Here is a 72089-nt window from a genome sequence, read left to right on the forward strand (position 1 = left end):
ATTTTTAATAAATCATCCCAAATTTTGGCATATGCAGATGATGTTGATCTAGTTGCCCGCACAACACGCAAGCTAGAAGAAATGTATACCATCTTGTCAAACGCGTCAAAAAATATGGGCCTGCAAGTAAATGAAAATAAAACTAAGATAATGGCATCAACACCCAACAATAGAGCCAGAAACATCGGCCACCAATTCACGGTTGATAATTCTACCTTTGAAGTGGTGGACAAATTCACATACTTAGATCACCAAGGAGAACGTCATGACGGAAGAAATCAAGCGAAGAATAATCCTAGCAAACAAATGCTATTTTGGACTGAGTAGACATATGAGAAGCAGAAACTTAAGCCAAAAAAACAAAAATAACCATATACAAAACCCTTATACAACCAGTGTTGACATATGAGTCGGAGACATGGACCATTTCCAAGGCAGATGAAAATCTCCTGCTTATATTTGAACGAAGGATCCTGAGAAGAATATTTGGTGGCATCTGTGAAAATGATGTTTGGAGAAGGAGGTACAACTACGAGATATATCACAGATATAAACATATATTTGGTTGCAAAGACGTAGTATCTCTTATAAAAATAGAAAGACTATGATGGGCAGGACATCTAGCAAGATCACAGTAGAACAACCCTCCTAGAAGAATCCTTATGTCACAACCTGTGGGAAGTAGAAATAGGGGTAGACCAAAACTCAGATGGAGGGATGGTGTAGATGAGGATGGTAGACAAATAGGCGCAGCAAACTGGCAACAGTTGGCAATGGATAGAACTGACTGACATAATAGACTTGGGAAGGTCGAGGCTCTTTTATAGGGCTGTAGCACCAATGATGATGATGATCTTTCGGTAAAACTCACTCGCATGAAAGAAAACACGTATATATTTCGGCCCGAAATATTAATTCCCCGATAGTTTCGGGAAATCCCGAAAATATCAGGGAATTCTCTAACGTTACATATAATAGCATCTGTCAGCGCCAGCTACGCACAATTTTGGTACTATTGTTTTTATTATACTAATACATCCTGTGACGTATATTATACATCACAGGAAAAGGCTGCGCTATTTTCTTAATAGGAACTATTTGGCCAGTTTTTTTTTGCACTTTCCTTGCTTGGCTTTTTTTTATTTTTTTGATATTTATATATTTTTGAGTAAATTTTGCCGCCCGTGTGCCACGCACCCCGTCACGGCTCGACCCTGGTCGGACAAACACTGAAATAAAATTAGCAGAACAATATGGTAACGTGGCGAATAGAACGACCACTTCGAATAACCATTTGCTTGTTTTTGCGCGCTCGTCTGGTTCAGAAGAAAATGTTCTAGTCAGGACGCACCTTTAGAGTCAAAAATTGTTTTTTCCACTTTTTATAATTGTTTAAAAAAACAAAGCAAAATTAGCTGCACTCCTTCACGGATTTGTCATCAGCTAGTTCTCATATACCTTTCAGAACCTTCAAATACTTCTATAAGATTGTTTAGCCTTTTTTGTTCGCAAATCAAACAAAACAAAAGAACAACACAAACATAATTACATTATTTATTAAAAAAAGTTATAAACATACATTTTTTATACAATATTTTATTTATATAATACACAATTTACCTATTTTTGTCTTCATCTACAGTTTTTATATGGTATAACTTCTTATCGTCGTCTGAAATGTAACTAGGAGCTCCACTCATGGGATCTCTTCCCTCATAATTTTTAGGAAATGCTATAACGTCCCGTATACTAGTTGTGCCCAGCAACATGCTGACTAATCGGTCTAATCCGAAAGCTATACCTCCATGAGGAGGACATCCCGACTCTAACATGTCCAACATATGTTGCATCGTATCTGGACTTATTTTTAACAGTTCCAGGATGGTTTTTTGTAGGTTTGGATCGTGAATACGTATGGAACCACCCGCCACTTCATTTCCGTTGAGAACTAAGTCGTACGCTATGGCTCTTACCTAAAAAATGATAGATACTACTACAAGTAACGATTTGTATATGAAAGTTTATTAATTACTCATAACAATTACTGTCCTATATCGATCAAGGGCTGGGAAAACGGTATGTCTCAGATTGGAACTTTAGATACTTTTATTAAAGAATATTTTAACAACAAGAAATCAGTTCACGTTTGGGCGGAAGAAGAGGGGCTTTGTTTATCGTCTTTTGGCGGGAGTTTGACCTTTTTTTAGTTGTCTTAAAATACTTTTCTTTCCACAGGTTGGCATTTTCCTGTAGGATCTCGTTCTTATCAGTTAACTCAGTTACTAACCTTTTAAGAAATTCGAAACTTTCACTTTTGACCTCTGCTTCCCGAAACAATTCGGGTTTTATCAATGAAATGTATGTTCTTACTCCAGTCCCTTTTAGAACAAGAGTTATTCGAGAGAGCACCGCACTTTACATATTCAATACCACTTGAAAACTTTTTTCTACATTTAAAACTCGATTTTTCAGGAGTGTCGTCGATCGCCTGTTTACTATACGATGCCATCTTCTCAATTTAATTCTCAATGTCTCTATTTTAGGATAGAATGACAGAACTTGTCCGTCAAATATTGAAACAGGCCAGGCGAACGAATCGAATTCACTTCACTATGGATGTTCTAGTGAATATATGGTTCAAACCCTGACCAGAAAACAAAATGGCTAACGTACTAGTATAAAATCTAAATGGATCTGCTACTTCGACTAGAATACGCTAGTGTATCAAATCGACTTATGTACGGCAAGAGATGGGACACCTTTATTCTTATACACTCCTGGACAAAATTAAATAGGTAGATTTACACTTGGTAGCCTGGTAAAAACTGACTTTTGATCTGAGAATTTTTCTTGTTGCTATGGTAGCACCTCACATTTCAGTTTATCTACTATTTTTATAAATATTTTGGCAGTTATTTGCGTTTTTATATATTATTGTTCGTTATAACTGAACAACTGCACCGATATACTCAAGGAAAACAGCAGTTTAGCCACTAACAAAAATTTCGGAGCATATTTCATTTGCTTTACAGAACAATTTGCCGTGTTGAACAACAAGGTGAAACAACTTACTTAAACTGTAGCCAATAAATTTAACCAAGTAAAACTTCTACAGAATGTGATAAAGAATAAACAAGAAAGGATAAATAAAGTTGAAAGTGTGTTATCTAATAGTATGGCACTAGAGCTTTTGGAGAAAGGGAGAAGTATTATTTATGAAGATTTATTTTTATCTCTCTGGACACTTACTTTGAGTGGATCACTTTTCAACAAATTTAGATCATCTGGATGTGGAGCTGTAAAGGGATGATGCGCTGATTTAAGTGTGCCTTCTTCAGATATTTCAAAGAGGGGAAAATCAACTACCCACAAAAAGTGCAGTCCTTTACGTCGTACAGTCACACCAATACTTTCCAAGTGGTCAACGTATTCAGTGCGGATTTTCCCCAGTAGATTTAACTGAAAATAAAATCAAATTATATAATATGTAAAGTATTGGGCTTATAAAATAATCAAGATAATCAAAGAACACTTCATACGATAAAGGTGTTTATTTAGGCCTCATTATTTGCATTCAGCACTAATGTGTGTGAATTCACAATAGAAACAGAACAGAATCAATCCATAAATTTTCTAGATTTAAAAATTATCAAATGCAAGGAACAACACGCTATTTACTATCGACAATATGCAGATTGAAAATGTGGAAAACTTTACGTATCTTGGAAGTGCCATAACAGAAAACGGAGGTACAGAAGACGATATTCGTATGAGGATACGAAAAGCTCAACAAGCTTTCAGCACGCTCAACCCTGTTTGGAGATCTGGCGGGTATACTACAAGGACAAAGATCCGAATATTCCGATCAAATGTCATGTCTGTTCTACTCTACGGATGTGAAACCTGGAAAGTGACAAACACCCTCACAGACAAACTGCAGGTCTTTGTTAACAAATGTCTACGAAGAATTGTTCGTATATTCTGGCCTAACACCATCAGAAACGACGATCTGCTACACCTGACCGAACAAAAGAGGGTACAAAATGAAATTAAGTCCAGAAAGTGGGGTTGGATCGGTCACACACTCCGAAAAAATAGTTGCAGTATCGCAAAGACTGCCCTAGAGTGGAATCGCCAAGGGAAAAGAAAAAGAGGTCGCCCAGTACAAACTTGGAGAAGATCCATCATGGACGAGATAAGAGGCCAAGGAAAGTCTTGGAATGAGGTGAAGGCCTTAGCGCAAAATAGAACCCGATGGCGCGTTTTCACTGAAGCTCTATGCTCCACTTAGGAGTTCAAGAACCTTATATATATATATATATATATATATATATATATATATATATATATATATATATATATATATATATATATATATATATATAAATTATCAAACTTAAAAACAAACATGAGTTCTCCGTATTGTATAAGCCTACCCATTCTGACACAACTATACACAATTTATCATCCCATCCTATATAACATAAATTGGCTGCCTACCACAGCATGTTTAATAGATTAATGGAAATTCCCATGTCAAAAAATAATTTCGAGATAGAACTGAATATCATTAAGCAAAAAGCAGTAAACAATGGATACAACGAACACACAATAAATAAAATTTTAAATCATAAACCACATAAGAAAGTCCTGAAATTAGTATTACCAATGACAAGAATAAAAATCCAGTACCTTCTGCACGATTACATATACAGGCAAGACATCAACAAAAATAGCCAAACACATAAAAAAGAAAGGCATAACAGCAGCTTTTAGAATAAACAACAATTTAGGCAAATATATTAAGAACAACATGAACCAAAATAAAAGGCACACAGTGGTCCATATGGGTCCACCTGTACCCAGAAGTGTTTCCAAATGTATTGTTTATTTTTCTGAGAAGGGTGATTAGATTTTATGGGTTCTATTTTCGGAAGCGTTTGTCGAGTATCTTTAGTGTTGTACCAGACTTGACCGCTTGAAGTTTAGAGTTGAGAGTGTGGTGTACAATCATTTGTGAAAAACAGAATAATAAGCGCTTGCTGAAAAATGAGCTCCAGGAAAGGACTCACGGAAGAGGAATTACGGAAAATCCTTGAAGAAGACTCAGAAAATGAAGATGAATCTACCAATTTAGAAACCGTCACTAGTGATGAAGAATTAGTAGATGAAGAATTTTCTGAAGAAGATCATGTATCTACGGTTGATGATGACAAAGATAAAAGTGAAAATTCGGAAAATGAAATAGAAGTTCCTGAACAAGAAGATTTACAATATACTGCTCGCGATGGGACAGTTTGTAACAAATATCCAACACCTCAGTCACGTGTAAGGTAAATGGTGGCTCAAGTGCTACACATATTTTCTTACTAAATTTGTGGGTTTACTAATTGCGTTGTATATTGTTTAGATCCATCAATATACTAAATCTTGTGCCAGGTCACTCCAGATATGCCACTCAACGAATTACCGATGAACCTATATCTTCAATGAGATTGTTTTTCACTGATGAAATGCTCAATTTATTCTTAGTGGAAACTAACGGAGAACGTGGTCGCATATGTAATGAAAAAATGTTAACTGTAAAAGAAATATCACTGGAAGAGTTAGAAGCTTTTATAGGTAAATACTTTCATTACAGTTATAAAATAAATTAACTTGAAATTTTGCATTTTTATTCAAGGTTTACTTCTTCTGGCTGGTGTTCATAAAGGTGCCGGAGAATCTCTAAAGGAACTTTGGAGCAATTCTGATGGTAGGCCCATTTTTAGAGCTACTATGTCTCTGAAACGATTTTGCGATTTGATAATAAAGAGGATAGACCTATTTGACGGAGGCACGACAAGTTAGCTCCAATTAGAAGTTTTTTTGATTTATTTGTAGCACAACATCCCAAAATGTTTGTTCCATATGAAAGCCTCATTGTCGACGAACAACTTTTACCATTTAGAATTGGCATATAATTTAACAGAAAAATACCGAACTACCCGAATGACAACAAACGTTCCACAAAAAATCCAAATAAATTTACATACAGTATCTGGAACAAGTGGAAATGCAAATGAAAGTCCAAAACGTGGAAGGTGTAAAGACTGCGGATGGGAAAAAGACAGAAAATCTCGTACAAGATGTCAAGCATGTAAGAGGTTTATTTGTCCTGATCATTCAAATATCTTTTGTAACAGTTGCATTGAATAAATATATAATTTTAATTGAATATAAAGTTTTATTATATTTTTTATTACAAAAACAATATTTTTAGTTTTGATACACCGATAACATGAAACTACAAAAGCTTCTACGAATTAGTAAAAAAAATTGGAATTTAATTCACAACAGGTATGAGTTTTATCTACTGGGTCCACCCGTACCCATAGACAAAGAATGTAACATTTACTTCGGGAGATTAGGAAGGTTAAGCATATCCTGAAAGACCAAATCAATTTGGCGAAAGCAAGATATTAGCACATAGTTCATCTTATCCTGCCCTTTAAACTAATGTCTGCAAGCTCAAAATAAAACTTTTGTTTTGGTCTATTAATATTTGTAAAGTATTCTTATCAAAAAAACCAATGTTTTAGTAATATTAAAATAATATACTCACTGCTTCGTTTTTGTCTCCATAAGCCAAAAATAATACAGATTTTTCGGAAATTCCCCCTTTCTCCAAGAGCTCTTGTGCCATACTATTAGATAATACCCTTCCTACTTTATTTATCCAGTCTTGCTTATTCTTTATCACATTCTGTATAAGTTTTACTTGGTTAAATTTACTGGCTACAGTTTGAGTAAGTTGTTTCACCTTGTTGTTCAACACAGCAAATTGTTCTGGGAAGCATATGAAATATGCTCCGAAATTTTTGTTAGCGGCTAAATTGCTGTTTTGCTTGAGGATATTGGTGCAGTTGTTTAGCTACAACAAAAAATAATATATAAAAACGTAAATAACTGCCAAAACATTATTAAAAATAGTAGATAAACTGAAGTGTGAGGTGATACCATAGCAACAAGAAAAATTCTCAGTTCAAAAGTCAGTTTTTACCAGGCTACCAAGTGCCAATCTCCCTATTTAATTTTGTCCAGCAGTTTATAAAAATAAGTGTGTCCCATATATTGCCGTACAATAAGTCGAGTTGATACACCAGCGTATTCTAGTCTAAGTAGCATATTCATTTAGATTTTATACTAGTACGTTAGCCCTTTTGTTTTCTGATCAGCGTTTGAACTATATATTCACTAGACCATCCATAGTAAATTGAATGCGATTCGTTCGCCTGGCCTATTTCACTATTTGACGGACAAGTTCTGTCATTCTATTCTAAAATAGAGAAATTGAGAATTAAATTGAGAAGAGAAGATGGCGCCGTCTAGTAAACAGGCGACTGATGACACTCCTGAAAAATGGACTTTTGAATGTTGTAGAAAAAAGTTTTCAGGTGTTATTAAATGTGTAAAGTCCTCTCCCATAACGCTTGTTTTAAAATAGACTGGAGTGAGAAGATACATTTCATTGATAAAATTTAATTGTTTGTTGTGGTGATGATACAATCAAGATTGAGATTAGCAGAGCAGCTTTAAGCTGGATTTATAGTTTGACGGACTGTAGACGTAGACGCACTGCAGACGTAACAAACGGACTGTAAATATTATTTCAATTTATAAATCGACGGAGTGGAATTTTTTCGCATGAGTAGAAACAGTGGCTAGAGTTGGTAAACATGATACTATAATATCCTTTTATTATTTATTATTATTATTTTATAAATTCTTAACGTTCATTGTAACAAATAATCAACAAAATCAAAATTCGATTATATTGATAAACAACTTTACAAAATGGTGGGCGTGCCAGACAGTTCACTTTGGTTTACAGCACAAAATTCTTCCTTTTGATTGGCCAGACGCAAGTAACGCACTGTAAAAGATGAAAGTTGGCGAACTCTTCCGTTGCAGTGCGTTTCACTTACGTTCCGTCATGCGTTTACGTTCATTTATAAATAAGAATAGGTACACAAAATTCTATGTTGCTCTTTCTCAATTGCGTCTACGTTTACAGTCCGTCAAACTATAAATCCAGCTTAAATCTACGTCAGCCCCACAACATCACTCCAGATGAGTTTAATAATCATTTTTCTCAAATTGACCACAACTTAATAAAACATATACCTGAATTAAATATGATTTTTTTAAGAACATCAATATAAATCCCTCAAAGTGCTTTTCCTTTTCTAAAGTATAATTCAATCTGAAGTATCATTCAATCAGACCCGGAAAATCATAGACAGCTTATAAAACAAAAAAAGTTGTGATATATATGGCTTAAATGTTACACACTTATGTGCTTACACACTTAATAAATCAATGCTTTTAAGAGAATACATTTTCCTCAGCTCTAAAAAGGGCTATGATAACACCCATATTTAAAAAAGGGAAAATTGACGTCCCTGATGGGCTGTCGCATTGCTCACAGTCGTCTCTAAAATAGTAGAAAAATCGTAAAATAATCTATGGCTATCAGGATATATTTATTTCCATCATACGTCTATGGAAATTGACCTGCAATGTCGATTGCTACTCTTTCCATAGGACTACCAACATTGTACTGTTTTATGGGTGCTATCTTTTTACCAACTGAACCATTACTGGTTGCACACAGTTCATCTTCTTACATCATCTTTACAGTTCACCCAATAGGACCGTTCTCGTACCTTTTGCAGAGTCTTCGTAATAGCAAAGTGTCCACCTGATGCACCGTCATGAAACTGACGCAATACTTCTGAAACTTTACTTTTAGGTACAATCAACTGAACCTTAGATACTGTACCATCGTCGTTTTCAAAGGTTCTATACAGAAGATCATCTTTCAGTACTAGGCATTTTCATTGGCTCCAGTAAGACTTACTTTCGGACTACATGCACTTATGTCTTGCATCCAATCCAATACTCTTTTTATACATGGATCATCTACTTGGGCGCCTTGTAGCTGTTGAGGCTGCCATTGATCATTAATGACGGTGGTTCGTCTCACGGGGCAAAGTCGTTCTTCCAGTTTAAGACAGTGATAAAATTTGCACTGCATGGTCGTCTTGACTGAGCATCAGCATTTGAATGAATTTTTCCAGCCCAGTTTTCGATCTGTTCTGGCTTTCTGACTGTTGTATTATTTTCTTGCAATTTACGGCGAATGTGACCTACGTTGCCACCATTCGAACATCTGGGTTCGCGTCTCTTCGGCATCGTGTTACGAACTACTTTCCGTACGATTTATTCCAGACGTTTATCATTTTCTTTGTCGCTCTCTTCAGAGGTTCGTACGCGATAGCTCTGTGATGCTTGACTGGCTGTTTCGTGTTCCAAGGCAATGGCGAGAGCTTCATCCAAAACTTTCGGTCTTGCTAGTCGTAAAGCTTTTTGTAGTTCACTGTCTTCCAACCCTTTGATGAAGCTATCTACAACAATTTCTTCCAATATGTTGTCTGGTGCCTCCGGATAAGCCAACAGCGCTATGCGAGCAACATCTGCTTCAAATTCTTGCCAACTTTCACTCGCTCGTTGAATTCTACTTCTTATTTGTACTTTGTTGTAGACTTGTTGTAGATGGGCATCTCGGTAACGTTTGTCTAGTCGAGTGAACAAGGTCTGGTAATATTTTTCTTGATCCTTAGGAATCGTTCTTAGAATATCCGCAGCATCACCTCTTAAAGCAGCAGTCAAGAAAACAGCCTTTTCTTGTTCTGTCCAATGATTGGCTGTCGCAATAGCTTCAAATTGTCTAAGGCATATGGACCAAGAGGACTTTCCATCAAATGGTGGCAATTTGAATCTCATAGGATGTGTCGTTTCGTCTCTAGGTGATTCTTCTTTCACTACAGGATCTAAAAATACAGCCTTAATTAATAGTAGAACTTTTGTAATGGTTATCATGGTCTCTAATTGTTTCACGTCTAATTTTTCATTGTTCTGACTACATTTTTCTATAATTATTTGAGAAGTCTCGTTGAATCTTGTAGAAACATTTTCGAATATCTCGTCGTTTTGTCTAACTGCTTCCTTAATAATTTGAGACGTTTCATCGAATCTTTTGGAAATATTCTCATCATTCTTTCTAGAAGTTTCTTCAATCATTTGAGAAACATTTTCTAATTTTTGATTTTTTTCTAGAAATTTCTTCGATCTTCGTTAGAACTGCTTCTTCTGCTGATAGAAATGGAATGTATCTGGGGCATCTCCATTCTTGTTGAGAAGATCCTTTAGTCGTTCTTGAAGGATCTTCTTGGACCCGCTACAGTCTTCATCCCGTTCTTCTAATTGTTCACGTAACTGTTTTACTAAAAGTTCTGCAAGCCGCATCTTTGGTCAGGCACACACGTACTTTCAAAAGTTCAAGTCTTTTTCAAAAGTCACTGCTGAATTTATTTTTAAATTACGTCAATTATCTCACACCGTGACACCAATAATTGTAGCGTTTTTCAATAAAACAAGCGGTTCTAATTTATGTAATATATTTATTTATAGCAGGTTTCGTTCCCGGACGTGGTACTAGAGAACAAATTTTAAACGTACGGTAGATTGTAGAAAAATCCAGAGAATTCAACATCACAACATATTTGTGCTTCATAGATTATAGTAAAGCTTTCGATTTGGTCAACTGGAGTAAAATGTGGCAGGTTTTGTCTGAAATGGGAGTCCCCAATCATCTGATACTGTTAATTAAAAGCCTGTACAATAACAATTATGCCAGAGTTAGAATAAATGGGGAACTAACCGATAGTTTCAGGGTCACAAAGAGCGTGAGACAAGGCTGCATACTAAGCCCAATTCTATTTAACATCTATGGTGAATGGATAATGCGGAAAGCTACTGAGGACTGGAACGGTGGCATCACCATTGGCGGGAAGAAGATTTGCAACTTGAGATATGCAGATGATACTACTATCCTCGCTAGTTCTGAAGCTGAATTGATTCACCTGCTACAACGGATAGAAGACGTAAGCTTAACGATGGGCCTTAAAATAAACAGAGATAAAACGAGAATCATGATAATTGACAGAGCTAACAACAATCAAAATCATCTGGTCATGATAAACAATATCGCTGTTGTAGATAAATTTGTGTACCTGGGCTCATTAATAACCAACAAAGGAGGCTGTACTGAAGAAATAAAACGGCGGTCAGCAATCGCAAAAAGCGCTATGGCAAAATTAACAAAAATTTGGAAAAGCCATGAAATAACTACCGATACAAAAATGAGACTAGTAAGAAGTCTAGTTTTTCCAGTTTTTACTTATGCATCGGAATGCTGGACCCTTACCGAGAAAGACAAAAAGAACATAGATGTATTTGAGATGTACTGCTGGAGACGAATGCTGAGAATACCATGGGTGGCCCGAAGAACAAATGAGTTGATACTGGACCAGCTAAACATAAAGAAAATACTAAAAACACAAATATCAGAACAAATAATAAGCTATTTTGGACATGTGCTTCGAAGAAATGGTCTTGAAAAACTTACCATCCAGGGAAAAGTAGAAGGCAAAAGAAATAGAGGTAGATCTCCCACACGATACACGGACCACATTGTTCCTACCATTGGCGCTCCATTGTCAGAATGTGCTAGAATGGCAGAAGATAGAAAAACGTCGAGGAACATTGGGAAATTTAGCTAATAGCTTCATGATATCACGATACCTGCATCAGGTTAAGTACTAAGAAGAAGAAGATTTATTTATAAGTTTAGAGTACGATAGTATCTTAAGCGCATCGAAGACAGGCGCTATTGAGAACGCCAACGATTGAATATTTTATATTCATCCTTCTAAGAATTGCGACACGTACCACTCATCGGAGGTGGGCTATTTCGTTACAATATTAAAACAAGAACCTACTACACTTGAGAGAGCTAGTCTCAACAAAAGAACCCAGCGTTCAATTGTTACACAATTGGAGCTCAACGTTCTCTTGCTACAAAATCACTACTTTTACAATTATCAAAAGCTTACTACTTGAAATAAACGTGTAGATTATTGTTTACTTACTTCAAATTCAAAAGAAACATCTGGTTTGTCCGACCCATACTTCTCCATCGCCTCATTATAAGAAATCCGTTTAAATCCTTCATCCCCAATATCTAATTCCTTACTTAAACAATATTGAAGCAGTTCCTCTATTAGCCTAATAACTCCTTCATCGCTTGTAAAGGACATTTCTATGTCTAATTGCGTGAACTCTGGTTGTCTATCTGATCTGGCACCTTCGTCTCTGTAGCACCTAGCTATTTGGAAGTATCTATCTATAGCTCCGGCCATTAGCATTTGTTTGAACTGTTGTGGACTTTGGACCAATGAGTAGAACTGGCCTGGAAATCTAGTTGGTACGATAAATTCCTGAGCTCCCTGTTAATATAAAATATGTTAAATAAATAAAATTAAAAAGTAAATTTAATGAGTTTTAGTTTTAGAAACCGGATTTCTCTTAATAAAATATATAATTAAAGGTTTTACATTTCTCTCTCATCTTAGCGTTCTTTTGATTCGTTTTTTTTTTGCAGCGAATCATTTTCTTCTTTTCTTTTAATATACTGTCGAATGACTTGCTTTTGTTGACAATGTTTCTCCAGTCTTCTCTATTTTTACATTGTTCTCTTCAGCTTCGCACTTTCATTATTGTGATGTGATCACTTTCTTTAGATTTTTCGTTTAGTTTTTTAACAATTTAATACATTAAAAATAAAGTTTTTTTGTAAAAGAAAAACAAAAAAAGACAGTTTGCAAATCAATGCCATCGAAATTTTATTAAGCGTGGATGTATAAGTTAAATAGCTCCGTTCGTACTCCTTCCCCACTTCCCCCTAACTATATCCGTTTATGATATGGTTTTAAGCCAATGGCCACAGTTTGAGTTTATGCACTCGCCCTCTTCAGGAGTGTTTTGAAGTACATATAATAACCGTGACCAAATCGCTCACTTGAAATGTCCTTCTATATGCGTCTATATTCGTATAACGTATTCGTAATAACAAACTCATTATAGCATTAGTTTACAGACCATCAGGTAGCGATCTGGCAGTTTTTTTAAACAAATTTGATATTATACTGGGAAGAATTATGATAGAAAACACAATTATAATTATAGGGGGAGATTTCAATATCGATCTTAAGAATAACACATTAGATAAAGTAAAATTTTGTATGTTAATTAACTCATATAATATTTGTCATGTAATTGAAGACTACACTAGAGTAACTGCCACATCTAAAACTTGTATAGATAACATACTAACAAATATGCAATCATATGTGTCAGTAGAAGTCTTGCACGCTGGAATCTCTGATCATTCTGCCCAAAAATTAACTTTTCAGGTAGAGGAAGCAGAAACGAATACTCTTGAAATGAAAAGACATTTTAGTACAAATAATATTGAAACCTTTATAAGTAAATTACATAATCATGACTGGCTTAATTTAAGTTACAAATGTGTAAATGATCAATGGAATACTTTCTTAAATCAGTTTCTGTATATATTCAACCAGTGCTTTCCTTTTAAAAAGTTAGATTCTAGGCAACGTAAAAAAGGCCTTAATAAAAGAGATGATCCAGAGATAATAGAATGTAAGACTCGTTTAGACATCTTGTTTACAATGAGCAGAGTTAACCATAAATTCTATGATTCCTATAGACAGGTAAAAAAAGAATATAATAAGAAACTAATAACAAAACGATCAAAGCTATATGAAAACAGGATGTCTGAAGCTGCCAACAAAAATAAATGCATGTGGCAAATTGTTAGTGAAATTAATGGTCAATTAAAAAGTGTAAATTCAATAAAAGTAGAGGGTAGTCCTCACGAGATTGCTGATAAATACATGATCCACTTAAATACTACTTTAAATAACACTTTATCTCAATTACAATACACTGAATATAAAGACAACATTGCAAGTAACATAAATTCAGTGTTTGTCGCACCTGTGACAGAAACTGAAATTATGGATATAACTAAAAATTTAAAAAACAAAATGAGTTGTGGAATTGATGAAATACCCACTAAAATGGAGAACTTAATAACTTAAACTTTGTATAAAGGAGATAGTGAATCCTCTCACTACAATCATAAATAATTCACTAAAATCTGGTGTATTTCCTGAATGCCTGAAAACTGCCATAGTAACACCTGTTTACAAAAAGGGTGATCCTAAGTTAATTAATAACTATAGACCAATTAGCCTTCTATGTTCCTTTTCAAAAATCTTAGAAATGACTATGTATAGGCGGATAACAGAATTTTTAACAAAATGTCATATTATTAGTGCAAATCAGCATGGTTATCAACAGGGAAAATCAACTCGGACTGCGATTTTTCAATTTGTCTGGGATATTTTGAAATGTACTGAGATTGGTCATATGGCTTTGGGTCTCTTTTTGGACCTATCAAAGGCATATGACTGTTTAGTGCATGACCTATTATTTGATAAATTGGAGAAATATGGTATACGTGGACCAGCATTGAACTGGTTTAAGTCCTACTTGGCAAATAGGAGACATTTAGTAAAAATACATAAAAACACTGAAATAGGCATCTCATCTGAAAGCACTATCAATATTGGAGTACCACAAGGAAGTGTGATTGGTCCTTTACTGTTTGTGATCTATATCAATGATCTTCATGGTCTAGTGGCTAATACTACTTCCAGCATAACAAATTATGCAGATGATACAAACATTTTAGTCAGTGGTAAAGACATGTCTGTTCTAAGCGTTAATGCTAGTTTAGAGTTCCAGAAAGCTAAAGACTGGTTTTCTATGAATAGGTTGGTTTTAAATCAAAATAAAACAGATCTTCTTTTGTTTAAGACAAATTATGCACATTCAGATATGCCAAACAGTATTATTGTAAATAATGACACTTTAAATATTAGCAGCAGTACCAAATTTTTAGGATTATATATTGACAGTTTTTTATGTTGGGATAAACATGTTGACCAGTTATGTATGTCTTTGAGTAAAGTGATTTACAGCTTTAGAGTTCTAAAAAAATACATGAATAGTAACTCATTAAAAACAGTGTATCATGCTAATTTTGAAGCAAAATTTAGATATGGTCTAATAAAGTAGGGAATCATGTAGAGCGCATTTTAGGAGTAATAATATTTTAACAGTTTACGCTGTATTTATTCAAGAATCCTTACTGTTTCTATATAAGAATAAAATACTCTTTAGGAACTTTGAGCCCAATAGTATAGTAAATACCAGGTTATATAATTATAAAATTCCAATACACAGGTTAAGTATAACAGAAAAAAACGCTCTTTATTGCTGCATCAAATTGTTTAATAAACTGCCTGAACCTATTAAAAGGGAGGAAAGATTAAGTTTGTATAAACATCAAATATTTAAATTACTGGTAGCTCTTGAGCCATATTCTGTGGAGGACTATTTGTATATGTAACGGTTAGGAATAAGTAAATAATATTTTCGTTTGTGAGACTGTTTTTTTTAAATAATTTTATGTTCACGGAATGTATATTATTTTCTAAAAATAAAGATATTGTTATATTGTTATATTATTCTTTGATGCTATTGAGATACAAAATTTTCCCAGGCCCAAGTGCCCAACCTCTACTGTGTTTTGCAAAATTTAGCAAAATAAAAAGAAAATAAATAAATTGTAATGTGGCGGCGTTGACACGTTATAATAATGAGACAAATTGGCTTAAATATTTTGTAAGCTAGTTCTTTAATATGGCCACCAAGCGCTTTGTGACTCATCGACATAATATTTGTAGTATCTGTTGTTGTGGCCATTTTATACTGCAGACTCCTAATACAGAAATATCGAGTCTGTCTATTTCCTATAATAGATTTCTTAGCTTTCCTGCTTCGCACAACTTTTTAAATTCCATGTTTTTAGAATTGTATATTTAACAATATGCTTACGGATCTTTAATATAGTGGTTTTTCGTTGCCTGTTATCGGGTGCCAATGGTACCTCACTACCATTGGCACCCGAAGCCGTTCATTGACAAGAGATGGACTGTTTATAATGGCAGTTGGTCGGTCAGTTAGTTAGGCTATGCTTATTTATTTGCGATAGATACTACTACTAGATATTTCCACAAAAAAACGGGATGTGGCACTCAGGGAGTGACCAAGAAGCGGGAACATAGCTTTTTTATCGTTTAAGCAAGAAGCGATGGTTTTAATTTATTCTATTCAATTCAAATTTATTATATTGTATTTTGTTTCTATTAGATTCGATAATCAATTCAATAATCGATTCGATAATTGATTCGATAATCGGTTCTATTCGATAATCGATGTGACTCCATTCGATTTGATTGGATAATTGCTTCGATTAGATTCAATATTTGATGGGATGGTCGATTCGATTCGATAATCGATGCTATTCCATTCGATTTGATTCGATAATCGATTCCATTCGGTTTATATTACATTTCGATTCGATTTCCATTACAAGACTGTAAAATTACTTCATGTGATTGGTTGATATATAAGTAATTCTTTTGCATTCTTTTTCTCTTACTAAATAGAGGAGTAATCTTTTACTTACTTACCCCTGGTGTTGCTTTAAATAACGTTGGCGTTTCTACATCTACAAAATTGTTATTGCACAAAAACTCTCTCATTTTCATAAATAAATTCGACCTAAACCTTAGATTTCGCTGCATTTGTGAAAACCGAAGATCAAGATATCTATACTGCATCCTCAAAGGCTCTTTTGCTTTTTGGAATTCTCTAATATTGAAAGGCAAAGTTTCTTTAGCCTTGTTAAGTACCTACAAAATTTCAACAAATTTATATAAAAATAGTAAGTAATACTAAAAATAGTGTAAAAAAAATAATACATCACAAAAAATTTATATAATATATTTAAAATGTAATAGAACTTAGTAGAGATATTCAGAGACTTTTATGGGGGGTGGTAATAGAGCATTCAACAATTTATGGAACATCATAATGTCTGATCAATCTCTCTTTCTTCTTCAAGTTGCACTCCTATCGGAGATTGGAAATCATTCTGACAATTATAATTTTGTTGGTTACGCGACAGATATGTCAATTAAACTGCATCGAAACCATTCACGGTGATTGCATAGCCACGAGATTTTACATCTTCCTATGCTTCTTCTGCATTTGATTTTCCCCTGCGTTTTATTCCTTACTAGTTTGTATTTTTCTCTTCTCATGATGTGCCCCAAGTATACCAACTTCCTGATTTTCGTTGTTTAAAACTTCAACTTGTTTTCCTAGATGTTCGAAAACTCTTATAAAACATTTGTTTTGCAATTCATCCATGATATTTTGAATCAGGAATACTTCCAGGTTTGTAGTGTTGGATTGTTTCAGTGGCCAGGCCTAAACCCATACAAAACCCCCCAGATTCTCTCTCTCTCTCTCTCTCTCTATATATATATATATATATATATATATATATATATATATATATATATATACATATAAATAAAGTAATTTTGATGCTAATTAGTATAGTATCAATCACAAATAACTTAAATAATTACCTCAAATCTATTTATTAATACTTCTATTTCACCTGTTGACTGATTTTTGTTGACCATATTTATTGGTCGAGCCATAACGGTGCCCTCAATTTTTAATACTGATTCCAATGGTATATTTTCAAGCAATTTTTGCGTCTCTATATCCTAAAAATATAAGCAAGCTATTCAGAAGTATATTATTATGTATTCATTGTAGGGTAACACTTTAAATTGAGCTCAGTACCCTGCACTCTCTTTTGTTTTCTTCAATAGGTAGTAACTTAAAAATTTAAGGAAACTTTTACTTTCTAAATTGAAAAAAGACAATTTTTAAATATTAAACAAATAAAAATTCATGGTCATAAATTTATGAAAAGTTCGAAAAAACGCTTGTTTTGGGGGTGAATTCAACACTGTATTAAAAAGGTGGGGTTGTTTTTTTTTACTTTTTAGAGGTTTATTTAATAGTCGTATATATAAAGTATCAAAATAAAAATTGGTTTACTGAGATTGGTGTAGTAAATTTAGAGAAAAACGTTTTAAAGTTTTAAAAAATGTGAGTTCATGAAAAATGCAGTTAAAGTGTTGTAAAAACAACCTATTTATAATATTGTATTCATAATATAGTTATTTTATGAACTTGTGCGCTCAGATCGTCAGCTCTCGTGTTAATGTGTTTGCGATCTCTCTCCACCCCGCATTATATAACTTGGGACAGTGCGAATTTGCCTCTCGGCAAATAAAAACGGGGGTGTTGTCGATCCCGAAAAGTGCGAGTTGTGTGAGTGAAAGATACGCTTGTAAAACCGGTGTTTTGTGTTAAACTGTAAACAGTTTTGTTTCTCTCAATACTCTGTATCTTTGTTACTGCCTCCTAGCACTGTAAAGCTAATGATATTTGTATAACTCTTTTTAGTATTATCAGAATCGCGATAATTATCAATGTAGAATCAGCCCTTAAGTTCACCATAAATAAATCGAAGGAAAAATATGTCTTAAGTGTTTTATTCCTTCAGTGGTCCTTAATAAATATTTAAATGTAGAAAGTTTGGTAATAAATTTATCCTCTCCACCAAGTGTTTTTACTGCAATTTGATATAATAAAATAGCCATATTTATTTTTTATCTGTAATCAGCGATTTCTGTCCAGTAAAAGCTGTAAATGGTCAGTCAAAGCTGTTTTTTCATAAGTCTACCCTCTTTGGATGTCTCGCCGCTCCTTCTATTGGCTTAAGCAATATGGCTTTGTCAATATTTTTCTACCAACTCATCGCTATTTTTCCAACTTTTAGTATTATCTCCAATTTTGCCGAAAAACTGAGTAATTCAGAATCATTTTTTGTAGTATACTGATTAACTTTGAGAATTTTCTTTTCATATTATGCTTATATTGACTGCTTTTTAAATGACCACCAGATCCAGACCTTTTTTCTCATTTTCAAAATAATTTTCGATAAATTTCAATAATATAAAACACATACTCAATTTTATAGGTTTTAGAAAGCAATTGTTGAGTATGTTAGTGCACAGGTAAAGCAGGGCACATGATACTGTATATGTATGAGTTTGAGCTCAGGTGTAAACGTTATAAATAACTTCTTTTCTGTTTCAAATTCCTTAAATAAAATTTTAGGACAGTATTTATATGATACTAAGGGATGTTTTTATATAAAAAAAATAAAAATCGATTTTTTGAATATTTAGAGTTCAAATCTGTGAGTGAGCATATTGTTTAAATGCCAAATCTAATTATTATTATTGCACATAATCTCATTTATACCTGCATATTTGTTGTTCTTTTTCATTTGTAAAATGGTTTTAACATTGATATAAATAAATAAAAAAATATATGATCCATGTAAATTAAAAAATAAAAACTACCTCTTCTTTTATTAAAAGTTGGATTTGTCCATAGCTATCTCTAAGAATAACAAACTTATTCAATCTTTGATATTCTAACCATCCACATAGAACTATCTTTTCACCTATGTTAGCACTTCTTAATTCCCCACAAGTGTATGTTCTGTGTGTATACTTATTACTGCAATTTAAAGACTCTCTAGTATCATGCTCGACATATGATGTGGTTGATTTGGTTTTTATTGAATAATGTCTGAAGTATCTTCTACTGTAGTTATGTAGCTAAAATCAAAATAAATTTAAAAATAAGAAAAGTTAAAAGTTTTAAAAAATGTGAAAGAGTTTTACTATAAACTTCAGATGCTTTTAAAATATTTTCTCTGGAGGATAGGTAACCATAGACTGTTGAAGCCTAATACTAACCATACTGTCCATTTACATGTTATGAATTATTTCTGGGTAACACTTATTATAGCATGTAGCAAATTCTAAGAGAAGGAAACATACAGATTTGCCAGTAGATGCTGAACAAATAGATCTAAATGTTTATTATAATAAGTAAGTAATTATTAATCATTGATCTTATTATAACATGAAAAGTTTTAGATTACAAAAAATTTTTATAAACACATCTTATTGATTTAAAGATCCCTTAAGCAACAACCCAATGTTGAGGCTATTAGAATTGACATTTTTCACAAATGTTCTGCTTTCAATGTCTATAAAATTGTAAAGAAATGACCAAAAGATAAAAAGTCACAAAAAGATAGTGGGTCTTTTTTGACTATACTGGATCATTTGGTGGAACACATAAGATATTTAGTTTGTAGCATGTAATCCAAAAACATTTTCTATTCTTAAATAAACTGCTATGTGAACTTAAACCTAACTTATTATTGAAAATGATAGAAAATGACATGTTAATTTCTATGGATATACATACTTAATATTGTTCTGAAGCTATTTTCTTGTGGCATGTTAAAGTAATTACTATTTAAATGGGAATAAGCCACAATTAAAAGTTAAAGTAAGTTTATTGACATTTCAATTTCCACTTCAGAAATCTTCGATTTCAATCAGCCAAGTCAATAAACTTACTTTAACCTTTAATTGTGCCTTATTCCCATTTAAATAGTAATTACTATGGATATACATTTACAATGGTGAATGAGCCCCAAAGATTATAAGGTCGAATTTATTAATAAAAGGAATGTGGGACAGATACAAATTCCAAGTATGTAGCAGTTCCTTTAAATGGGGGAAACTAATATGCATTTTAAGTAATTAAGTTTTAATAGAAAGTAGTATATTTTAAAAAGTGGTTTGAGACTCATTTATTGTTGAAATTTAAATTGGAACCTAATTATTAGCCAACTATTACATTAGTTCTTAATTCCTCAGGAATTTGGCCAATTTTAATTTCTTTGTAATAAGATATAAAATGTAAATTAATTACCTGTTTACTATTAAAATCCTTTAAAACCTCAATAACCCTAATAAGACGTATGGAAGATATTTTATTAAAATAATTCATTTTAACATTTAAACCCGAAATTATTGAACATAGAGTGGCATAGATTTTTGAATAAATTTGTAGGTTATATCTGTATCAACAAATGGTCAAATAGTCACTGACTCAAACGAAAATATATTAAAAAAGAAGTTAGGATTAACCTCAGACGTGTTTAACCTAACCTAAAAATAATAACAAACGTCAAAATGTCAGCTGTTATTGTTGGTGGTGGATTATCCGGCCTTTCAGCCGGTTATTATTTACTTAAAAAAATTCCTAAACAGCCAATAACATTATTGGAAGCTTCGAATCGCCTAGGGGGCTGGATAAAATCTAATTCGTTGGATAATAATGTCATTTTTGAAGAAGGTCCACGAACAATTAGGCCTCATGGACCAGCCGCTGCAAACACCCTGTCATTGATTGAAGATATTGGTCTGGGAAAAGATGTACTACCGATTTATTCAACACAATCTGCAGCTAAAAACCGTATGATATATGTTAATGGGCAGTTACACTTTCTTCCCTCTTCTGTGGGAAGTTTATTTAAAACAATACCACCCTTTACAAAACCATTAGTTAGATATCTAGCACAAGATTTATTTGCTTTTAAAAAGAGTGTTAAAGATGAATCTATTTATGAATTTACAAAGAGGAGATTTGGAATAGAGTTTGCTGACTATTTAATAAGTTCAATGATATGTGGTATTTGTGCTGGCAATGCTAAAGAGATAAGTGTAAATTTCTTAATGAAAACTATGTTTGACTATGAGCAAAAATATGGAAGCATATTTAGGGGACTAGTAAGGAATATTTTTAATTCTAATTCCAACAAATCTACACTTAGTGAACTAGCGTTAAGATCAAAAAAGGAACGCTGGAGTGTTTATTCATTTAAAAATGGTTTGGAGAGCCTAACACAAAGATTAGAAACTTCTTTGAAAAATGATGTATTAGTAGAACTCAATACAAAATGTATCAACTTAGAGATTGATTCCAATAAAGTATTTTTGCAGCTAAATAATGGAAAATCCGTAGAAACATCTAAAGTAATCACCTGTATTTCTTCAGAAAACTTAGCACAATTATTAAGAAATCAACATCCAGAATTGTCTTCACTTTTAGACTGTATTAAAAGTGTTACTGTAGGTGTGGTTAATTTGCAGTATGACCAGAAACTGATAACGAAAGAAGGATTTGGTTTCTTAGTTCCTCCTAGAGAAAACCTTCCAATACTGGGTGTTACTTATGACAGTTGTTGTTTTCCTAAAGGGAATAACACAGTACTGACAGTGATGATGGGTGGTGCCTGGTTTGAACAACTTTTTGGTAAAAACCCCAGTGAAGATTTACTCTTACAAACTGCTACAGAACAACTAAGATCAATATTAAATATTAATGAAGAACCGGTGAGATCCAAAGTAAGCATTCTTGAAAAGTGCATTCCTCAGTATAGGGTTGGACATAATGAAACTGTAGAAAGAATTAATGAGTATATTGATGACAAAAAGTTACCTCTGTATCTCTGTGGGTCATCTTACTATGGGGTTGGTGTAAATGATGTCATTTTATCTGCAAAAAATGCTGTAGATAAAATTGTTTCATAACAGAACTGAGCAATAGGTTTACTAAACAATAAAAGGTTTAATAATTTATTAGAATTTCTAATCAAAGTGTAACGGCTGGAATAAGTTTGTGCCATCAAAGTTTTTTAAAGATTTTACAAGAAGATCATGTAGATTTTTCTATCAGATAAGGCTTGGCATTATTGAAGTCATTGGGAATATAATAAAAGAATAAGTAATATAAATATCTTATAAAAAGGTGGAATTTTTAAATATAATGGATAGAAATGTATTCTATTTTTATTTGGTGTTGGCATAATTTCTCATTAATATTCAATAAAATATTGTAAGTTTCTTCATACAAATGCAAAAACTGTTTACACTGAAAATTGTTGCAAAGCTATAAGAAATGTGTACTACAAATGTAGATTTATTTCTGCAGCAAATATGTAACTATCTATTTATCTTTCCAAATATCGTCAAATATCTGAATACCACCAAACCATATGTGTCTTATATTTTGCATAATGAATTCACAGCTCGCAAAAGTCTCTGTTTTCTTCCTGCCAGGTTTATTCAACACTGTCATGCTAGATATATCTTTATATGCAGAAAAGGTCAATGATTTACAACATTATAATCAATTGTGAATAAAAATTAAATCAAATTTTCATCATAAAAGAATCTGATCACCCTGATGGGATAAAATCTATAATTCCTGAAAACTATAGGTTTCATAATTTAGTATTTCCAAAATTCACAAGGAAAATCTCTTCCTTCACTCCATTCTCAATATCATTAACTCACTAACATACAAACTCACAAAGTAGTTATGAAACTAATAAATGTTATTCTAGTCGCACTTCATTCTTCTTCTTCCTTTGCCCTATCCGTTTCGGACATTGGCTATTAACAAGGCTATTTTGACTTTGTTTATGGCACCTCTGAACAATTCGGTCGATGTTAGTCCGAACCATTGTCGCAGGTTATGCATCCATGAGTGTCGTCTTCTTCCCGGTCCCCTCCTACTGTCGATTCTTCCTTGGACTATTAACTGTAGCAGCCGGTACTTAGTATGCCTCATGACATGTCTGAAGTACTCAAGCTTCCGTTTCTTTACAGTGAAGATTATTTCTTTGCTTTTGCCTATTCTCTGCATTACTTCCACGTTAGTGATGTGGTCTGTCCAGGATATCAGAAGAATACGGCGATATATCCACAGCTCAAAGGATTCTAGTTTCTTCAGGGTGGCTTCCGTTGTGGTCCATGCCTCTGCTCCATAGAACAAGACCGGGAAGACATAACACTTGACCAGTCTTAATTTTAGTTCCATTGAGATTTTGCTTGTGAACCACTTTTTCATATTGTTGAACGCGTTTCGCGCTTTTTCAATTCGTGATCTTATTTCTGTTGACTGGTCCCATTTTGTGTTGACTGTGGTTCCAAGGTATGTGTATGTCTCCACTTGTTCTATTTTTCGGTTGTTTAATTTCAATTGCATCGGAGGTTGTTGTGTTCTGCTGATGAGCATGCATTTAGTTTAGAATCCGAACTGTGACTCCGATATATTTGCTTCGCATTTGTTATATATTCTATTGTGTATGATTTTGGTGAAAACTTTGGTAATGTGATTTATTAAGCGGTGTTGATCACAGTGTTTTGCACTTGGTGTTTTAGGTATGGCTACAAGGGTCGATCGAAGCCATTCCTCCGGAATCTTCCCTTTGTCGTAAAAGATGTTAAAAAGGCCTGTCAGAAAATCGAGGAAGTGGTCATCCGTTTCGCATAGGAGTTTTATGATCTCGCCCTGTATGTTGTCGGGACCTGGTGTTTTGTCGTTTTTTAGCGATGAAATGGCTTTTTCCACTTCAGACCTTAGTATTTCGGGTCCAGTCATGTCGTCATCTTGGTCCACTGTCGCTCTGCGTTTATCGTTAAAAAGTCGTTCTACGTAATCTTTCCATGTGTCAATGAGCTTCAAGTCGTCTGATATAAGGTTACCGTCTGCGTCTATTAGTGTCGGGTGGGGATTATTGGTTTTCTTTTTAGTTGTTAATTCTTTGATCTTTTTGTGCATGTTGTGGTAGTCATATCTTCTGTCGCACTCTTCGATTTCATCGCATTTCTCCTTCAGCCAGCGTTCCTTCGCTTCATTTATCTTTGTTTTTATATTGTGACTTGTTTCTTGATACTTCACTTGATTTTTGCATTTGTGTTGTCTTCTTTCTTCCATCATATCAAGGATTTCATCCGTCATCCATTCTTTCTTCTTTACGCGTTCCTGTAACAGAAGTGTCTTGTTTGTCATTTCAACAGCTCTTTTTATTTCTTCCCATTTAGCAACTGCGTCTTGTGCGGGTTCACTCAAGTTTTCAATGTTTCTTCTTAAGGATTCCTGTACTTGTTGTTTAATGTTGGGATCCTTTAATTTCCTAATGTTTATCTTGGTTTTGTTAGGCTTCCCTTCTATACGTTTTAGTTTGATTCCCAGTTTACCCACCACTGGGTTGTGATCCGATTGAGCGACAGCCCCGGGATAGGTTTTCACTGATGTGATTGAGTTTCTGAATCTTTCTGGTATGGCAATGAAGTCGATCTGGTTTCTTACATTTGTTTCTTTCGAGTCTGCTGGCGACTTCCAGGTGTAAAGTCTGCGAGGGGACAGTTTAAAAAAAGTATTAGTTATCAAAAGTTTTTGTTCCTGACAGAAGCGTATGAGACGTTCCCATCTCTCGTTTCTAGTTCCTAATCCGTGACCGCCCACAACGTTTGACACCTTACCTCTGCCGACCTTTGCATTGAAGTCGCCCATTATTAATGTCACTTCGCTTTTCTTGGTCATTCTCATCAGGGTCTCCAGTTGTTGGTAAAATTCTTCCACAATCTCGTCATCTTTGTCTGCTGTTGGCGAGTATACTTGTATGATATTTAGATCTAATGGATATGCTTTCAGCTGAAGGAGTGACATTCTGTCTGAGAAGGGAGTGTATGCTTTTACTGCACTTTTTATAGATGAGGACACGATTACGCCTACTCCATTTCTGTATGTCTTAGTGACATTTCCGGAGTAGTAGATTGTGTGCTTTCGAATTGTACATTGCCCAGAGTTAGGCCACCGAGTTTCACTGACTCATAGTATATTAATGTCTAGTCTTTCCATCTCTTTGACGATATTGTGCGCTCTGCCGCTTTCATACGTGGTTCGCACATTCCATGTAGCAATCTTTATCCTCCCGGGGATTCTTCGCACCCTATGCCCATCTAAGGGCTACCGGGGACTTAGGGCCATTTCTACTTTGTCGCTTGCCATGTTAACTATAAACTTCACTAATTTAACTATTAAGTGCGTGTTAACTATAAACACGCACTTCATTATATGTCCGCCATTCTTCACATTTTATTTGATTGATTTCGTTACTAATGGTTGACCACTAAGACATGCTTAAGAGTTTGGATGTGTCATTTCTATTTACCAACATTCCCATCCAAGATCCCACTGTAGAAATAAATCTGGAATCTTAAAAACGTGATATTTTAGAAATATTTTGTATGTTGCAAAAATGACATGAACTGAACAATTAGTTCTTTAAAGTAGGAAATAAAGACTGATGAGAAAGTAACGAAGTTGTTAAGATTGTTATTTCAAATAAGTTGTTAAGACTTTTATAGCCTTGTTATTTTATTAAAGATTAATATTACTAAAAGTTGGTTTGTTTTATTTATACAATCTACATTATAGTTTTATTTATACTATCTACATATAGTGTATGACTATTAATTCCGCCTAGGTATATTTTATGTCATTTATTTATTTCAGTTGTTAAGTTTCAGTTCAAATGCTTCACTTGTTGCTGATGGACGAAAAAAGAGAAAATTGACCATTTTTTGGCCCTAATTTGTTATTAACTACTTAAGTCCAAAAAATCGACTGCAGAAAACATATATGTTCTTGTTACAGAGGAACATACAACTCAAAAGGACTTTTAGGTTCAGTGTCACAAAGAGGGTACTTTTGTGCTTATTTCCCTGGCCTATCTCAGGTACCGGTACTTTGGGTTGATATATTTCATCCAACTATTTTGTTTTTTTTTTCTGGTCGTCTCTATGGGCCAGCAAACTAGCACACTCATTTTCAAATGAGTAGTTTACTAGGATTGTGATTGTCCATCCATCCAATGGCACTACAACCCAAATCGAGCCTTGGCCTCCTTCAACAGGCTTCTCTAATCATCTTGATTTACCGCTTGTTCTTTTCCATGAACGCGTTCCCAGGCAGTTCCTGGCATCCTCATCGACTTCGTCTTCCCATCTCTTTTTAGGTCTTCCAACAGGTCTTTTTCGCTGCATTCTTGCATTTAGTAATTTTCTGTGCCCTGTCCACCGTAATCTCTGCAGTTTAGTGTATTGTGCTAGAGTTGTTCGCTATATTGCTCGTATATTTCTCTATTATACCTAATTCGCTAGTTGTTGTTTTCACTTATTGGGCCCAGTATCCTACGTAATATTTTTCTTTCAAACACATCTAATGCATTGGCAGATTTCTGTGTCACCACCCATGTTTCACAACCATAACTTACTATGGGCCTGATTATTGTTTTATAGACCCGGAGTTTTGTTTTCCGGTGTACGTCTCGCGATTTGAATATGTGGCCCATCACAAAATAGGCTTTATTTGCCAGCATAAGCCTTCTATTTATTTTCGATTCTTCTTCATTGCTTGCGACCAGATCCATTCCTAGGTATGTGAATCTATTCACATGTTCTATATCGTCAATAAAGTGTTGTTGCGCCGATCTATTTGATCTGGTTTGTATGAGTAGTTTTGTTTTATTTGTATTTATTGCTAGCCCTACTGCTTCTGCACTCTGTTTCAACTCAACGTAGGTTTCTTCCGCTGCATTTACTGTTCTGGTCATTATGTTTATATCATCTGCGTATGCTGCTAATTGGGTAGATTGGTTTGTAAGTATGTTATTTCCGCTCACCGTCAACCGTCTAATTACATATTCAAGAACAAGATTAAAGAGCGTTGGAGCTAGTCCGTCGCCTTGTTTTAGTCCTTGCGTTATCGTAAACGCATCAGTGATCTGTCCCTGAATACATACCTGTGCTTCCGTTTCTGTCATTGCCATTTGCACTATAATATAGTCGTATTAATTTTGATGGTATGCCAAATTTTTCCAATATATTAGGTAGAATTGTTCTATCTATTGAATCATAGGCTTGTTTAAAATTTACAAAGAGATTGTAAATGCCCATGCTTTGGCTAGTATTTATTTAACTGTAAATAGTTGCTCAATGGTAGATGTATTTTGCCTAAACCCTGTTTAATATTCCCCGATGATTTTTTCCGTGAGAGGTTGGAGTCTTCGATTAATGATGTTTGTGAGTATTTTGTATCCCGAACAATGTAAAGAGATGCCTCTATAATTCTGACACAACAGTTTGTCTCCTTTTTTATAAATAGGGCAGATTATACTTTTCTTCCATTGTTGGGGGATTTCTTCTTCTATCCATATCTCTCGTATTAGCTGGTACATCTGTTGTGTCAAATTCCTTCTTCCTTGCTTGAGTAGTTCTGCCGGTATTTTATCTATTCCCGGTGCTTTATGGCTTTTTTGTATGTGGATTGCGGTTTGGACCTCCTCTAGCGTTGGGGGTCTAGTTAATTCATTTTCTTCTCCATCTTCCCCCAGTTCTTGTTGTTGTACCTCCTGCCGTGCCTGCTGCTGCCTCTGTTGTTGTAATGGTGGTTGTCCCTTTGTTTAGTAATTCCTTAAAATATGTCATCCAGGTTCTCTTAATTTCGTCCATATCGCTAATGATTTCACCCTTCTTATTTTTGCAGAGGCTAGTCTTCGGTTTGTATCCCTGTCTTAGATGTTTGATAAATTGGTATGCGCTACGTGTTTCGTTTACGCCTATCTCGCGTACCGGTACTATTGGGTTGATATATTTCATCCAACTATTTTGTTTGCTTTTTTTTCTGGTCGTCTCTATGGGCCAACAAACTGGCACACTCATTCTCAAGCGAGTAGTTTACTAGGATTGTGATTGTACCCAAACAAAATTTGGGTCTCCGACTTTAAATTGGAATTTGCGAGTAAATCAAGTCGGTCTGTAGGTGAGAGACAGGGTTTCGTGATTCAGTGAAGCCCACTCATTGATTCTTACCGGTACCGGAAGGTTTCGATACACTGAAAAAATGAAAACCTGGAACAAACAAAACAAATTTCTGTAGATTTTTAGTTTTTATTCTTCTTATCGAGGGAGTGATTTACTTGAAGCATACATAATTGACCTTATTATTGTAGAAATTAAACAGATAACCCACATCAACTGCTAAAAGTTATTCATCATCACCAATTAGTCTATATTTATCCACTGCTGTACGTAGGCCACACGTAAAATGTTTCACCTATTTCTATCTTGCGCTTCTTACATCCAATTTGTGATGCGCTTTATATGATCTGTCCATCTAGTCTGTGGTCGTCCTTTACTTAGATATGCCTCTTGCCTTGATCGCCATTCCATCGTCCAATTTTAGGTCGTTCAGATTTTCTCCATTTATATTAATTCCCATATTATTCACTGGATGAAAATCAGTTGCTATCAACAAGTTCTCACAGACACTTCGTCTAAGAACTAGCAACCCCAGTGGAGTCCTACGTTGCCATGTGATAAATAACTCCCACGTGAGTTACTGATCCGGAGACCTGTTCTCCAATCGGACCTGGGGTAGCAATAACCCATGGTTTTGATTTTTCTCGGGCAATCATTTTACAAAGAAAAAAATGAACAAAAACGGTTATTTTTTTAATTGATATATATATTTATGACATGAATAATGACAACAAATGCATAAACAGCAAATCAGATGTAGACAAATTAAGCAATATTTATTGTTACATACTCTCTTTACAAAATTAATTACTTATTAATGACTTCTCATTTTACAAAACTAATAATATCAAACACAACAAAAAACAACATTATTTTGACGATTAACAAAAAATTAAATAGGTACTGATAAATAAAAGCTTGTACTGTTTTACTTTCTAAATAATTCATTCATCCACATCACAACTGCCAAAATGGTCAAACACACAATAAAATTTAAAAAGAAAACTTAGAGTCTATACAATCATTAAGGTTCTTTTAATAATTGATTGTTTTTTTTAACTTCAATGTTTTGTAATAGTTTTTTTTTAGTATAATATGTGTGTTTATCTGTTAGTGTTTTGTGTAATAGTTACAAAAGCTACAAAATTAATCTCACGACGAGTAAGGTATAAAAAAATGTTTCATCGATTATGGCAAGTTTTACTCAATTTGCCCGTCGCATGCGATGGGGGATCCAATCAATTGTCATCTAGTCAGTCATTAAATTTTTAAAATAATAAACTTTTTGCATTTAAACCAAATAAATATAAAGCATAACCTGGTGCACTTCTGACATGACATGTTTCTTTACTATACCCTATATATATATATATATATATATATATATATATATATATATATATATATATATATATATATATATATATATATATATACATACATATAGAAAAGAAATTTAATCTTTGCAGATAAGTTAAATAGTAAACTCTTAAATATTGGGGAAATCTGCAAGAAAAACTCTAATGAGTATCAATTGTTTCGCCGAACGTTTTCGCCAAAGAGAATTAATTTGGCTTCTTCATGGCTGAAAGAGAATAAATTATAATTAGCTACCATATATTATCTATTAAAAAACATTATTGATCTTACCGTAACTTAGAATTGTAGAGTTAGAATATTAAAAAACTTTGCTATACAGCGTTCCACGTTAAGAAAATAACATTGCGGAGATAGGGCCATGTATTTCTTATGAACGATAGAAGCGCAGCGATGCCACGATGAACACAAGCACGATTCAGGGTTGTATAATTTGTATTTTCGTTTTCACAGACATTAATTAAATAATTGTTCTTTAACGTAATTGACCAAAAGTGTCCATTCGAAACAAGAGATGAAAAGTAGGGAAAATGATTTTAATTAAATAAATAGTATTTACAAAAGATAATTTTATTTCATCTTATTTTAATTATAGTAACGACAGTTTATTTTATTTGTTTTTCGGTAAGAATATCATATACCATGAATCATAGAAATCAGTAGAAAATATTGCTTAGTTAAATCATGCACTTTGCCGACTATTAAAGATTTAAAAGCAAATAAACGGACCGCTTGGAATGCGTATATCTAATTACTAATTGCAACTTAAAATAATACGGTGTGCGTATGTCAGCGATTTTATGTCGTTCTCTGAGACTACATAATGATAATAAGGTTTTGTGGTTCTTCAGTTGTTATTCTGACTTTACAGTTAAATGTTAATTGAAAATGGAAATTCGAAAAATATATCGACAATCTAGTAAACCGCATGCCTGAGAGTTTTGGCAACACTGATCTCCATAAGCCTAATGTTATTTTCTTAACGTGAAACGCTCTATAGTAACATAATGGTTTTTTTGTTACTATGTGCAAAAAAAGTTTTTTTTAACGTTGGAAATGTATCGTAGCTTTGAACTTAAAACGCAAAGGTTTACTCAAGGTTAATCGAAAAACCCAATGTAACTACAATTTTTTTTTTTTTCGATTTTTCGATTAACCTTGGGTAAACCTTTGCGTTTTAAGTTCAAAGCTACCATACATTTCCAACGTTAAAAAAAACTTTTTTTGCACATAGTAACAAAAAACACCATTATGTTACTAGCAAAGTTTTTTAATATTCTAACTCTACAATTCTAAGTTACGGTAAGATCAATAATGATTTGTAATAGATAATATATGGTAGCTAATTATAATTTATTCTCTTTCAGCCCTGAAGAAGCCAAATTAATTCTCTTTGGCGAAAACGTTCGGCGAAACAATTGATACTCATTAGAGTCTTTCTTGCAGATTTCCCCAATATTTAGGAGTTTACTATATACATATATATATATATATATATATATATATATATATATATATATATATATATACTACTATACTCAATATACAGTATACTCCCTCTATAACGAACACGGTTATTACGAGGTTTCGCTTATAACGAGGTACATTAGATGTCCCGTAAAATTTCTATTGAACTATAACCCTCTATAGCGACGCAAATTTGATTATAACGAGAGAAAATAAAATTAAAAAACGTGTTTTTTTACGTTTTTGGCCCGGACGTGGCTATAAATAAATACCTTTTTAAACGGCCCCGCAATAAATATAACTGCCGCCCGCAATAAACTTTCATTTTTTTTTTCAAACTCTTCAGAAACATTTCAGATCGATTATTAATTTAGTTTCATTGTTTGAATAATAAATCAAAATGAAAGCTGGTCAAACATATACACATTGACGAACTTTAACAATACATTTAGAAGAAGTAAGGAAAATCAAAAAATGTATACATCTGCCACAATCATTAATGATGATGATAACTTATAAAGGCAAGTGTTTGTGCTATTTACAAAGTATCTAAATGATTGTGAATACAATTACAAAGTATCTAAATAACATATGGGATTAATATCATATATCGTTATTTGGTATTGAGACAGAGTAATAAATAGCTGTTAAGTGGTCTTTGAAAAAGAAATAGAGGAGAGAGAAATTCCTCCAGGCCTATTGTTAAATAGAGAAGAATGGCGGTTAGGAGTCGGAAGGCGTCGGAGAACGCTGTAAACCGATAGTAGTAGTAGTAGTAAGTGGTCATTACTCAAATGTACATTCTGATTTTTGCAGAAAAATGTGTGTGATAAATTCATTGATAATAATTGACTTATCCTCCCTCTCAAATACGTAGGAAATAATAAAATAAAATAAAATATTTAAAAACTACTAAAAACATCGATTTTTGTACTTTCCTTGTTTATGTAAATAAAATACTGATAATTGAATTTTCTATAAGATACGACTGGTTAAAACTGTTTTATTCTATTACCCTTGCTGCAAAATAGCAATAAATACAAACGAAGAGGGGAGAGAACAGGCCTTATTTTATTCAATGCTTTTCAACCACTTAGATTGCACTTAATCCCTTCACAATTCGACCAGAAAATCTTTATACAGTATACTCCCTCTATAACGAACACGGTTATTACGAGGTTTCGCTTATAACGAGGTACATTAGATGTCCCGTGAAATTTCTATTGAACTATAACTCTCTATAGCGAGGCAAATTTGGTTATAACGAGAGAAAATAAGATTGAAAAACGTGTTTTTTTACGTTTTCGACCCAGCCGTGGTTATAAATAAATACCCTTTTAACTGCCCCGCAATAAACTTAACTGCTGCCCGCAATAAACTTCTTTACAATAAATACAACTGTTTCACATCTTTAGAAAATATTATAGATAGAATAATACTGAACAATTTAAAGCGGTTAAAAATGACAGACTTTTTTCAATTGCAGAAGCAATATTTTATGTTATCCTTCAAAATACGCTTTATACATTATGCAGTTGGAAAAAAATGTAAGTACAGATTTTTTGTTTTAACGAATATCATTGACAATAAAAGTAAACAACTCTTTTTGTTTTAACCTATTTCATTGACAATAAAAGCAAACAACTTTTTTTCAAAAACGCCATTCAAACAATATTTATTAGCATCTTATATTGCTCCGAATGGCTTCACTATAGGAAGTTAATGTTTTAGAAAACTACATATTCATATGTATGCGCAGTATTATTGTTGTCTGATATAACGAGATTGGCTTATAACGAGGTAATTAGTTTGCCATTTCAGTTCTCGTTATTCGCTCCGTGCGTGACCATGGTAGGGGTACTTTGAAACGATGCCAGCGTGCATAGCGGCGAAATGTGACAAAATTGGACCTACCTTTTTACGCATAAATTTTATCAAAAATGTGTGCAAATACATATTGCGTATTTAATTGTGTTAGTAATAGCAAAAATAGTAAGTGTAGTTTTTCTAGGTTCCCAAAGATTACATATAAATAAGAGAAAAGAAAAAGATGGATCCGTGATATTAGTATGAAAAAGTAAATATCACATAACTTCATTTTTATGCAATTGAAATAAGAAAAATTGAAATAATTTACCTTAAATGATATTTTATAAGGCTTCAAGCTAACTGCAGAGTGCCTGATGACTTCAGCTTTTATATCATAACTTTTACTGTTACTGTTTTTAAATATATGCTCTTCCACGTGAAAAACTTGATTTGCCGGTACTAGATTTTTCCCTTTCTTTTCCGTTTATGGTTGAAAAGATATACTATGATGACTACTACTATACTACATAAACTGAAAAAATATAATTAAAAAGTTAATTATTAATAATTGTCAATTTTGCATTTATTTAACAATGTCAAACATATGTCATATGTTTAACCTGAATATTGGTAGTTCCAAAACTGTCAGATGAAGGCGGTAGGTGTCGCGTCAATCACGCACGGAACGAATAGAGGGAGTCTACTGTAATATAATAGAACCGTCCACCAAATTTCATTAAAATCGATGTACCTAATAGATTTCACATAATAACTTTTTGTTTTCAATTCATTTAAAGAAAAGGTTGAAATTCAGTTCAAAATACCATTAAACATTTTCAAACTTCGGGATATGTAAACAGTTGTAAAAAGTGTCATGAAGGTAATGAACCACGTATTAGACCTGTTAGATAAACAGAATGAAAATCTACTTTTTAAAAAATATTTTATTTTCTGACGAATCTATATTTTCATTATATAAAAAACACAATCCATCGGTTGCAAGGTATTATTCTCGGAAAAATAAGCACCTCAGTGTTGCAGTGCGTACGCAGCATCCGCAAAAGTTAAACGTTTGGACTGGGATGTTAGGCGACCATATTGTCGGTCCATTTTTTATCGATGGAAACCTAAACGGGCCCAAATATTTACAACTTTTACAGAATGAGATCATTCCGGCAGTTCGACGCCTTCCCGTTAATTTTCAGAAGGTTTATTTCCAACAGGATGGGTGTTCGGCTCACAATTCTAGAGCAACTATTACTTCCTCAATCAAACGTTTCCTGATCGACTGATAAGTACACGTGGTACAATTAAATGACCGTTAGATTCTGTGACTTAGCCGCTTTTTTGGGTATTTCTCAAAGAAAACATTTATAAGCATCAGTTTGAAAGGGCCACAAACCTAGTCGAATTAAGGGCAAAAATACTTCATTTCTTTACAAGCATTACACCAGCCCTACTCCAAAATATGAGGAGAAATCTGTATGACAGATTTGGTTACTGTTTAGCACAAAGAGGTGGAATATTTGAGCCCTTAATTCATTAATCTGCTTTCCTAATTTTTATTTTTTGTTAGGTATATTTTACGAAGTTTGTAAGTTCTTAATTAGGTAGTATCTTTTATGTTTAAGTTTGGAAGAATTTTATTGTTTTTTTTTATTTAAAAGTACAAACGATGCTTATTCTGATTTTTTTTTTTCTTTTTTGTATTATTGTTATAAGCTTTTGTCCATAAAATTTGTAAAATTTTCAGTGACAATAAAGCATATTACTTATTTAAAATTATAAACAATTTTTTGGCTTATAAACAAATATAATATCTCTGTAACCATTAGTTTAAATTAAATTTAGAAAACGGCGTTGGAAAACACTCGGCAAGACGCTTCTTTTAAAAGAAAAAAAGTTGAATTACGAGCAGTGATTCCTGAGATACAAAGTTGACTAGCATTTGAGAAGTTATAAACAAAAGGATGGCAATCTTTGAACCATTACCTTTTTCTTTCGAAGATCTTTCCCGATAAAAACTGCCATATCTTCAAGATATTAATAACATATATTATAATAATAAAAACAGTTGATATTGCGAGCGAAAAATATAAAAAAAGAACTAGGCTGAAAAAAATTGAATTTCAAAGTTCATAATCACTATACGTAAAAAAATGTATTTTCTCGACTTCCAAAAAGTGTTAAAGCTTAGGTATAATTCTCTCTCAATGCCAAATAAAGTGTAGTTATGAAAAATTAGTGAAACAAAAACAAAAAACGTGTAAGAAATTACTATTTATTCGATTACTTCTAATTCACGTTTTCACGAAAGTTTAATATTTGTTTTTTGTTTTACTTTCACATCCAGAACAAAATGAGTCCTTGAACACTAATGGTCCATCCCCATATGCAACAGAATGTCCAAAAATACATCCTTATATCTAATATAAATATATAAACTTATATCACTCTTCAACTCGTAACACAAAGATGTAAAAAGTTGTCTGGGTAACTTAAATGTTCCGACAGCCACTGTAGAGGAGTATCTGAAGGAGGAATGAGTCCGTGTGTCTTTACTTTTACTGGAACAACAAAAATATGTATTGAGAGCAATGCTTAAATTGGTAAAATCCATAAAAACATATTTGGAAAATAATATACACTTTCATTCAGAAGAATAATATACTTAAGGATTCATATTTGGCATGTTGTTTCATTGTCACAAAATTTTTGAGTATATATATATACAGTGTAGGTAAAAGTTTATGGTCGGTATGGACCTTACGTGAGATGGGGTGAGAAGCACCTGTTTAAAAAGAGAGAGGTATACTAGGTCCGCCCTTTATATCGTCGAAAATACATGAGTGGAAATAATAAAAAAACAATCATCATCATCACGTGGCGCTACAATCCTGGGTGGGTCTTGGCTGACTTTTTTCCAATTTGTTCGGTCTTCCATCAACCTAGGGTCAAATGGAATGTTCATTTTCCAGAGAACTGCTTGGATGTTATCTCTCCATCGCATTCTTCCTGTGAGAATCTCCTCCCATACCAGTTTTACAAGTCTCGTTATGCAGTATGTGCACGTGACCTGCCCATCTTAGTCGCTGTGATTTAATTTCTTGGACAATATCGGCCTCATTGTAGAGTGCTTTTAATTCAATATTTGTTCTGATCTTATACTGGTTTGTGGTGATGTCATGGTGAGGTCCGAAAATTGTTCTAAGTATTTTTCGTTCAAAGCGTCTGAGCTTTTCTTCGTTTGCTTTGGTCATGGTCCACGTTTCGCATCCGTATGTTATTACAGATCTGACGATGGATTTATAGATTTTGATCTTTGAACTTCTTGTAAGATTTTTTGATTTTATGAGCTTATCCAGTGTGAATAGACAGCGGTTTGCAGATTGGATTCTGTCTTTTATTTCTTCAGTAACATCGTTGTCAGCTGTGATTACGGCCCCCAGATACTTAAAACGTTGTACTTTTTATTGCAGTAATTTGGCAAACCCAACAAAAGAAATTTCCGTGCTATGACTCGTGTATGTTCGTTAAGCCGATTTTTTTATTGTTGGCACCCTTGGCAGCCTTCGATTTTTTTATATACATCATTTTTTACATTAAACATTTTGACTTCAACATCTAAAACCATTTTATTTGCAATCATTATAAACTCAATAGATGTTGCCACACTTCAGCAAATATATATTTTTACATTGGTGTAGAGACAACCAATCATTTTGGCATCACTATGCTAGGCACAGTAATTATATACCAGTTCGAGGAGTTCGGCAAAATTTCATAAACTACTTATTGGTTTTAATATCGTTTGTTCGAATCCTAGTTTTCAAAGAGACTAAGAAAGATATTGTGTAGGCAGTGTAATGCGATCCAAGCATATCTTGGTGCTAGCAAGAGGTAAGTAATATTTTTATTTAAGTAAATTTTTTAAGATTCCATAGTCTTTCTTAGGCACTTTTAAAAGTTTTATATTATCTATTTATGATTAGGCCATAATAGGCAAGTACAGTTAAATTTATATAATGATAGTGTAATTTTCAAAGAACTAAACAACTAAAATGAAAACGAATTGCCATTTTTCTTATTATATTATTCATTATTAAAATAGACATGGTTCCATTAAAAAAAGCCCGTTATATTTAGTCACTATAATGTGCTTGTTAATTTTGATAATCATATAAATCATTTAGAATGTTTGCTTAGACTTTTTTGAAACACACAGCATCAAAAACATTTAAAATTCAGTATTTCTCAAGCACCAAATTTTTTATTAAAACTTTATTAAAAAAACTGGTTGAAATGGGTTATTAACTTCAAATTGTATAGGAATATTTCCAATTTAAATGCGACACACTGTTTATAATATGAATGTAATAGTTGAAGAACACAATAACTTCTGTCTTTTTATTTATACTATGATCAAATATTAAAGCTAAAATTATCACTCACCATTGCTATTTTCTGGAAATATTTCATTAACTAGGTCTTGTAAAGTCTTTTTAGCACCACCGTCTGTAACAGGCTTTACCAATTTTTGCTTATATCCACTGTCCATATAGCACCTGAACGGGATATATTTAAAATGATCTTGATCATTTGTAGTTTCCATTAGTTTCCTGTTTACAGCCCAAAATTGATCAAATTTGTCTAAAAAAATTTAAATTTATAGTTTAAAAAATTATTCAAAGCATATTTATAGTAAAAATGAAAACTACTAAATAAAAGAACCAACCGATGATGTAATCATCAATTTTTATTATGAGGCTGATATATACAAAAACTTTCTCATAAATAAAATATGCAAAAAGTAAATCAAAAAATTAAGACAACAAAGGGGAAACACCTAGGACAGAATTTGCTGAAAATACACTATTTATTTTTAGTGAATAGTTAGATTAGATTTTATGAGAAATAAAAAATGAAAAGTGGTAGTTGTGGACTTCAAGCCTATTTCAGAAAGAATATTTATATTAAAAATAGGTGAAAAGTCTCAAAAACCATCATTTTTTTAAAGTATAGCTTTCATATCGTGGGCTATGGACTGAATGCATTGATCAGTATGGTGTATCACGTAGAGGTATGAAAAAATAAAAACTAAAGAAATTCAATGTAACAACAGAAACACAATGAAACGACAGATCGGGAGACCACACACTATGTGGAGTAGTAAACTCAGGTCCATGTGCATTTCTTAATAAAATAAATTAAAATAAACTGAAATACAATACAGTAAAACAATAAAATACAATAAAAATAAAAATAAGTAAATTAAAATAAAATATAAATTAAATTAAAAAGCATTGCTTCGTGCGTAGACGATAATAAACCTATGCTTCCTCTCTTCAGTCACTCCTGGAGTTTTTTTTAATATAAACAGCATCTGAAGAAAAAGTATAGAAACGAAAGAAGAATTTTATAATCATCAGTGTTAGCAACCATACTATAATTAGACATACTATAATTACATTCCTTTCTATGTACCATCATGCCTTTACAATAATTCTTAAATCTACTATAATTTTCATAAACCATATTTTTATGATAGAATTAATTTCTAATAAAATAATTAAATTCTAAAAAAAATGAAATAATGACATAGCTGAAATTATGGAATTCAATAGTTCAGGGTGTCATATTTCGTTTGTAAGAGTGATTCATCCTCTTCAAGACGACACTCCAGATAAATAAATAATCCTCAATTGTGATGATGTGATATGAACAATATATTTAATATTCTGTGTTTATGTGCACAAGAACTATTGATTTCTTATGGACTTACTTACCATTCTGCAATCCCAACCATAACTGATTGTGGTCTTTTTTCTGCATACTACCTGCAATTTGTCCTCTATGTTTTAGTACATCAGCTTCTTTTAAACAAGACATGAAATAAGCCTCTACCATATCTCTAAAAATAATAAATCAATATTAATATTGATTTAGGTTCTACATTATAAATACAGTGATATTTATATAAGCAAATTCGTGTAAGTCCTAGAAAAATACATGTACTAAATATTATAGATATCTTACTTATTACTAAATCTAAAAATCTCAGCTTCAGGAAACTTATCAAAATGCACAATTATGTTCCAAGGCAGAATCTCGTCTTTGTCAAATGAAAGATCAAACAACACCCCAATTGGATAATGCCATTTTAAAGGTTGTCCATTGTATTCAAGCCACATTTCTTGCTCTGACTTCTCACAGTCTACATATTTGAGAAAGTGTCGTTTTATTTTGTCCGTTACTAAAGGAAAATAACTGAGTCTGGGAACCATCAAATAAAATGGGTCTGGTTCGCGAACATCTGCTACTTCTTCACTGTCTAAACGAAAACAAATTGGCAATTTGCCTTCCCAAATTTCACGAAGAATTTCTCTATCGTTCGCCATTATTTTTTTTTTTTTTTTTGACAACAGATTATAAAATAAAAATAAGGTTCGGGAAAACGTAAACCTACCACTCTTCTTCACTCTTGAGATAGTTACATAAATCAATAATGTAGTGGTTATATAGCTAATTATTCCGTGTTACTGGAAATAAAAGTCTTCACTTGTAGATTGTAGAGCAAATTATATCAAAGAGACAAAAGGGGATTATATATTTTTGAAGGGCTATGGCAATCTGTAATCTCTTTTCTCTTGGCGAGATAATCTTTTCTGTCTTTGTTAACGTTTCCATGCTCTCTCTTCTTGATTTGCGCATATTACAGTCATTATGGCTAAACTATGTGTACAGTTTAGTTTAATGCTTAAAATAGCGATATTATTGTGGCTAAAATGAAACTGGGCCGTTAAAAAGTGTTGAAAACGAGGACCTGACTGATTGACTGAATAATAAAAGACGCAAACCTTGACTACAAACAGAACGCGCCAAACACCCTATCTTAGCTTTTAAAATCAAACTTTTGTAAACGTCTTTATCCCAGAATGCTAAAAATGCAATTTTTTTAGGCATGCCTGAAAGGTTAAAAAAGGCTTCTTCATGATTTTTGTTTTACCACCAAAAAATCTTTAAAAAGTAGAAAAAAATTAATAAAAAGATCGGAAATTACAAGACAAAGTGTTGTTACACTAAAACTTGTTTTAGTCACCCTTACATTTGCCATATACTCGACAATCTCTACTCTACTGATTATTTATAATTATTCTTCCACCGAACAACTTGTTCGGTGCCTGTAGTATGGTAGTTGTTCCCGCCTATGATCCTTCCAAATTTAAATAATATTAGCTTATAGCTAACTTCTGGGCTATCAATAAACACATGTAAAACATAACCTTAAAAAATGTTATAGACCTACATAATTTTTTAATTTTTTACTATTTGTTTATTTCTGTATAGAAAATGATCTTTAAGTTTTATTGAAATGTCTGGAAGTAAAGTATTTTTACCTAGTCGAGGTTTAGGATATGTCAGTAATCACATACCTTTACAAGTGAGATATATTAAAAGTAGACAAGAAAATCTAATAATAACATGTGTTGGAAAATCATTCCATACTTACGGAATATCCCATTTTGGTCTACTGAGTGTAAGTGGTTTGCATCACAATGATATAAACTGTATGACTGCAGACGCGTATCATGTATATACAGCTGTAGACAATGTTATATATGCATGGAGAAGAGGTACAGAACTAAAACACACATATAAAGGCCACAAGAAAAAAGTGCGTCTAATGATACCTTTCGGTGCTCATTTAATATCTGTGGATGAGTCTAATAATGTAAAAATATGGGACATTAAAGCTGAAACTGTATATTTAGAACTTTTGTTTAGTTTAGAAAGTTTTAATATTAGTGCAATTCTTCATCCCAGTACATACATCAACAAAATATTGCTAGCTAGTGATACAGGCGGGATGCAGTTATGGAATATCAATAATGCAAAAATAATATATACATTTAGTAGCTGGAAAGCTGGTGTAAGTTGTCTTGCCCAAGCACCTGCAATTGATGTCGTGGCAGTAGGTTTAGTAACTGGTAAGTTTTTGATATAGTATAACAATGATACTGAAAATAATCCTGGACAGATAAAATAATTACCCAATATTTATTCAAGTCTAGTTACTTAAGTATTTTGAGCATTTTAATTTCTAAAGACGCTGTAGGTCTCATTCAGTGTTAAGAGAATCCAAACACAATAAGGTTCTTAACACACATGTAAATCAGAAGAGGTATAGGAAATTTTTATATCAGTTGTTTAGCACTCTTACATCAGTAGCTATATTTCATAACACAATATCATATTTTCTGTACTCCACATGAACAATTTGGGGTTTCTACCAATTTTAATTCAATCAGATTTCTGAGATTCAAGTCATGGTGAAGCCTGGGTGTACATATTGTTGATACAATTTTTTATTTCCTGATAATTCATGAAATCATGGTTTCATGCTAATTTTGTTTTGAATACTTTTGTAATAGAGTTCTTTACTTACTAGATTTACTTAAATGCCTATTTAAAGGCTATCTTCATTTTGGGTTATTAATATTGCTTGTCTGCCTAACAGAGAATTTTAATTGTTCCCTATTCTGTATCATCTTCCTTTATTGATGCTGTTTATGACTTCATCCATGATTAAATGGAATAGCATAGAGCTTAGTGAATCCTCCTGTCTTATGCCATTGCCTCTATAGGTTCCTTAAGTTGTCCATCTATTCTGACTTCCATCTTATTGCTTTGATAGATGTTTTCAATTGTTTTTATAATATTCTTGGTGAAATGCTTTCTTTAAGTCAATTAAATATAGGAAGGTGGGTCTACTGTATTCTAATGCTTTCTCTGTAATCTGTTTTATGCTGAATATTGTATTTGTACACAAATTTTTTCCATTTGGAAATCTTGTTGCTCATCTGTCAAGTTGCTCAAGTTTATATGCTGATTATTAAAATTTTAGTTATAAGTAGACTTCGGCAAATATGCAAATAAAAATGTAGAAAATATGCGCATAAATATGCATGTGTTTACCCGAAAATATGCAAATATTTTACAAAATATGCATACAAATAAATAAAAAAATCGTAAAATAGTAACAATTTTATTTAAAAAAAAGTGTACATAACTAAATATTTCCTACTATTCATTAAGATTTACATTTATTTTAAGTAACTACATCATTTTTAAGTATGAATAAACTTATTTAGAATTATGGTAACAATAAATGACCAAGTGGTGTTCAAAATTTTCTAACAAAAACTTGTGGCTTCTGTCTGAGTACATATATTTATATATGGAAAAACTTCGTTCAACATCAACTGAGCATTTTTCAAACTAACCAAAACATTTGGTTCTAAATTAATTGTTTCCGAAATATTTCCAGCTAGAACACTGACTACTTCAGAAAGAATATGGTAACCTTTATTTTTTTCCATTGTAGCTTCAAATTTTTTTAAAATATCTTTTCCAATATTACCTCTAACGTTTCAACAACATGACGCAAATTCTTTTATTAATGCTGTACTTTCGAACAATGACAGTTTTGGTGATTCTAACTGAGTAATTGTTTTTTGAACAAAACTAAAATTTGATTTTATAAATGAAAGTTCTTGTTGAAGCAAGTTACTCTGGAAAGTTTGTTTAGAATCCAAAAGAGATTGGGAACTTTCATCTGTTAACGTATCAATTATGTTCTTTATTTTAACAAAATGATCTGCATAAAAATTAGCTGCTTCTAACCATGTTCCCCATCGCGTTAAAATAGGTTGTGGTGGAAGAGGAATGTTAGGTAGCATTTCTTTATAAAGTTGAATTCTTATAGGAGATTTAAGAAATACTTTTTTGACACTGGATATCATGGTATTTACAAGAGGAAACTTTTTTCGTATTTCCTCTGCAACTCTGTTTAATCCATGCGCTACACAAGTAACATGTATTAAATCTGGGAAAAATATTTTTAAATTTTGTCCTGCTTTCACCATATAAGGAGCAGCATCCGATAAAATAAGCAGTAATTTATTAGAAGGAATAGTTGTCGGAAGAAAAAATGTTGCTAATGTTTCTTGTATAAAACGCGAAATTGTTAAAGCATTTGTTTTCTCAAGTTGCTGGCATGAAATAAGATGAGATTTTGGTAAGGTATCTTCTTTAAGAACACCAATCAATAAATGAGCAATATACTTTCCTGAGGAATCAGTGGTTTCGTCTACAGATATGTAAAAATAATTATCTGCAATTTCTTCCTTAATATTAATTAACACCGACGAGTATAGCCCGTTCACATTATTTCTTCTTAGAGACCGATCACTTGGAACATTAAGTTTGCAATATTTTTTTAGAAACGAACTAAAATTTACATTTGCTAATTTTGAAAGCGGTATGTTTGCAGACACTAATGCGCGACACAAGTCTTCATTAAAAGTTTCTTGCTCATCTAATTTTTTTGAAGTAGATTGGAAACATTTAGCCATTGAAGTTTGATGTTTTCCTCCTATTTTTCCTTTTTTTGCAATGTGTGAAGCAGTTCTCACATGTTGGTCTATCTGAAATTTCTTCTCACATGCTATCTATAAATAAAAATAAAAACCTTTATTTTAACCCAACCTTTAAAATATAAAAATATACAAGGTGTTTTTGGTTAATCAAATAACTGGTTTGGAAAAAAAACACTCGCTAAGTGTTTTAAATGCAGTATTAATCCACAAATTAGTTTTTGTTACTAAACATTAGTACATCATATAACTTATTTTAAAATTCAACAAAAGTTTTTTTTTTGTTAATTCAATTACAATAAAAATAATTGTGTTTTAGAATAGCTGACTTCATAAAAAAAAGTAAAGGTGAAAAATTTTTCTAAATACACACCATTGTATTGTACCATGGACAATTTTTTCTCACTAAAGGAAGCTATTTTTCATTTAAAAACAACCTACGAGTACTAAATTTCAAGTAAATATATTTATTGGTTTTAAAGTTATTGTTGTTATTAACTAAAAGAATTTAATTTTTTTTAATTTTAACACCCTGTATCTCGAAAAGTAAATAAGTTTGACCCCTCATGAACTATATCGTTTTGTTCAATTTTTCGAGAAGTATCTACAGTCAAACGTTGTAAGTGTCATTTGGAAACACCCTGTATGTATGAAATATTAGATATTTAATAGAAAATATTAGATACTTACAATTTTGCCACAGACTGAACAGTAGATTTTTCCCATATCCATAGACAGCTCTTTATAAGGTTTAATCCAAGTTGAAGCACTGGTTGTTTTAGGCATTATAAAATCACAATCTTCCTTTTTGTTACGCACAACGAGTGTTTACGCTTTGAATATCAAAACAAAAATGATTTACAAATCTGAGCATCAAATTAGAAATGTTTAGGTACCTAATTCAATAAACTGGGAGATTTTTGGAAAATCCCTAAATTAGGAACAAAACTATTAGCCGTTTACCTGCTGTTAAGATACAATAAATTGTAGATAGATTTGGGGATTAGATCATAAAATGCAAATGAGCGAACCCTTAGCGATTATCCAATAACTGAATGCCTCAGTGGCCGAGACTTTCTAAGAATGTTTAGGGCTACTTAAATTGATCTTTGAAATTGTAAATGTTTTGTACCTGTAGAGATTACGTACTTAGATCATTTCTTGATTAAAATGACTACAAAATTTTATACAAGAATTGAAATAAATTGGTATGTTTAAAAATTTTCAAATACAGTATAAAAATCTGAACTTTTATGCACTTTATGCAAACTTTTATACAAATATGCCAAAATATGAAATATTTGCATAAAATATGCACAATATGCAAAATATGCAATATGCATATTTGCTGAAGTCTAGTTATAAGTTTCAGGTTAGTATTAAGCAAATTAATACTTCTGTAGTTTTCCAGTTGCTTCTTATCAACCTTTTCAATAATAGGATTAGCTCGCTTGTTCTTCATTTTTTCTAGTATTTTATTGTCTTATAATCTTGTCAATTAATGTTGTCAGTTGAACCACCATTGCCAAGTAGTTTGTCATCTATAATTCGGACTGAAAGTTTAAATTGTTTTAATTTTAGGTAGAATAATTCTTCATAATTTGAAATATGATGAAAATATTATGGAATTCACACAAGACTGGGGCACAGTTACTTCAATATCATTCAGGACAGATGGCAACCCTATCATGGCCACTGGAAGTACATGTGGACATATTGTATTTTGGGATTTAGAAGAAAGAAAAGTGTCTACTCAGCTACTAGCTGCTCATGATGGAGCTGTCACTGGAATGGTGTGTCTTTCCAATGAACCATTAGTTATTACTTCCTCTCCAGATAATACACTGAAGCTGTGGATTTTTGATATGACTGATGGTGGAGCAAGATTACTCAGAATTAGAGAAGGTAATTCCTGTAATTTATAATATAGTCAAATACTTAAAATAGGTTGAATTAAGCTATTTTCTTGTAGCATTTTAAATTAATTACTATTTAAATGGGAATAAGCCACAATTAAAGGTTAAAATACGTTTATTGACGTTTCAATTTCCACTTCGGAAATCGTTCTTAAAATACAAACTCAAAATTTTGTATTTTGAGAACGATTTCCGAAGTGGAAATTGAAACGTCAATAAACGTATTTTAACCTTTAATTGTGGCTTATTCCCATTTAAATAGTAATTAGGTTGAATTAGTATAGTACCCTCTAGATGATTTGTTGCCATAAAATTTGGCTCAGTATTACTGCTATTATTTTAAGTATTATGCTTATTACATTTTATACATATATTACATATTATGCATAATTAGCTATGGTTTGAGTTGTTTTACCTTGGGTGGGTGCAAAAAGTTATTTAAATAATTAGTTTATAAAAGTTGTTTCTGGTAATATTTTAATATTTAGCACCATCTTGTTGATATTATAAACTTTATAAACGCTCAGGAGATATTTCCTCTGTTACCATTTCACCAAACTTAGTCTTGAATTATTTTACACCAGAAGTATCAGCAGACATTTTTTTCCACTTACATATGTGAAATGAATTCCGTGTCTCCTTATTCGCTCCGTGCGTGACTGACGCGACACCTACCGCCTTCATCTGACAGTTTTGGACCTACCAATTTTCAGGTTAAACATATGACATATGTTTGACATTGTTAAATACATGCGAAATTGACAATTATTAATAATTAACTTTTTAATTATATTTTTTTAGTTTATGTACAAAATAAATGTAGTATTAAAAACTGGGTTTCTCAAAATTCATCATAATATATCTTTTCAACCACAAACGGAAAAGAAAGGGAAAAATCTATAGTTTATTTTTATGAACGAGAGAGTAATTAGCATAATTTTAACTGGTAGCTCCGACCACTCCATGGGCGTGCTCAAGATTAATTGAAAAATTACTTTGAATAATTGTAAAAAATAAATGAATTATTTCAGTGTTATAAAGTGTTATGTGTATGTAAACAAAAGTGACCTCTTTTATCACACACTATATTAGAACTGACTGGCCTACATTAAAAAGGGTTTTAAAAAATTCACATTTTTTTTAATTTTTAAAAATTACAAAAGAGAAAAAGAGTTTTTAAAACCGTCTAAGGTATGTTAAATAGATGAATAAAAATATTAATATAAAACTTACAGCTACTTGTTACAAATCCAAATCAGATTCAGAAGATGAACTTTCAGAACCAAGATTTATAATAACTGGCTCGATCATTTTATCAGTAATATTGTCCAGCTTCCACATTTTTTTCTCTTCTTTAATAGTGTGATTTACTGCCTTTTCCCAGTTTTCAGGTTTTACATTATTTACGGCCTCCAAAAACAACTGTGTAACATCATGAATTTTAAAAGTGGTATTTTTTCTTGAAACTTCACTCTTTATCTGTGCCCATACCAGTTCAATCGGGTTTAATTCACAATGATATGGTGGGGATCTAAGTACTGTCATTCCACGATTTTTGGCAATTTCATCAATTTCGTATTTTTTAAATTTTTCTTTATGAAGGGCACACAACGAATAAAGTTCCTTTCTTATAGATCCGGGATGGTACGTAATATTTTTTGAACTCAGCCAATTCTGCAAGTCTTTTTTTAACCACTTGGTTGTGGGCAGTCCTTCTATAAGTCTGGAGTGATAACTTGCATTATCCATTACTATTACACAGTTCTTAGGAAGAAGATCTATCATTTGTTCGAACCATTCTTGAAAGACATCAGCGTTCATGTCTTCATGGTAGTCACCGGTACGAGTTGATTCAAAAGTTAATAAACCACCTTCAACAAAACCGTCTGAACTGCCAATGTGTACTATTATCAGCCTGCGTCCCTTTCCTGATGGTGGGTTTAAACCAGTAGATAAGTTATTTACAAAAGCGTGCCTTTGACTTGTAACAGTTTCATCCTGCCAAAATTTATTTGGTGTATGACCCTCGTTGATCCATGTTTCATCAAGATAAAATATTTTTCTTTTTTGGTTTCTCATTTCCTTTATGGTTCTTAGAAAATGTCTTCTCCATATGACAATAACGCTTCTTTCTAATAAAATAGACTTTCTGGGATTCTTTTTCCAGCGGAAGCCTATTTCTTTTAAAAGTTTCCATAACATACTTCGACTCATTTCTGGGTAATCCTTATCATCTCGAACTGAGACAAGAACTTTATCCAATGTTGGAAATTCTTGTCTAAAGAAGAATTCATGCACTTTCCGTCGAAGTCCTTCTTTAAAATGATATTCTATTTGAAATTTTGGTTTCCCTGGAGCATTACGTGGCATTTGAAAACTACCACATTTCTCTTCTTTAATAACTCTGTAAATCGTAGATTTCCCAACACCAAGTGTACTGCTAACTAACTCAACGGTCTCATCAACACTTTCACATAAACGTTTGTCTCTAAATGATTTAAAACAATTAAATATTAATGTTTTTTCATTAACTGTTAGAGGACCAATTTTTCGGCGTTTACACGGCACTTCCAAATTTTCCATAACACTAGTATACACAATAAACTGCACCTTGCAACTGAAGTACCTACTTTTAGTGAACTGTTAAGAATTTTGAATACGCCACTTGGACCTTCCTATATACAAAATGGAAAAACCCACTATCACATTTTCTGTGGAATAAGTTTAGAAGGTAATTATCTAGTCAATTACTGTCGTAGATTCCTGGAATTAAAGAATTAAATGTTTGATTGTTGAAACCCTTACTTCGTGGAATGCACTCATTTCAGATAAAATAAAACATTTTATTTTATCTAAAGAATTAAACTTTATTTTGCAAATAGGCAAAGAATTAAACTTTATTTTGCAAATAGATAAAATAAAACGTTTTATTTTATCTAAAGAATTAAACTTTATTTTGCAAATAGGTAGGTACTTATTAAACTTTTATTGGTTATATATAACCAATAAAATAAACATCTTACATTTCTTGCAAATTCATTAGTACCTGTTAACCTCCATCACTCCGACACTGGCAACCTTATTTAGGGATTAGTAACCCTCACAACTATTGTATTCTATTCTGCTCCAACCTTTATACCTGGTGGTCATACTCAATTTAAAATTGTTTTCCTATAGGTATACTTCTGTAAACTTGTTGACAAATATCTGTTTTTCATTGAGTCACCCGTATCAACAGTTTAGGGATTTGCATACATAATTTATTGTTTTATTACTCTCTCATACATAAAAATACACTATAGTACTGACAAATCAAGTTTTTCACGTGAAAGGGCATATATTTAAAAACAGTAATAGTAAAAGTTATAATATAAAAGCTAAAGTCATCAGGCACTCTGCAGTTAGCTTGAAGCCTTATAAAATATCATTTAAGGTAAATTATTTAAATTTTTCCTATTTCAATTGCATAAAAATGAAGTTATGTGATATTTACTTTTTCATATTAATAGCACGGATCCATATTTTTCTTTTCTCTAATTTATATGTAATCTTTGGGAACCTATAAAAACTACACTTACTATTTTTGCTATTATTAGCACAATTAAATACGCAATATGTATTTGCACACATTTTTGATAAAATTTATGCCTAAAAAGGTAGGGCCAATTTTGTCATATTTCGCCGCTATGCACGCTGGCATCGTTTCAAAGTACCCCTACCATGGTCACGCACGGAGCGAATAGCCAAAGTTTTTCTTTCAAAATCGAGCCGCCAATCAATGTACCTTTTCAACTTTCCTGAAGAAACCAGATCTACAAAGCTTCATCGATGAATTCACAAAAAGCTTCATTGACGAATTCACAAAAAGTTTCATTGACAGGCATTTTTGTACTTTTCTTTGTTTTCTTTCTGTGTGTTCTCTATTCTACTTTACTATGATTTTCATAATTGGGCATGCTTGTAACATCAAATTATTACAAATTTCATTAACTTTTAGGTCATTCATCTGCACCATCTCTCATCAGATTCCATGGTGCTAATGGTCACAACATTTTAAGCTGTGCTGGAGATTCAACCCTGAGAATATTCAATACCCAAACTGAGCACAATTATGTTCTAAGGCAGAATCTCGTCTTTGTCAAATGAAAGATCAAACAACACACCAATTGGATAATGCCATTTTAAAGGTTGTCCATTGTATGCAAGCTACATTTCTTGCTCTGACTTCTCACAATCTACATATTTGAGAAAGTGTCGTTTTATTTTGTCCGTTACTAAAGGAAAATAACTGAGTCTGGGAACCATCAAATAAAATGGGTCTGGTTCTCGAACATCTGCTTATTCTTCTCTGTCTAAACGAAAACAAATCGGCAATTTGCCTTCCCAAATTTCACGATGAATTTCTCTATCATTCGCCATTATTTTTTTTTATTTTTGTACTTTTTGTACTTTTCTTTGTTTTCTTTCTCTGTGTTCTCTATTCTACTTTATTATGATTTTCATAATTGGGCATGCTTGTAACATCAAATTATTACAAATTCCATTAACTTTTAGGTCATTCATCTGCACCATCTCTCATCAGATTCCATGGTGCTAATGGTCACAACATTTTAAGCTGTGCCGGAGATTCAACCCTGAGAATATTCAATACCCAAACTGAGCAGTTCAACAAAAGTCTAGGAAAGGCTTCTTACAATAGAAAGATCAGCAAGAAACGAGGAAGAGCTGTAGAAGATCCCCTAAAAATGCCTCCGATAATTCAGTTCACTTCTGAGACTACAAGAGAAAAAGAATGGGATAATATTGCAGCTATACATTCGAATATTGCCTTGGTGACCACTTGGTCCTATGATAAAATTAGAATGGGCCAACTGAAACTACTACCAGAACGGTTTCAGAAAAAGAATAAAGATGTTAACCTGGAAGTGGCAGCAAGTTCCTTGTGTTTGTCGCATTGTGGGAATTTCGTTATTGTTGGTTACAGCACAGGACATGTAGATAGGTAAGTGTTTATAGCTTTTTGTAGTCTTTTAAATTTCTAATGGGAGTGAGACAGTGTGTAATGCGTATAAAAGTAGTTCTAACGAGACTCATATAGCATACCTAACAATTGTTTTATACAGAGGATTCACAATACAATTATAAACTGTGGGCACACCGAATTTAGACAAGGATTACTCTGGGAGGTAACACCATAACCGGGTTTTTATTGTTTATGTACGGCCAACCAAGATGTTGTTATACGAAAGAGGTTAAAATTATATACAAGGTGCTTTTTAAGAACGTTTAATATGATAAAAGATTAGACAAAATATAACAATCGTCATTTTGACATGTTTCAATAATCTACTTCTAAATTTCTTCCAGCATTAATCTGATCCTAATCCTACAAAAAAGGTTCAGGTCACAAAAAAGGTATTTTTACATCTTATGGCTAAGTTCCCATTGCATTCCACTTCAGTATATCCCTGAATCCATAGTAGGCATGTGTAGTTTATTTCATTTCCTTAAGCAATCCCAAGCTCATCACATGTGATTTCAGTCTTTTGATATCCTCTTTACTATCGAACATTATGACAACCTCCTGTGTTAGATATTTTAGTATAAATTGAACTGTGCGCATCTTCTAATAGTTTCTTCTTGAAAGATGATTGCCATTTTACCCAGACTTTCTGAATGTTCGATTATATACCCATACACTCCTTCCCCAGTTCTTTCTGCTGTATGCAAATGCAGTGTTTTTCCATCCGTTTTTGCAACTTAGCTTTGTAGTAAAAGGGCGAAAGCAGACCCACAAAATTACAGAGGACTCTGCTTATTAAGCACAGATTCAGAGTTATTGACAAAAATTTTGAAAGAAGAAGTGACACAGAGTGGCATCCATGAAGAACGCCAAGGATTCCAAAATAATAGATCCATCATAGATGCAATAGTCATTATCAAATAGTTGGAAACGCTATTGAATATAATAAAGTTGCCTTTATGTGCTTCATTGACCTTAGCGAGCCTTTGATTGGGTAAGGCTTGGCGATGCTCCGAAACCATTAAAGGAAAGAAACTTAAACCAAAAATTATTCGACAATTGAACATCAGGAACAGCACTTTCCTAAGAGCAAACAACAAGATACCAGTCTCAACAGGAATTAGGAAAGGGTATAGTCTCAGTCCAGTCCTCTTTAAAGCCCTTATGGATTACATAATCAAAGAAGTGAAAGCCACGGGAAGAGGTTATAGAATGAGCAATACAGAATTTAAAATAATTTGCTATGTTGATGATGCAGTGATAATAACTGATCTGTGATCTGATGCTAATATGCAGAAAATATGATTACCCTCTCCAGAAAACGCAGTCTATGACAATATCAAGAGAACCCTGAAGGTGTAAGTTAGCAGTGTATATTGAAAGTGTGGAGCAAGTGATGTCATGAGCAGGGATGGAGAATGAAGAAACAAATATATGAGCATCGAAAGCAAAACACGTATTTACAAAACTGATGTAAGACCTACTATGACTTATGCCACAGAAACACAATAAGCATCTACTCAGAACGATAGAAATGCGGACCCTAAGATCAATTACTGACATCTGTGTAACATTTAGGACGTTGTAAAATGGTTTAGAGTCAGAAAAAGAGCATGGAGAGACCACGTTGATAAAATGAGTGATATTAGACTTGCAAAGATTGCAAAAGAAGAGAAATCAAACACCAGCAGACCACTCAGAAGACTCCCCAAATTCTGGTATGAAATGTGGATATCGAAATCCAAACTTAGGCTACAACTTAAAAAAAAAAACAAGACATTGTCTTAAGAAGAAGAAGTATAACTTTTTAGTAACTTCTTTCCCAGAGTTAGACTTCTTTGTAAGACAGAATTGCATAAAACTAGCAACATACTTACTCACAGAAAAACTTCCAAATAAAGTCTAAGTTGTCATATGGTCCCGTTTAAAATAATTTTACCAAATTGCACCCATCCGCCATTTTTTATAATTACTTTACTAAAATTTGCCATGCTACAGGTTAATTCCCTAATTTATAATTTTTTTTTTTGAAAACCATTTTCGGATTGGAAATCGAAACGTCAAAACACAATAAAAAATGTAATTTTTTAATCAATTTGTGCTTTAATTGCATGTTAATACAATATTTAATAAAAACTCACGTTTAAATTTTCTTTTCAGATTTAATATGCAGTCAGGAATTTGGAGGGATTCATATGGAAATCCTAAAGCTCATAAATACCCAGTCCGTGGAATTTCAAGTGATACACTAAATCAATTTGTTGTGACAGGAGGGGGAAACGAAGTCAAGTTTTGGAGGTTTAAAAATAAAGGTATGAATCGAACTAGTTTATAGAGATAACAAAATGAAAAGTTGCAACAAAACAAAAAGGTCAAATAGCGAAACAAGCCGTTGGACTTCGTAAGTCCTAGGTTTTCACTAAGCGTGACCGGAAGTTGAACCGAAAGTCGATATTTGAACTCTTCGTGCTACTTTGCGTCGATTAATATACCATTTTACTAATTTTGAGTCATTTTTGCCAATCTTCATCATGACATCAAAACCGGAACTAAATACAAAGAATAGAAGGATCGCATATAGAAGCATCATATAGAGGCTCACAATCCCGTCAAATGCCAAGTTCCACAGCGTGGGTCCTAGGACCGACTCCTGCGGCACTCCAGCCGTCACATCAACCACTACTCCTTTTTCTGCCACAGTTTTCCTCTCTGACAGATAGTCGGAGACCAAATTCATTAAGTACCTCGGACACCTCTCTCGTAGTCATGTCAATGTCAGCGCTATTACTGCTTCTAAAATATGAAAGAGTGGGGCAACAAATGCAACTTTAGATATTTTCATATGTAGATGCCGCGTAGTCGTAGAATAGCATTCAATTTTTGCGTTTTATAAAATTTTTTAAAGAAAATAACATATTATTTTACTTTAATAACTGAATCTTTTTAGAAAAAATATTGTGATTCAAATTTTTAATTTAAATATGTACAAATTACAAATAATATAATTAAAACTCTCTTTTGTCCATTTCCATATTTTCCTTTTTAATGGTAACATTTTCAACTTCCTAATTTCCTCCTTAAATTCTTTTTGTTCTAATTTAAACTATTTGTCGCCAATTTTAAAATCTTTTATTTCCTACGGTTCTTTCATTGTGAAAGTTATTAAGTGAGGCCCTGCTCATTTTTTTTTCTATCTATCAATATGGCAAAAAATCCGCTTCAACCCCACGGAGTTTTATTTGTCCTGTTTGTAAAATTTGAATAGAGTAGAGTAAATTTTTATTTGTATCATCTTTGTTTGTATCATCATAATATCATCTTTGTTTGCGCCTCTCATAGATAAAATATATTTTACCGAATAATAAGTCGATTTATAGCTATTTTTAATACGTTCCATATTTGTTTAAGTATAACATGTGACCCTTTTTGTATTTTGCATTGTATCGTAGGAGGAATATAACTACCTTTTCTTTTTTTAGATTCTCCTCCATTGGCAGCTATTCCCCTAGAAGAAACAATCAGTTTCTTTAGATCTCATCGGGAAAGCTCCATGTTGGCGATAGCTATGGAGGATTACTCGCTGAATATAATGGACATTGACACGAAACGTGTGGTGCGGAAATTCACTGGTCATACAGCACAATTAACCGACGCCACTTTTAGTCCAGACTCACGATGGCTCATCACTGCCTCCATGGATTGTTCTGTACGAACATGGGATATACCATCCGGTCAACTGGTGGATGAATTTGCTACCGATGCTGCATGTATTTCTTTAGATATGTCTCCAACTGGGGAGTGCTTGATTACAGCCCACGTGGATTATATAGGCATATTTCTTTGGACTAACAAGACCCTTTACACAAGAATTACATTAAAAAGTATCACACCTAGCGATAATCCTCCATTAATATTGCTTCCGGAATGCGGACGGGATTATAATGAAGAAGGCGTGGAAGAAATTGAAGAAGATTTAGTTGAATTTATTTCCCCCGAGCAAATAAGCAAGGAATTAATTACGTTATCTGGCCTTTCCACATCTAGATGGCAAAATCTTCTCAACCTTGATGTAATCAAGCAAAGAAACAAACCTAAAGAACCTCCTAAAGCACCCAAAGCAGCACCATTCTTTCTTCCGACGGTAGCGTCTTTGACTGGTATTCAGTTTGATGTTAGACCAGAAACGGAAGAACAGACGAAATTTACAACACCACTTAATTTTGTCAATCTAACAGACTTTGGAAAATTATTAGAAACATCGAGAACAACTGACAACTTTAATGCAGTTATAGAAAAGCTTAAAAACTATGGCCCTTCGATGATAGATTTTGAAATAAAATCTCTTTCGCCTGACAATGGCGGTACCTTGGATGTGATGGTACAGTTTTTGAAGTGTGTGGAGTATATGCTTAAATCTAATAAAGATTTCGAACTAGCCGTAGCTTATTTGAGCGTATTTTTGAAGAGTCATGCACTTGTTATTGCTCAGACTAAGTTGCTAAGAGAGTATCTACCAAATGTAATAAGCTGTCATCAAGCAACGTGGGAAAGGCTTCAAGATAAATTGTTATATTGTACGTGCGTGGTGCAAAACTTAAAGACTATGTAATTGTTTATATAAATAAATATATTTTACATTTTTGTTTTTTTTTTTACCGAAAATTGCTTTTTTACAGTGTAAACCTCGCGTAAAATTTACACAAAGTAATGTTAGGGGTGAGAGGGCGGGACCAGACGTGAGAACACGTCTGGTCCCGAACCACGAAGGTGGAGGCATAGTTTAGAGGAGGTCAGGCCCAAGGGTTCAATTCAGGTTGTAGTGGCATTGGAGAGAGAGAGAGAGAGATAGAGAATGCCATGCTCTCTTTAAGCGTTGGCCACCAATGTCATGAGACTAAATGACTTATGAATGTAAAATTCTGTGATCATAGATCACTTCAGTTTCATCATGCTGATTGGCAACACCAGGAAAAAGGACAGGCCGCTCGAGGTCTCAGGTGGAACTTATAGGTTAAATAATTAGAATATCATATATCATTATTATAAAATCAATCAATAAAGTACTATAACAATCATTATTAAATATTATTACATGGCGCACTCTTGTGGTCAATGAAACCAGCTTCTTCCAAACTAAAACGACAACAAGAAGTTGTTAGAATTAGACCAATATGAAGTTTAGAATCACTCAACCATTATCATTTGAAAACTTTCTGCGATTCAAATAGATATTTGAAACTTACCTCTTGGTCAGTGGCAATGCAGAATAGACAGTAAAAATTGCACTGCTGTTAAATTTTTTGGGAGATGAAGGACTTGATGTAATGACTAGATCTTAAATTTAAAGGATGCGCAGAGAAAATCATATGATACAGTGTTAGGTAAATTAGAAAAGTACTTCACCCCTGAAAATAATGCGATTTAGTAAAGATTTCTACAATAGAAGGCAAGGGGAGTTATTTGATACTTACCTAACTGACTTACTGAACTCAATGATCTTGGGTAAACTAGTTTTAGGAACAATCAATAAAGATCTACAAAAAAAAATGTTGCAGCAGAATCATAAGTTAACCTTACAAAAGGCAATAGATATATGTAGAGCATATGAAATTTCAAACATACAGTTTAAAGAAGTTCAGTCACTTCAAGCACTTAATATTCATTCTGTAAAAGAGGAAATGACAATCAAACGACAAGGGTAGAAGCTTCGAATAACTTTAATACTAGAAGAAGCAGAAGATGGAAACAGGAGAAAAACTCAAGAAAAAATAGTCAGTGCTGGAAATGTGGCCGCGCTCATAAATTTCGAAAGTGTACAAAATTCGGTAAAAGGTGCAATAACTGTTTGTATTATGTACAATCATTTCGACAAAATGTGTAACAATAGGTTCGGAAAAGAGGTTCAGGAGATTCAAGAAGTAGATATGGACAGTGAACAGGATATTGATGTTAAAGTTGCTTCATTGCCCACTTTGGGGGTTACAAAGACACAGCAAAGAGCGATGCAGTTGTTGTGCTGGAGAAATATGAATAAGGACATCGTGGATTTTTTTAGAAATTGTGTTTATTATGAGAGATATCAGAGAAATAATGTTAAAAACCGTTAATACTAAGAGAATTTCCAGAACTGCCATTTAAAATGCTAGCGACTTATATTTATGAAGTTGGAAGAGCATTTTTTTAATCGTAATGGATTATCTCACAAAGTGGATTGAAATTGTTTAATCAATTCACTTCAAGCGTTGTTTATGAAAGAACGGTTCATTCTTACACATCAAGTGCTAATAAACATTTTTGTTCAAAATTATCTCGGTTAAATTTCTTGTTTGAAACATTTTTTTCTACAACGTACAGGTTCTTTGTAAATCTTTCCCTGCCGCACTTACGAGGGCGGTTTAGGGGGAGTCCGGGGTAGTAGTGGCAATCTTTTTGGGGTCCCAGACATTTTCAACAAAATTCAGCTTGTTCGTATGATTTTTGGGGGTCAAATCTCTGATGACTAGGCTATAAGCATAATTACGACTTTCAAATTATGGAATAACGTAAATTTGATCCATTTTACAAAAATGACAGTTAAAATTTTGGTGGGATCGTTTTTGACAATGTAAATTTTGGCGAATGTTGTAATTTAATTTTACAAATTTGGCTAATAATTTCATTCGTAATTTAATTTTACAAATTTGGCTAATAATGTCATTCACAAACTTTAGATATGACTGGTTGCATAGTACACAGGTGCAGTCACTTTTGGATTTCAGAAAACACTATTAAATGTAAAAAATAAATAGTATTATACTTAACTGTATTATTTTAGCTTATATTTGCTTTATAAATTCAATATTTATATATGTGGCTAGCAAATTCAGAATTAATTTTTAAACTGATACTGAAAAATATTACATTAACTTATTTTATCATCTTCATTAACTTAAAGAAATATATATTATATAATATCTCGAGAATCTGTGAATGATTGCTACATTTTGCCCTAAAAAGTTTTATTGTTCATAACAATTTCATATTTCTGTCCCTGCAAATAAATAATCTGATTTATTTGTGAGAAATCCTGGGGGTAATGGCCAAACTTACAAGAGAAATAAATTAATTTAGTTATAAACGTATACGTACGACTAATCTATTCGACGCAATTTTTACGTACGACTAAAGTATTAAATTTATGAATATAATATTCAGTAAAATCAAATTAGAATATAAATAATTTAAAATACATACGTTTGAAACTTGTTACACTGTAACAACTATCTTGACAGCCAACCCCTAGTAGTTATGCAATCAGTAATGCACTAACTTGTGCGACATCTAGATAGTGTTGCTTGAATTTCTAGAAACTAAGTTTGCGCTCTCGCCAAAAATTAAACAGTCAAAAACGCTCTCGCCAAAATTGTAACTCTTGTAAAATATAATTTTTATCCTAAAATTGGAAAATCCAAAATTATGATTAATATTAAACGCCTTTTATATTAAATATTATTCCAAGTGATAGCCTATCTATATTATTATAGTTTTTGTATTTGCATTTACACTAAATACCGTTTGCATCACTTTCAATTGCAGGAGGACCAGTGGCATGTAGTCTTAGTTGGAAAACTATCTCATCGGTTGTTAGGTTTGCTATGGTCTAGTAAAATTTATTGTCTTTAGTTTTATAAGTCATAACTTAAGTAACTCAGTTTTTTTTTTGTTAGAAGCGAATGTATAGGGAAGTAGCGTGGGTAGACTTTTGCATGGAGTTACTTAGGCTACTATCTAGATTGTTTATATTACCAAGCAGTTGTTGTTTGAGTCTTTTGTTTTGATAGTCTTCAGGCTCAGCGAATTTCATATTGCCTCATATCTCTGAACGGGAAGCAGTCGGTCACATATGGAAGTACGTTTACTGCCTTTCGTAGGCTTCTGTAATGGACTACTTGGATTTTGTTATCGTAAATCAAGTGACTGGCATTAATGGTTCTTCTGTCGTCTCCCCTGTTGTAGTAAGTAGCATCCTTTGCTAGTCTCTCTACTATTTGATTTGCGTTAATTCCATAATGGGCCTTAATCCAAACCAAAGAAATTTATTTACCTTTATTTGTGACTGGATCGCTTCTAAAATTATTATTATCAGTACTGATGAAGAGCTTGATAATTAAGTTTGTATTATTGTGTCTACCGAACTTTTGCTATTTGTTAATATAACAAACTTACTCTTGGGATGAGCATTAATATACCTCATAAACGAGGAAAAAACCAAATATATGTTGGTTTTTAAAAACCCCCGAAATATCCAACAGAATTCATTAGCAACCATACCTTTGAGCAAGTCAAAGAATTCACATACCTTGGATCGCTAGTAAACGCAACAAACACGACAAGTGACGAAATAAAAAGACGCATAGCAATAGCAAACAGAACTGTTCACGGTCTCCAGAAACATTTAAAAAATAAAAATATTAATAATACCGGTTTTGATATATGGGACTGAAAGGTGGATCTTATCTCAAAATGATGAAAGACTTCTTGGTATTTTTGAGAGAAAAATTCTTAAAACGATTTATGGAGCCGTAAATTAAAATGGGCTATGGCGTCGAAGAAACTTTGAACTATATTAGTTACACACAGATCCAGATATTGTGAACTTCGTTAAAGTGCAGAGACTTAGATGGGCTGGACAAATTGCTAGGATGTCAGATCACAAATACACGAAGAGATTAACAATTTCCAAACTAGAGGGCACAAGAAGCAGGGGACGACCGCGAAGGAGATGGATTGATGATGTGGAAGAAGAGCTACAGATTCTAAGGGTCAGAAGATGGAAGGGTAATTGCCAGGAATCGACAGGAGTGGCGACTTCTTTGTGAGCAGGCCAAGATCCACAACGGAGTGTCGAGCCACTTATGATGATGATGTAATTCTAATGAGTTATAATAATTATAGGAGTGAAGGATGTCATTTCTGTAAAACTCTCTACTAAATTGAATTAGGTATTTTGGAATTGAGTTGAATTGAATCTTTTTTATGCTAGGAAGTGTGACATAAAAAAACATCACACAAAAATTGTCGTCTAAGATACAAAGGGGGCTCTGCTGTTTCGATTTATAAAATATTTGTTGGTGTGCTTTTTAAACATCCAGGACAAAGTCGTAAACATTTATTTTTCCAATATCTCCAGTTGAGTCAAATTTACAATATTAAAATCAAATAACCCAATGATCATTTCCAATTCAAATACAGATACGGGCGACGGTGATTATGAGTATGGATCTAATTCTTGATTACACTATTCGCTCTGTGCGTAACCATGGTAGGGGTCACGGTTCGTAGACTTACTACGGTTGCCTCTTCCGCCTAACCAATGAACATCAAGCCCGAAACTGTACTCTCGTGACGTAATTCTTCCCCTTCAACCAATCAACACTGCAATCGACCTGCCCTCTACATTCAGTTTCAATCGCGAATGAATGGATTTTGTATTCTTGTGTACTCTGGTGACGTAACTCAAGCATCCCCACCAAAGTCGGAAGAGGCAACCGTAGTAAGTCTACGAACCGTGGGTAGGGGTACCTTGAAACGATGCCAGCGTGCGTAGCGGCGAAATATGACAAAATTGGACCTATCTTTTTACGCATAGTAGAGTGTAGTTTTTATAGGTTTCCAAAGATTACATATAAATTAGAGAAAAGAAAAAGATGGATTCATGCTATTAATATGAAAAAGTAAATATCACATAATTTCCTTATAATGCAATTGAAATAGGAAAAATTTAAATAATTTACCTTAAATGATATTTCATAAGGCTTCAAGCTAACTGCAGCCTGCCTGATGACTAGCTTTTATATCATAACTTTTACTATTATTGTTTTTAATTACATGCTCTTTCACATGAAAAACTTGATTTGTAAGTACTAAATGTTTCCCTTTCTTTTTCGTTTGGGGTTGAAAAGATAAATTATGATGAATTTTTAGAAACCCAGTTTTTAATACTACATTTATTTTGTACATAAATTAAAAAAATATAAAAAAATAATTATTAATAATTGTCAAATGTTTAACCTCAAATTGGGAGGTCCAAGACTGTCAGATGAAGGCAATAGGTGTCGCGTCAGTCACGCACGGGGCGAATAAGGTAATATGTTTTCATTTTCTTATTAAGAAACATTTGGAGCGTTAGTGTTATTATTTTATCAGTAAATACTTACCATTACAATTTAGAAACTACAGAATTTGTAAGTTTCTTTAATTTTTGCACCAAATTGTATATTTCACAAAGTACAATATGGAGTTTTTAAGGAAAAGAAAAGAGAAAAACACATATTTGTATATCATTTCAAAAATATATATATTTACACACATTTACAATTTTGCAATCTAAAAGTAAGGCACTTTTGACTTCAACTTGTTTTAAACATAGATGCCTTAAACTTACATAAATTTCATTAATCTACTTCTCAGTATAAGGAACAAACATTTAAAATGGATATAATCAGATAAAAAAATTTGATAGACTAGACAAATTATTTTCTAAAAATTAAAGATACCTAAACTAAATCGTGTTACAAGGAGAAATAGTGGATGATTAGTAAGGTAGCCCTAGTTTTTATTTACTTCGGTCACTTTTGAGTGAATGGAAAAATGTTCCATAAAACAAACAAATAATAATCATATAACTTTATCTAATGTCTATTAGGTTAAATCTAGTGGTAGAGCTAAGCGGTTTTTAGAAATTGTACAATTTTCGTGATCTCTGTAGGTTTGTTGAGTATTTCTTTAAGAGGAGGTTTCAAGTCCAATGCTTTATACAACTTGGTGAATGATTTGCAGTCGGTGAGGGTGTATAATATCACGGTCAGGTAAACATTGCAATGGGGGCAAGTTGAACGAGCTCCTGAGGACATCAAGAAATCATAGATAAGTTTGGTGCAGTTAATTCGAAGTCTTCTAATAATCGATACTACTCTTCTATTTAGGAAATGCAGGGAGAGATGACAAATAATCGGTTGGACTTCATGAAGGGTTGTTTTGCTCTTTTGTCATAAGTTTTGTCAGGTATCCTCTACTGACTTTTTGAAAACGAATTTAAGAATGTTAGCTAGTTGACAGTACTATGGTTGTCTATACTAGTACTATGGTTGTCTATACTAGTACTATGACAGTACTATTTTGTCTTTGACAAAATAATCTGCTGTTTCATTTCCAGTAATTTCAGTATGAGAAGGTCGCCATATGACAGAAACTGTTACATCGTGAGTAGAGAGATTTTGGTAGATGTCATAAAATTTTTTGAATCAAGGGCGGTCAGTGAAAATTGTAGAGTGAGAATCTGTATAGACGGCAATATGTCTGTTTTGATGGGAGATGGTTTATAAGATATAAACCAGCCTGCTAAGTGTATCGGAGGTGATCTTAGAATATAAAACCAAACTTAGGAAAGAAAAGAGAACGACCAATAAAACTTACACAAATAAAGAATCCAGTAAATGTTGAAAAAATTATCATGTCACCAACAAACGACTGATGAATATTCTACGAAACGTTAGAATTAATAGAACAACGGTCTCACAAAAGAGGCAGACAAACGTCAATTCGTATCCAAAGGAATTGTCGACAAAATCATAATGGGTGCCTAAAAAATATTTGAGCAAACATACAGCAGCATGCCAACTTGTTACAGACAAGGAAGCTGTTTAAAAAATTAAGATTATCATATATAAAACAACAACTCATTGGTAACAGGTACAGATGAAGTGGTTGAGGTGTGGCGTAACCATAGTGAACAACTATATTTAAGTGATGCTAATAAAGTTGTGTTCCTGCCGCGCATATCATTATATTATCTGGTGTTGGATACTGAACAAGCGAATTATCAGCGCTTTCTTTTTTGTGGAAAATATGGTTGCACAAAAGTTTTTAATATTTGAAACAACGTTTTATGGATATGGAATCGCACAGTATGTTGTCCACCATTTATGACCTTCCAATTCATAAGCGACTGAAGTTATTTATCCAGTCAGATTAATATTCAGTTCATTATGTCAGAACTATGATGTAACGGCTTAACGATAATCTTTAAGCCATTACATCATAGCATTCTCGTTTTAACAGAAAGGTTCTACAAAACCTGTCCAAGAGACGGAAAAGAACTTCGTGCACGAATTCGACAGGTCAGTGGAAAAATTATCCTATAGCAACTAAGAAATATAATTGGAAACATAGTAAGTAAGATACCCAGATGTAGGCCTAAAGTACCTTTTGCAAGAGTCCATTTGTCCGCTGTTCCATTATACACTGTGTGTCAGCCAAATGGAATAAATTAGCTAATAAATAAATGAGGGAGTATTCGAAAAAACGGTCGAACACGTCGATTAGTATTTATAGTTGCGCATTTATTTCCATAAAAACTTTTTATACGGGGTGTATCAGATAACGGTGGCCAATACCAACATGCTTATTTTAAATAGAACACCCTGTATATTAATTAATTTTTATATTCCTCAGGTCATTTTAGATATTTTTTGAATACCATGTCTTACACCTATCTTTGACTGTTTCGGTCTGTTTTAAGCACTCCTTTTTATTGATATGTTAAAAAAAACAAAAAATTGTTTACTTTGGTTTAAAACGCAAATGTTTTATTGTTCCATGACAGAAGTAGTTATCAGTGCTATAGTCGTTTGAATTTTATTAACCGCAAGCTAGAAAAATGGTACATTTAACAGAAATGCACAAAATTACATGGACATAATTATATGGATATAAGACACGGACGCAAATGGAAATAGCTCGTTTATTTCACGAAGCATTTCCTGATTTGCCGAACATATCTCAAGGAACAATTAGTAAAATAAAGAAGCAATTGCACGAGCTGGGCCATGTTAGAAAGGTAAAACAAGAAGCTGCCAAAGCAATAAGTGAGGATACCAAATTGACTGTTATGCTTGAGTATGAGGAACACCCACATACATCTGTTCGAAAAGCAGCCCCAGTACTCGATATTAGCTATTCATCGGTTATTCGAATATTACAAGAAAACAAAATGCATCCCTATAAAACTATACACACTCAGGAGCTCATGGAAGATGATTTTGATAGAAGAACGTATTTTTGTAAACAAATGATGGCAATGTTAGACAGCAATGTGATCCAATTAGAACATGTTTTGTTTTCTGATGGGTGCTCCTTTACTCTTCACGGTCATGCTAATCGGCAAAATTGCCGCTATTGGTCCAGGGAAAATCCTCACTGGATGAGAGAAGGCAATACTCAATACCCTGAGAAGGTTAACGTGTGGGCAGGAATTATTGAAGATTAGATCATAGGTCCCTTTTTCATAGATGGCAATTTGAATGGTGGCAATTATTTAGCATTGCTCCAAAAATAATGTAGTGCCAACGTTGGCCAACTTTTATCCTGATTCAGGAAACCCACAAGTTCCAGCGAATTTGATATGGTTTCAACAAGATGGAGCACCACCCCACTACCAAATCCATGTCCGGTAGTACCTCAACCAAATATTTCCAAATCGGTGGATAGGAAGGCGAGGATCGATGGAATGGCCACCACGATCCCCCGATTTGACGCCATTAGACTTTTTCTTATGGGATATGTGAAAAGTATTGTATACAAAATTAAACCCACTGACTTAGCTGACGTACGAAGACGAATAACGCTTGGGATTAGATCGATCCCATCTGAGATGTTGAGTAACGTTAGAAGAAATTTCTATTCACGATTAGGGTGTTAAAAAGACGTTCGTGGGGAGCATTTTAAACAGCTTCTACATTGACATTATTGTTTAGATTTGTATTATTTAGAAATTTTTAAATATGTTGTAGCGACTTGTGGCAAATAGATAATTTTCTTTTCTAAATGAGAATTTTTGCATTTTACTTATATTTCCGAAGGAATCTAAAAATTAATTAATATACAGGGTGTTCTATTTATAATAAGCAAGTTGGTATTGGCCACTGTTATCTGATACACCCCGTATAAAAAGTTTTTATGGAAAAAAATCCGCAACAATAAATACTAATCGACGTGTTCGACCGTTTTTTCGAATACTCCCTTATTTATTTATTAGCTAATTTATTCCATTTGGGTGACACACAGTGTATGTACTCGAGGACTAGGACTATTTTAGAAGCCATGGAGGAAAGAATACAGCCATTCGAGATGTGGATATACCGATTTACCAACCAAGAAGTAATCAGAAGAATTAATTATCAACCTGACCTGCTGATAACATGTCGAAATGTCGAAAACTACGACATTTTGCACACATTATGCGAAACGAAGGAAAATATAGGTTGCTTCAGGTTATATCCAAGCGACAGATTGATAACAAGGTACTTGAAGAATAATTAACAGGTTTGCAATCCTGCGGAAATGGTTTGGAGCAACATCAACCGAGCTATTCCGCAGCGCAAAGTTTGTATTACCTTGAAGGTGGCCCGGATCGGGCACTTATAAGAAGAAGGGCTGATACTGTCGTTGAAAAGAACTTGAATCGAGTTTTCAAATGAAGTATTGGCATATCTTCTTCTTAGAGTGCCATATCCCTACGGAACGTCGGCGACTACCATGCTTATAATATTTTTATACTGATCTCGGTCTTGCGCTACGTGTAGCAATTGGTCCGCTGTCAAACCTGTCCACTGCCGCAAATTCCTCAACCAAGAGAGTTTCTTCCGTCCTATCCATTTCTTTCCTTCGATTTTACCGTTGAGAATTAGCCGAAGGAACTCATATCTTGGTCCTCTGATTATATGTCCAAGATATTCTAGTTTACGCCTCTTAATAATATTTAATAGAGTTCGTTGATGTCCCATTTTTCGAAAAACTTCTTCGTTTCTGGTTCTGCTAGTCCATGGAATTTTTAGTATCCTTCGATACAACCACATCTCAAACGCCTCGATTTTATTCATGATATCGGCGTTTAAAGTCCAAGTTTCACATCCATACAAAAGTACAGACCACACGTAACATCTTGTAAACTTTTCACGGATTTCCAAATTCAATGAGTTATTGGATAATAGAGGCTTGAATTTTTGAAATGAGTTTCTTGCCTGTTCAATTCTACATCGAATTTCGAAGGATGGATCTAGATTTTGGGTAATCCAACATCCAAGGTATTTGAATCTCTGAACTCTCTGTAGCGGTTGTTGGTTTAATATCAGTTGGGTTGCGCCGATATCCACTTTACTGGTCACCATGTATTTAGTTTTATCGATATTTATCGACAGTCCCCAATTTGTGCATTCCATGTCAACTCTATTGATTAGCTCCTGCAGATCGTCGATGTTTTCAGCTAGAATCACAGTATCGTCGGCGTACCGTATATTGTTAATTATTTCTCCTCCTATGATAATTCCTTTTTGATCTTTTAAAGCTTCCCTAAATAGATTCTCAGAATACACGTTAAAGAGGGTGGGAGATAGTATACAGCCTTGTCTTACGCCTCGTTCAATACTGATTGGCTTTGATTCTCTGTTGTTGGTATTAATAATGGCTGTTTGGTTCCAGTAAAGTTTGGCAATAAGTTTGATGTCTTTCTTATCTAGTTGGATGCTCTGCAAGGCGGTAATTAGTCTGGTATGCTGAACGCGATCAAATGCCTTTTCAAAATCAATGAAGCACATATATACGGGTTTTCTTACCTCCCAACATCGTTGAAGGAGTGTTTGCATAGAAAATAGTGCTTCTCTAGTTCCAAGGCATCTCCGGAACCCGAACTGCTCTTGACTAATTATTTCTTCGCACTTGTTGTTAATTCGATTTAGGAGAATATGCAACAGTATTTTAACGGCATGGCTCATTAAACTAATGAGTCTACAGTCGCTACATTTCTTAACGTTTGGTTTCTTAGGTAGAGGAATAAAGATCGATTTTAACCAGTCCGATGGAATTTCACTGGTATCATATATTTGATTGAAAAGTACAGTGAGTTCTTTTATATTGTCATTTGAGAGTAATTTTAGCCATTCGCTGTATATTTGATCTGGTCCACTGGCTTTGTTGTTTTTGGCTTGGTGTCATTGGCATATGATCCCATTTAAAATAATTTTATAAAATGACGCCCGTCATTTTTAAAGATTACGTCACTAAAACGTTATAAAAACTATGAACAAGAGGCTTAGTTGTTAGCCAACATTTTTTTAATATAAACTTAAAAAGAGATCATTCATCATAAGTGTCCAGTCTTTTATTAATTTAACTTTTATGGTTCTAGAAAATACCTGACTGACGGACTGGTAGAGACAAATTGTGCCTCGTTGTCTCAAAACATATTCTAGTTTGGACGACATAGTTACTTTTAGTGTTACTCAACTTTTGCTGTTTTCAACATGGACATAAAAGAAAGGCGAGAAATAAACAGCTGCGTTCCAGATTGAGAACACAAGAAAACTACTACTTGTCTGCAAATGAGAGACACAGTATACCCCAGCATTTACTATCAAGGTAATTTCAATTTACATATCGTTGTTATATTTAACATTCTTGACTGACACAACTTTATATTCAACAACAGCGACCGTGACTTAATTAAAAATTAGGGCAATTCAAGGAGTACTGTAAATAAATATTCTTATTCCGACAGTTAAGCATACAGTGAGCAAAAAACTAACATTATAAACTATTGTAACACAGCTTTTTTAATAAATTAATTTTATTCTATTCTGAAATCATATTCTATATAGTTTTTTCAAATACAAATATTCAAAATACTTATTTTATTAGTAGGTATGAGAGGCAGTGCATACAACCAACGAATATTTTCTTTTTATCAAAAACCTACTTTTTCGCAGTTGTGGAAATTACTTTCTTTGTACATATTTGTTATATATAAATTTGTTAATGAACAAGATGATATCGAAATAAAACTAACATTTATAGACGACGAAAATGTATTGAATTCTTTTTAACATTGACCTACATGAATACTGGACCACATATACTAGAAACTATGACAGGCTATACAGAAACTTATAATAAAGACATCGATGGTGTTTGTATAGGCGTACACTTCAACCCGCGACAAATGAAAGGAGATAACACTACAAGCAAAGAAGCGATAAATCAAATAAATAAGACGATCACAAAGGCAATAAGAAAAGACATAAGAAACTACAATGTAGAAAAAACAAAACAGGCAATAGAGCAAAATAAGAACATGAAAGTTTTGAAGAGGAGCGTACAAAAGGGGAAAATAGAAATTAACAAACTGAGAAACGACACTGGAGAACAAACAACGAACAGAGATGAAATATTAAGAATAGTCGAAGAGTTCTACACAGAGTTATATAGATCAAGAAAAAAAGATAACAATACGGAACCTCCAATTACACTAAACACTGGGGTATTAAACCAAGGATCAGATTTAATGCCCGATATAACAAAATCAGAAATCAAAGAAGCCCTGAAGAAAATGAAAAATAATCGAACCCCGGGTGAAGATGGAATAGTATCAGAAGCACTAAAAATTGGAGGGGATGTATGACTTGAAAAAATTAAACTACTTTTCAATATCTGCCTTCACAGCGCCAATATTCCAACAGACTGGAACAACGCTACTATGATTCTATTACACAAAGCAGGAGACAAAGCAAATTTAGAGAATTACAGACCGATTAGCCTCCTCAGCCATATATATAAGTTGTTTACGCGAATACTAGTTAAGAGAATGGAAAGAAAATTAGAGACTTATCAACCAAAGGAACAGGCAGGATTCCGAAAAAGTTACGGAACAAATGACCATCTACAAAGTATAAAAATCCTAATAGAGAAAGCAGTGGAATACAATAAACCTCTAGTTCTAATATTTATCGACTTTCACAAAGCCTTTGACACAGTTGAGCTAAGCAAAATATTACAGGCGCTTAAAGAATGCAGGCTAGATTATAGATATACTAAATTATTATACAAAATATACCTGCAGGCAACAACCACTGTCAGATTACATACTAACAGTAATCGCATAAAAATAGAACGGGGGGTTAGACAAGGAGACCCAATGTCACCTAAACTTTTTAATGCGGTGCTAGAACATGCTTTTAAGAATTTGGATTGGATGACAAAGGGAATAAAAATAGATGGAGAATATCTAAACAACTTACGTTTCGCCGATGATCTACTTATAATAGCTGAAGATCTAGGTATGGCAAGAGAGATGGTACAGGAACTCGTTGTGGCTACAGAAAGTGTAGGTTTAAATATAAATATCTCGAAAACAAAAATCATGACCAATTTGGTACCCAACCAGAACATCAGTATTGGTGGGAAAGAAATAGAACTCGTAGATAGATATAAATACCTGGGACATGAAATTATGATTGGCAGGGATAATCAGACTCATGAACTGAAGAGAAGAATCGGCCTTGGGTGGGCAGCATTTGGAAAACTGAGAGAAACTTTTAAAAGTGAGCTGCCCGCATGCCTAAAGAGAAAGGTATTTGATCAATGCGTCCTCCCAGTCTTGGCGTACGGAGCAGAAACACTTACCTTAACAAAAGCAGCAGCTACCAAACTGAGAGTCACACAGAGAAGAATGGAGCGGTCCATGTTAGGAATAACTCTGCGAGACAGAATAACCAACGAAGACATCAGGAGAAGAACCGCATCGAGAAGATAGCCAGACTAAAATGGAGATGGGTAGGACACATAGCCAGAATGACAGGTGGGCGATGGACAAAGAGGTTATTGGAATGGAGGCCAAGGGAAGACAAGAGAAGCGTCGGTCGACCACCTACAAGATGGACTGACGATTTAAGAAGACTCAATAAAAACTGGATGAGAGCGGCGCAAGATAGACGGGGTTGGAAACATGAGGAAGAGGCCTATGTTCAGCAGTGGACTCTTGAGGCTGAATGATGATGATGATGACACTTCAACCCAGATGGTTAAAAGAAGAAGAAAGGCATATACCCGTGTCGTAGTACATGTGATAACAACTAATTTATTAAAATATGATATATATAACGGATAAGTCTTTAATATTTGTTTTATTATTAATATAGTTTAGATGTTCTGTAGGATGAATGATCTCCAATATACATCTATCATAATTTGATAATTTGACTGTCTTTAGATAGTCATCTACATGTTCAGAACCAAAAGAATGATCATTTTCTAAAGAAATTCAAAATTTGAAATGTAAGTGATTGTAGAAGGAGAGCCACATTACAATAAAAGTAATTTGAAGATAATTCACATTAAACAACATTAGTCTTTAGCACTAGCGGTATATTAATTCTTTATAAACCAAAAATCTGGGTTGAACTGTCTAAATTTACATACACAAACCATCGGTATCTTTGATTTAAAGAATATGATTTTATTTTCATTCTGTATCATTTTAGTTTTAACTCTTAAAAGTGTAGCACATTTTAGAAGAGCCATGGGTACCAGAGAGGCGTCGTTTAAATATTAACGTATTGGTGCACAGGTATTTTGATATGAATCAGGACCAATTTGTATGCTTAATAGTCTTCGAAAAAGCATTCTATAAAGTCCAACAACACAAACTCCTAGAGGTATGAACATTGACGGCCGGGATATAAGAAACATAGCGAATCTTTATAAGAAGCAGACAGCAAAAGTTAAAGTAGATGATAAGCACTCTACATTTACATTTTACATTTTGATGAAAAGAAGAAGAATTGACAGACGAAGAAGAAAACGATTTTACAGAAAGAAGAATTGATAAAAAAAGAAGATGAGTTGACAGTTGTCATGACAGGTGAAGTCATCGCCGCCATCTTGTGACGCCAGAGTGGTAACGGAAGAGTTGTCCTACGCGACCACGAGATACTGTGTCTAAATTCCATGCGCAGTTTTGTGACAACTTTATAAATAAGCAGGACAGTAATGTGATAGTTATGGAAACCAATCTTTTTTCATATGAGCCAACTTCCAAAGTAAATGCGGAGGTAAACCTAATAAAGTTTGGACTGGTATCATACGTGCGACTTTTATGGAAGGAAATTTTATAGCTGACAAATATTTGAGTATGAATAGAGACGGAGTTGGTCTGTTTTGGATAAACATATCCAAATGCAGCAGATCAAAACTTACCGATTTAAAATATTTAAAATAAAAATATATATATAAAAAAGGTGACCTTAGCTTCGAGAGAAATCTAAGTAATTCTGCCATTCACTCTAGCACACCTAATTCCTGAAGATTGTTGTTCAAAGAAACCAGAGCATAGGAGAATATAGGACGTTCGAGATGCTAGAAATAAAAGAAAAAGAATGGCTTTGGTGTACAAACAACTTGCAGAAGAATATACTGACAACTAATCTAAAAAACACCCTAAATTTCATATAAAACGTTTTTTATGGAACCAAATATTTGATAAAATTGTTTAGTACATTTTAACAAATTTTGCCTGATTTACTTTTTTCTTCTTTCAATTAAATAAGTATTTTATATAATCTTTAGTAAGTGCCACAACTGACGAAAAAATAAACACACATTTTCAAACGATAAAACAACAAAATGACTTATTACGTCAATCTTCCAACATCATTAAATAATGTTTTTACCCGAATTTTTTACCAAGGCTTTCAATTATGCGCCACGTCAGTAATGACGTCACCATGTCATTTACGCGAATTTAACTTTTCCTACAAGAATCCAATTGTCTATGCTATTACCATACCAGTTCATTTTAAGCCTTTTTATGACGTAATTTGCGATATTTTAATGCAACAAATTCGAGACTTTTTCATAAGAGCATTCGTGCGAAAGGAGAAAAACTGTTTCAAAAGTAAACTGCCTAAAAACATCGCAAATGTTTCTGAATAGTTTAAAATGAACTGCTGTATGGATTGTCTGGGAAATTTTGTTTGATTTAAGACTGACAACATCAAAAAATGACAGCGTTAAGTCATACTAACGTCGCGAATTATTTTTGTTAATTTTTTTTACTCCTACGACACTTATTACATTCGTTGTTCAAATTATGTACATATACACAAAGAGCAATAATTTATGTCACCCAACAAAATCTAGTCATAAGTTTTTGGAAAAGCTTAAAAATCTAAAAGACCTTTTAGACCCATCCATATATTTTTTAAAAATTAGCGAATTAGAATTGATTAACAGGTAAAAAATTATCTGAAATATAACAAATACTCTTATTGGTAATCATATTAGTTTTGCCGACAAAAGGGTAATATTTCCCAATACACATCATATCGAATGTTTATTAAAAAAAAAAGATATTTAAATATCACGGTAATTTAAAAAGAACTTCAAATGGGAGAAGTACATTAAACGCAGATCTGGTAAAATATGAGGGAATTCATCAGATTTTATTACCAGGTCAGCACATAACAATTTATATCTCGCAGTAAATATAGTAGTGATTAAATTTGACGTCATTGTTTTAGTTGGCTAACTTGAAAAGTGTTAACTGTCATTTTTCTCAAGACATTCAAGATCATATTGTCGGACAATAATGTTTTTATCACATTTACTTATCACTCAA

General features: G+C 33.2%; 5 protein-coding genes across 6 annotated transcripts in view; 2 read left to right on the forward strand and 3 right to left on the reverse strand.

Moving 5' to 3' along the window:
• Positions 1 to 1546: 1546 nt before the first annotated feature.
• AspRS-m (aspartyl-tRNA synthetase, mitochondrial) lies at positions 1547 to 21001 on the reverse strand. The gene is made up of 8 exons (XM_072543077.1): positions 20833 to 21001; positions 19398 to 19658; positions 17538 to 17681; positions 16572 to 16793; positions 12036 to 12392; positions 6605 to 6913; positions 3250 to 3459; positions 1547 to 1973 (listed from the first exon to the last, which is right to left on the reverse strand). The coding sequence occupies exons 1-8, from the start codon at positions 20908 to 20910 to the stop codon at positions 1617 to 1619; spliced, it is 1938 nt and encodes a 645-aa protein (XP_072399178.1). The 5' UTR covers positions 20911 to 21001; the 3' UTR covers positions 1547 to 1616.
• Positions 21002 to 21069: 68 nt separating this feature from the next.
• Ppox (protoporphyrinogen oxidase) lies at positions 21070 to 26158 on the forward strand. The gene has a single exon (XM_072543076.1). It carries the CDS (start codon positions 21096 to 21098, stop codon positions 22494 to 22496), a length of 1401 nt encoding a protein of 466 aa, XP_072399177.1. The 5' UTR covers positions 21070 to 21095; the 3' UTR covers positions 22497 to 26158.
• Positions 26159 to 29668: 3510 nt separating this feature from the next.
• Positions 29669 to 39696, reverse strand: Atg5 (autophagy protein 5). The gene is made up of 4 exons (XM_072543079.1): positions 39267 to 39696; positions 39017 to 39141; positions 37683 to 37880; positions 29669 to 35797 (listed from the first exon to the last, which is right to left on the reverse strand). Exons 1-4 carry the CDS (start codon positions 39626 to 39628, stop codon positions 35688 to 35690), a joined length of 795 nt encoding a protein of 264 aa, XP_072399180.1. The 5' UTR covers positions 39629 to 39696; the 3' UTR covers positions 29669 to 35687.
• A 778-nt stretch (positions 39697 to 40474) lies between these two features.
• On the forward strand, positions 40475 to 55244 carry LOC140449757 (WD repeat-containing protein 36). The gene is made up of 5 exons (XM_072543080.1): positions 40475 to 41218; positions 45248 to 45571; positions 50137 to 50584; positions 52766 to 52917; positions 54085 to 55244. Exons 1-5 carry the CDS (start codon positions 40603 to 40605, stop codon positions 55212 to 55214), a joined length of 2670 nt encoding a protein of 889 aa, XP_072399181.1. The 5' UTR covers positions 40475 to 40602; the 3' UTR covers positions 55215 to 55244.
• Positions 55245 to 60916: 5672 nt separating this feature from the next.
• The window catches only part of wts (serine/threonine-protein kinase warts), a 63330-nt gene continuing 52157 nt past the window's right edge, over positions 60917 to 72089 (reverse strand). For both annotated transcript variants that reach the window (XM_072543081.1, XM_072543082.1), the window contains exon 11: positions 60917 to 72089. This exon is cut by the window's right edge and continues 16524 nt beyond it. The gene's annotated coding sequence lies outside the window, so the exon portion shown is untranslated.

Source organism: Diabrotica undecimpunctata, chromosome 9 (genome assembly GCF_040954645.1).
Source record: "Diabrotica undecimpunctata isolate CICGRU chromosome 9, icDiaUnde3, whole genome shotgun sequence".
NCBI classification, from domain to species: domain Eukaryota; kingdom Metazoa; phylum Arthropoda; class Insecta; order Coleoptera; family Chrysomelidae; genus Diabrotica; species Diabrotica undecimpunctata.

Bases quoted from the DNA above. Each gene is read 5' to 3' on its own strand.
- AspRS-m (XM_072543077.1), bottom strand. From the start codon at position 20,910: ATGAATTATTTTAATAAAATATCTTCCATACGTCTTATTAGGGTTATT. The intron at 17,682-19,397 runs GTAGTTTTTATT...TTATATTTTTAG, and splicing joins AACTTTTAATAAAAGAAGAG to GATATAGAGACGCAAAAATT. The intron at 6,914-12,035 runs GTAAGTAAACAA...TTTTTGTTGTAG, and splicing joins ATGTTTCTTTTGAATTTGAA to CTAAACAACTGCACCAATAT.
- Ppox (XM_072543076.1), top strand. From the start codon at position 21,096: ATGTCAGCTGTTATTGTTGGTGGTGGATTATCCGGCCTTTCAGCCGGT.
- Atg5 (XM_072543079.1), bottom strand. From the start codon at position 39,628: ATGGCGAACGATAGAGAAATTCTTCGTGAAATTTGGGAAGGCAAATTG. The intron at 39,142-39,266 runs GTAAGATATCTA...TATTATTTTTAG, and splicing joins ATTTTTAGATTTAGTAATAA to AGATATGGTAGAGGCTTATT. The intron at 35,798-37,682 runs GTGAGTGATAAT...TTGTTGTTCCAG, and splicing joins ATTTCCAGAAAATAGCAATG to TAAAAGTAAAGACACACGGA.
- LOC140449757 (XM_072543080.1), top strand. From the start codon at position 40,603: ATGTCTGGAAGTAAAGTATTTTTACCTAGTCGAGGTTTAGGATATGTC. The intron at 41,219-45,247 runs GTAAGTTTTTGA...TTTTAATTTTAG, and splicing joins GGCAGTAGGTTTAGTAACTG to GTAGAATAATTCTTCATAAT. The intron at 50,585-52,765 runs GTAAGTGTTTAT...TTTTCTTTTCAG, and splicing joins AGCACAGGACATGTAGATAG to ATTTAATATGCAGTCAGGAA.